The sequence below is a fragment of the Pollicipes pollicipes genome, unplaced genomic scaffold (genome assembly GCF_011947565.3).
Source record: "Pollicipes pollicipes isolate AB1234 unplaced genomic scaffold, Ppol_2.1 Scaffold_3087;HRSCAF=3621_pilon_pilon_pilon, whole genome shotgun sequence".
NCBI classification, from domain to species: Eukaryota; Metazoa; Arthropoda; class Thecostraca; order Pollicipedomorpha; family Pollicipedidae; genus Pollicipes; species Pollicipes pollicipes.
Genome location: NW_023596225.1, coordinates 14,843,967 through 14,915,039, shown reverse-complemented (window position 1 = coordinate 14,915,039; position 71,073 = coordinate 14,843,967). Strand labels below are relative to the sequence as shown.

The 71,073-nt window shown below is 52.2% G+C and overlaps 4 protein-coding genes across 6 annotated transcripts in view; 1 reads left to right on the top strand and 3 right to left on the bottom strand.

The window, feature by feature from the left end:
- The first annotated feature begins 19,184 nt into the window (after positions 1-19,184).
- LOC119090412 (ribonuclease P protein subunit p29) lies at positions 19,185-23,288 on the top strand. 3 transcript variants are annotated; one of them, XM_037213210.1, is made up of 5 exons: positions 19,185-19,209; positions 20,608-20,736; positions 21,751-21,959; positions 22,381-22,568; positions 22,893-23,288. In XM_037213210.1, the coding sequence occupies exons 2-5, from the start codon at positions 20,653-20,655 to the stop codon at positions 23,027-23,029; spliced, it is 618 nt and encodes a 205-aa protein (XP_037069105.1). In that variant the 5' UTR covers positions 19,185-19,209; positions 20,608-20,652; the 3' UTR covers positions 23,030-23,288. The 3 variants fall into 3 exon arrangements, with proteins under 3 accessions (XP_037069105.1, XP_037069104.1, XP_037069103.1); XM_037213209.1 differs by lacking the exon at positions 19,185-19,209 and adding an exon at positions 19,214-19,235; XM_037213208.1 differs by lacking the exon at positions 19,185-19,209 and adding an exon at positions 19,569-19,648.
- Positions 23,289-29,202: 5,914 nt separating this feature from the next.
- On the bottom strand, positions 29,203-30,901 carry LOC119089782 (uncharacterized). Its single transcript, XM_037212597.1, has 5 exons — positions 30,832-30,901; positions 30,352-30,480; positions 29,854-30,040; positions 29,422-29,531; positions 29,203-29,222 (listed from the first exon to the last, which is right to left on the bottom strand). Exons 2-5 carry the CDS (start codon positions 30,449-30,451, stop codon positions 29,203-29,205), a joined length of 417 nt encoding a protein of 138 aa, XP_037068492.1. The 5' UTR covers positions 30,452-30,480; positions 30,832-30,901.
- Positions 30,902-31,103: 202 nt separating this feature from the next.
- On the bottom strand, positions 31,104-43,542 carry LOC119089781 (vacuolar protein sorting-associated protein 8 homolog). Its single transcript, XM_037212596.1, has 18 exons — positions 43,427-43,542; positions 42,758-42,937; positions 42,145-42,306; positions 40,940-41,026; positions 40,341-40,589; positions 39,901-40,016; positions 39,383-39,551; positions 38,554-38,734; positions 37,657-37,858; positions 36,915-37,065; positions 36,164-36,256; positions 35,558-35,697; positions 34,315-34,440; positions 34,063-34,090; positions 33,387-33,526; positions 31,741-31,867; positions 31,476-31,586; positions 31,104-31,133 (listed from the first exon to the last, which is right to left on the bottom strand). Exons 1-18 carry the CDS (start codon positions 43,454-43,456, stop codon positions 31,104-31,106), a joined length of 2,322 nt encoding a protein of 773 aa, XP_037068491.1. The 5' UTR covers positions 43,457-43,542.
- A 7,554-nt stretch (positions 43,543-51,096) lies between these two features.
- LOC119089780 (cyclic nucleotide-gated cation channel beta-3) overlaps positions 51,097-71,073 on the bottom strand; it is a 35,188-nt gene continuing 15,211 nt past the window's right edge. Inside the window, exons 8-16 of the mRNA XM_037212594.1 lie at positions 71,004-71,073; positions 69,234-69,393; positions 66,728-66,909; positions 64,248-64,402; positions 63,919-64,020; positions 63,537-63,657; positions 61,132-61,326; positions 59,826-59,965; positions 51,097-52,234 (exon numbers count right to left, since the gene is read on the bottom strand). The exon at positions 71,004-71,073 is cut by the window's right edge and continues 72 nt beyond it. Of these exons, the coding sequence (XP_037068489.1) occupies positions 51,919-52,234; positions 59,826-59,965; positions 61,132-61,326; positions 63,537-63,657; positions 63,919-64,020; positions 64,248-64,402; positions 66,728-66,909; positions 69,234-69,393; positions 71,004-71,073 (1,441 nt within the window). The 3' untranslated portion in view covers positions 51,097-51,918. The remainder of the gene's footprint in view (positions 52,235-59,825; positions 59,966-61,131; positions 61,327-63,536; positions 63,658-63,918; positions 64,021-64,247; positions 64,403-66,727; positions 66,910-69,233; positions 69,394-71,003) is intronic.

Below are 71,073 nucleotides of genomic sequence, written 5' to 3'. Positions count from 1 at the left end.
CCACGAAACAAGGCGTCTATGTTTGAACGCGAACAAATGCAAGAGTCCGATTTGTGCCTGGCACCTGAGGAGAGGGTCATCTCAGGGTCTCCAAATGTTACGACGACCTCTATGTGGGACGTCATGCAATTGACGCCCTAGGAAGGAATCGCATGGAGCGCATTGTCAATAGCCTGGCTCCCGTAAGTCTCCTGGTGATTTCCCCAGCATCCGGGAACTTTTGAAGGCGCAAAACGAACCACGCAATATTGAGGATGACACCTTTAAAGTGGACATGCCATCTTCACAAAGAGTCGCCGAGCGCGTACCCGAGATTTGCCATCCGCCATGTTGTGATTGCTTTTCGTTACTTGTGCGTCCAGCCGCGACCGGTGACAGCGACCGCTCAAGGTCGAATTAGATTAAAGGGCGGGGGAGTTTGCGGAGCAATATCGCACATTAAGCTTTTGCCAGTAAGTTACATCGTTCAAGTGAAACTTCACCATCGGATAGTGGACCCAGGGTTCACACAACAGGCACTGGCTTGCGTGAACTCTGGTCCCAGAAATCTGCCCAGTCAAAATGTATTGACTATTTTTTCAAAAAAAGATATCGATGCCTTTTGTTCACGATATCACATGACCTTAGCTTGCGGATACATCACGCATTGGCTGTGGTTGAATGAGTATCCATGCGCCACTGATAATGACTACAAAGCAAGTCCTTAAGCATTGATTAACACACGCCCGGGTAGATGGTTGAAGCCACTTGCCCGGGCTGAGGTCGGTTTGACCCCTGGAGATCTCAAATACTAAAAGAGCTGGAAACACCAAATTCACAGAGTGGGTTGGTCGGTATGTAAACTCACTTGAGTCAAAATTTCAGTGTTGTTGCTCATAGCCTTTAGTTGACAAAAAACTCAACCATGTCAAACTCAAGATTAATATCCAAAGTGCACTTGGACCTAATGCCACCGCCTTGGACGTAGATACATCTTCTTAGCAAAAGGTCACTGGTGTTCATTCAAGACCGGTGTCTTGGTTTGACCCTAAGAAGGTCATGATGACCAAAATGCTGCCGGAGTGTTTTCATTGCTGCATTGCGATAAGCATCAAGGATTACGGTTGGTGGTATGTTCCTAAAACAAAAATGCTGGCCTGAATCATCCTAGGTCAGCGACCTGCTCTTCCCTTTAAGAAATCCAAGGGAGGGGTTTGATGCCGTCCTTTTATTAATAAGTTAAAAATGAACAACAGAAACTACCCCATACAGCAAAATCTCGAGCGTAAGGCAGATTGGTTTTGATCTGTGTCTGTCTTCATCTCTGACCTTAGGTCAATGGAGTTTGCTGTTGTTTTAAATGCAGCTGTTGTACCGTCTAAGAAACTGTTAAAAAAAACACTGGTTTGTCTATCAGTCCGTTGTCTGAACTGAACTGAACATCAGACTGAACGATTCCTTATCAATCGCCTTTACTGACAGCTACGGTTTGACTTTGACCTGCCATAGGTCAGTGACCTCACAGGGTCGTATTACAACAAACAGTCCCTTCAAAGCCAAACACCATCCGTTCCTGATCGGGGCTCCATAACATCTGACGGCGGCAGGAGAGCACTAATACACCAGGCGTGGCATGAGTCCGAATGATATTCGAGGCGTCGTGTCGAAAAAGCTGCGCTCCGTCCTGACGAGGGGGTCTTAAGTCCCATTCGCTGCCCTGGCCGAGCATATTCAGAGAAACTCGTCCAAAGAACGCTACGTAAATCGCAAACTTACCCACAGAGAAACGGACACCAACCCAATTTGATCCCAGGCCCTAAAACTAGTACCAACCGTATCTAGATGAGCCTTGCACCTACCCTGCATCAGCCTTCATCTGCCTGCAGCCGCCGGGAGCGTCATTATTTTGTTTTTCAGTGTTAGGAAGCTGTGAGAACTCGCTCATTGGCGTACGTGCATGCATGCATGTAAAAATCCCGCCAAAAGCGTGGGCTTGCGAATACCATCGTGAATTAAATGGCACCATTCGAGGTGGGTCTGATGCAATCACTATCGGCAGAACATGGAGCATGGAACACGCAGAACACGAGCGTTGGCGCACCGAGGCTTGGAACACCCGCCCAGGCTTTCATTGCGGATATGTTAAAAAGTTCGGGGAGTGTCATGTCGCCAAACCGATATTATTCATCAATCTTTGCATGACCGATTTTGCCCGAAATGTTGATAGATTGCAAAATTACACAGTCACGTGATAGCCGAAGGCATTTGATTGCACGTCATGGAATGGGCGAGCTGTTTTTGAGACGGAGCGCGCTGAGAGCCTTAAGATCCCGAATCCAAATGAAAACACCGTCAGTGGCTCCCCTCCGACGAAGAGAGACCTCAAAGGGCCGACCGAAAGACGGCGAGACACCGCCCCGAAAAGTCCCCACATGCGTAAAATGAACTCACCCAAGCGATCGTCGCGTCAGTGGTTTAGCCGTACAGCCAGTGAGCGAGCTCTCATAACTTCCCGATATTGGAAGAAATAATGGCACGCTCCAGCATTCCTCACCGGCCCGCCGCGCACCCAGTGAACCACGCTGGGCTGTCGTCAACAGAGAGCGTGCGCTAGGGCACAGCCCTGCAACTCCGGCCGTATATTGACACTCGGTCTGCACTGAGACAATCGCGGTTGCAAACGCTTCGGTGAAAAGTATGTACTATTACTTTGTACTATTGTTGTACTATTATCGTATTTATGCATGACTATTGGACAACAATATATGTAATATAATAGTACAATTATATATATATATATATATATATATATATATATATATATATATATATATATATATATAATAGTACGATAATAGTATGTACTATTATTGTACTATGAACTATTATTAAAGTATGTCCAGTTAGTACAGTGAAGCACTCAATGTAACAATTACATTATTAGCGGATGCGTTTAATTATATGTCCCCTTAAGCGGGTTTATTATTATATTCATGGTTTTGGTCAACGGATGACAGGGGATATAAGTTCTTAACGCTTTACATTGATACGCCAACCAACTGACCCCACGGTGTCAATCGGCCTACGCTCGCCGATGACAGGAGATATAAGTTCTTAACGCTTTACATTGATACGCCAACCAACTGACTCCACGGTGTCAATCGGCTTACGCTCACCACAGCCTGTTATCAAGCGCGACAAGCGGCGCTGTATGCCTACGAAGTTTTGCCGCGAATAAAGCTAGAGCGAGTTTTACATCTTAATAATGCTGTGATGCAGCCTTTTTTAGTCAAATGGTACTCTGTAGAGTATTGCATGACCTATATGCACGGGTGCCGATTTACATTCTTTTGGATGGGCCACTGCCCCCCCCCCCCCCCCCCCCCTTCTCCCTCTCCCGATGTCCAATTTGGCCCTCCAGCGGTGAGTTTGGCGCCTCGAACCTCCTGGAGCTCAAGTAAGAGCAGGACATCTTAAGTGTGAACTCAAAATAAAAACCCTAAAGAGCGTTTCTACTCATTGTTCCACAGGTAAAAGGAACAACAAAAATATAGAATGCGATTCCGTGTGCAGCTAAGTGGAGCTAACTGAGAAAGTCACGCTTTTAGTGCTGATTGCTCGATGAAAACACAATTGCTCGATTAGAATGTCTTTTGGCTCTGGACTAGTTTTGTACAATTGCTTGAGTGAGTTGTCAGCAGTAAGTGCTATTCATATTCTACAGATCGCAGCAAGTTCCATTATTTCAGCATGCCGTCTTCCCGGAAATGAAAAACTAGCCTGTCGTATATTAGCACCAGAAAACGTAATCAAGTTATTGATCGTCCGCCTTCTGAAGAACCTTTGAAATGTAATGACATACACTTCGACGTGAATATGCGATGGAGCAGTCAAGAAGACCTGACGATCGACACCAGCCGACAGCACCGATTGCAGTAATCGTCCGACAATGACCACCGAATCAACGCTAGCCCTGTCGAACATGCCTAACGCGAATGCCGCGTAATAACATCCACCCCGCCTTGCAACTACCATCCGGAGATTTCCATGGCGGCCTTCAATTGTCGCGCACATCAAGTCACACTCTTTACTCCCGAACCCGTGCATATCCAACAACGTCTGAAGCAAGATGGCATCGACCCTACGTTGATAACCGAAGTCTGGTATCGACAATCGACGCCAAACGAAACTACAATCATACCCAACCTCAGCATATTCCGACGAAAGAATTGGGGATGTCTTAAAGGAGGCTGTAGTTTCCCATTTAGTTGGGGGGGGGGGGGGGTCAACTTGATAACAACGAGAGGAAAGTGGGTGAAATCTGAGGGGACATCTGTTTTAGTTGTATATGGAGTACGGTTTTTCCGTTCAGCCGTCCGCCTCAACACCACCCGCAATCCTATTTTTGCGAAACTTCACCCTTGTGGTGGAAGATTGAAGGGAATGTTCCCTATTTGGTGCTCTTGAAGTAAGCATCAGCTGTGATAGAAAAGGTCACTTATAACTATTGGTATACTTCGAAATGCAGAAGGCTGTTGGGGACGGAGGTTTCAACTCGATGACAAAGATAGGAAAGTGGGTCAAATCTGAGCAGGAATTATTAGGGGAATTATCCAATTCTGTTAAACTACATCTTTGTGGTGGAGGCTTAAAGGGAATATTCCCCATTTGATGCTACTGAAGCAGGCATCAGCTGTGAGAAAATGCCTACTTATAACTACTGGTATACCTTGAAGTAGAGAATGCTGTTGGGGAAGGGGCGGGGAGGGGGGGGGGTTCAACCCAATAACAAAGAGAGAAAAGTGGGTCAAATCTGAGAGGGAAGTCTGTTTTAGTTGTATATGAAGCACGGTTTTCCCGCTCAGCCCTCTGCCACAACCCCACCCGCAATCCTATTTTGTGAAACTACACCCTTGTGGTGGAAGATTTAGGGGAATGCTCTCGATTCGCGATTTGACTACTGAAGCAAGCATCAGCTGTGACAAAAAAAGCGCACTTATGACTATTGGTACACTTTGAAGTGGAGAAGACTGTTCTTGACGGCATAATTTCTCTATTCAGTAAATATTCTCCTCAATACTTCATTGTTTGATTGCATCATAGCACCTTGCATGGCACTGATGGAGAGCCAATTGACGGCCGTTTATCTGGAAATTGTGCTCATGAACGTCCGATATGAGCCACTCGACAACTTGATTTATCCTGGCCATGATCGTCGCATCGCCAATGGCAGAAGTTTAATGACATTATCATGGCGTCATAGATGCCTTGGTGACCTTAAAGTGGTCTCCCTGAAATAGTCTGCACACCTTCGCGGGCGTGTTTAGAAGAGCAGGGCTGTGAACTGCACCGAATGATGTTCAAGATGGCTGTTTCAGTTTAAACACCCGTACAAATATGGAGCACCCCCTTTAACGATCGTGACACGCGTCAGATTCGTCACCAGATCACTCCAGCGTCAGGCCTGGTACTGGAGGTCAATTTCCTTACGGGGATTAGGCTGGAGCCCGCGATTGACATTGGTCGGAGCCCCTGGACCAATGAGGTACCCTCTGCGTCGGCCACGGAACCACACTGCCTGATAAGGAACTAACATTCGGCCTGGCGGTGTTCGCGAGGCCGCAGAGGGACCGAATGGCACCTCGGGACCGGTGATCAAATGCCCGCTTAGAGGGCACATACAGGGATGTCTGTAGGTCACATTAAGGACCCCGGCCCGCAGGGATGGGCCTCCAAAAGTTATTCAAAGGGCCTCTTGCACCGGATGAGAACATCCGGGGACAATGCGGGCGATGTGCCGATCAGGGGCCAACAGGGCCTAACGGGGGGTCTGCGTCAGCAAGGGGCCCCGTGTTGGTCAGGTGAACATTTGCTGAACCGGGACATGGACAGCATGCCGTATGCCGGAGGGTCTCATACGTTGGTTGGGGCTCTCTGACAATGAAAGGAAATATGATTACCTGTTATTACAGCCAACAATGACACCGTGGAAAGGCCCTGTGCCAGTCATCGCCCGCAGTACGGAACGGAGAGCCCTCCAGCCCAGTTCCAGCCAAGGGCCCGTTGACACGGTTCCCTGTGCCAGTTATTGGATCATCTGCGGCGATGAGATGTCTTACTGGCGCCGATCCGGGGCTTAACGCTAAGGTCAAGGGACATCCAGCGTCAGGCAGGCGATCAATGTACGATTGGTCCCTTCAAGGGCTTCCGTGTCGATCCGTTTCCCCGCCTCTGTGTCGCCAGCATGACAGCCGGCAGACACCCGCGCTGCAGCAGAATGGCCCTGTAGTCTCTGATCGGAAAACAAGAATGTGCCCCTAGTGTTCTTTCCACTGGACCCCTTGCCCGGAAAAGGTAGGGTGTTCCTCTGTGCCCAACAGGGCGGATGAAATTGGTCAAAGATAAAAAACGGTTGCATAGAAAAGCCTTGAGCATGCGTGCTTGCAATCTCGAGAACAAGAACGCCGACGGTCCTGTTGCAATATCAGACCGAATGACATTGGCTGCTGCAGCTAACACCAGGAAGGAGCAGCTGACGTGCGAGAACAGTCGTCGCGAAATAAAGGTTCCGAAATTTGCTTCAAAATCGATTCGAATGGCTCTAAAATTTGGCGAGGCGTATATTACACCTGTGTGGCTTTGAGATTTTCCTCTGAACAGATTAACAGCGACAGCAACACAAAAATAGAGTTTCAACCTTTACTTGTCAAGTTCCACCAATGCAGTCCAACACCGGTTTGCGGCGCAGTGAATGCTAATCCGTTCCTCGTATAATAAAAAAACACCGATGAGTCGTACCCCGGACTACCACCTAAACGTATGAATCGACACGCTAAAGCGTATGAAAGTACTTCTTCCAAAAACGTTATCGTATTCGTCCACCCACTGGTCGCCGTCTGGTGTTAGCTGCAGTCCAGCGCCGCGCGGCCTACGGAGACTGCGACGCCGGGCGTCGGGATTTTGTTCCAAGACTTGTGAACGCACATGATCAAAGCTGTTGTAAAAAGTTGAGCATTCCCAGCCGAACATGGGCTGGCCATGTCAATAAAAATGCGTGAGCTCATTTCAATCTACAAGCTATGTTCACCATCATCTACGTTCACGAAGCTCTGTACACATCAGAAATATGTTGCCACAGCCCCTGGCTGCTCTCGGCTTATAAAACGTCCACTAAACCACTGCCAATTGAGAAGCGCCAGCGGCTTATGCTGGGCAATCATTTAAGGCATGGTCCGTTCCGTCCATCGACATCAAAATACAGAGCTGTAACTTTCGTTGGCTTATGGCGTCTACGTCAAATAAAGATATATATTGAAAGACAGCGAATAAAATCGTGCCCCTCAAAATCAAGTGGGCCATATCTGGTGACTTAGCACTTTTTAGGGAAGGATGGATTTCACATGGATGGCTGCGATCCAGCGTGGGTGAGCTCATTGAACATCGGGTACGCGTACATACCCATAACTGCATGAATACTGAAGAGCCCGCTCGACAAGCAACGCTGTGACAAACAGCCTGCATAGCGTGTTGCATGGCCACGACGGCAGTTGTATGTGGCACACGTTCGAGCTGAAGTGGGGCTCGCTTTTCCTAGAGAGGCACGGTAACTTGGATCTCTTTCCTCAAGAAGTGTAGCAGGTTGGCATGTGTTTTTTTAACGATGGGAAGGGGCATTCTCAGCGGTAAGACATCTGCCTACACGTATTTGGGGAAAGGTTGACGGCCATCTTCTGAAGTGACACGTGAAGGAGTGCTAATATTTTGTTTGACATTGACACGCGCCCGGGTGGCCAGCTAGATACCCTTCGCTCGAGTGGGGGTCAATTTGACCGCCCTGAGATCTCGGGAACTAAGAGAGTTAGAGACACCACATTTACAGGGTGTGCTGACCTGTACGTAAAATCACTTAGGTCGAAGTTTCAGGTTCTTAAGTCAAACCTTTGGGTCAAAAAAGGCCAAACAAGGTCAAGTTCCAGGTTGGTCTCCAAAGTGCCCTCAGAACCTAGATGACCCTTTCTAAGCAGTAGGTCACATGCTCATTTAAGGTCAGTGACCTTTTTTGACCTTTTGAATGTCAAGGTGACCAAAATCATACAAGATTGCTTTGAGTTTTACATTTGACTAAGCGACAAAGATTACGCTAGGTAGTTTGCTCCTAAAACAATATGTTGACCTGAGTCATTTTAGGTCAATCACCCATTCTGACATCTAAGAAGTCCATGCATGATGCATTATGCGGTTCTTGCTATCAATAAATTCGAAATGAGCGCCAAGATATATCCCATGCAGCAAGCCCTTAAGTGACAAAATAGGTTGGTTTTGACCTCGGTGTGACCTTCATACCTGACCTAAGGTAAATGTAATTTGCTCATTCAACTGTTGTGTTGCCTAAGAAAGCATCTCAGGTATGCATGGATTCGTTTAACACTCCGTTGTTGGATCAGATTGAAGGATTCCCTAGAGATTATCCTTGCTGAAACCATGGCCTAGCTTTGACCCGCCATAGGTCAGCGAACTTATAAGATGCATCTCAACTTTTATCTTAAAGGATCCGCTATTCAATTGTCTACAGCGAAGCAAAGTTTGGCGCAGCTGTGCCGCGCCGTTCGGAAACCATTCTGGAAAGACTTTCGGGGGCGGGGGGGTCAATATGACCCCCACCCGAGCGCGTGTTAACTGAAATGCGTATGTTTGGTGTATCGAGAACCTACGTGTAAGCGGGTCGTGATAGTCACATATATAACTGACGCTCTGCTCTTGTGAATGCATCCATAAATAGAACACAGATATTATCTTAAAACACAGCAGTAAATTATGTGGAGATTTCACTTTTCAGCATGCTAGCGAGAGCTCCAACTGTACATTTTCAGCTTTACCAAACGGATGCTTTTATAACAAGATGGTACAACCTGCCAGGCTTCCACAAGTTATTGCCGTGAATATGCAAAATGATGCGCAAATCAGGAAATGCGAGATATGTGTATCATATGCATACATATGTATATATATATATATATATATATATATATATATATATATATATATGGAAAACCCTAGACGCTTTCGGTACGTGGCCATTATGACGATTTGCACGACTCTGTCCCCCCCCCATGCATCTTGAGAAATCGAAACCCATGCCTGTATGGATATGTATTGCTGCAAAGTTGTCAGCATGTGTTGTCAGCATGCATTGCCACTCATATTATGTCCACCTGGACCATTAAGACAACGAAAATGTCGAACATTCATTCCAAATGTTATCGAAAGGACACACGCTGTAATGCAACAGTCTATTGCATGGCGGTAACATCTCCAATAATAAAAGCGGATGTCTTCAGACGTACAGTCCCTAGAGCCTCAAAAGTCTCTAGGATCGGACAGTCGCTTGCAGACATCTCTCCCTCCAGGCAAACAGATCGCTCACCACATGCCATTTGTTTCGAGGGAGCAAACTCCGCATGTCATCCGTGATGCATTCGACGCTTCCTTCAAAAAGTCGCCCTCGGCGCCTCACCAGCCGTCCCTTGCGCTAGCTAATTCCAGAATCGCAAAGCGCATCCACAGGCCACACTCTGTGATTGGTTAAGCTGCCCATCGTGCGATGTCGTACCCGGTTATCAATGGTTCAAAAACACATCATTTCCGTAGCACGTGAGCACGACTCGTTTCCGATTCGAGTCAGTAGATAAGGCGAGACGTTTGTTACCATGGATGTTTAGCTGTTCATCCATATCTTTGAGTTGCGCTTGGCTACTCTTGGTTGTGCACGTGGACATTGTGGTGTGGAGTGAGTGTTGGTGAGTGTAAATTACTGGCAAATTGAAGCTATAGACGAACAAGATTTATCCTTGGCTGCCTCACGAGAAGGACTGGTATGCGCGATTTCGCCACTTGTCTACCACACAAGTAGGTTTAAATCTGCTACAAAGGTATGGGCGATAAAGACCGACAAATATAGTTAGAACGGAACGTGGCACGTGAAGGTTGCCTCAACAGTCCAGTTGACTCTCATAAAACGAGAACGGTGCCCACAGGACGTACAGGATACGCTTAGATGCAAAGTCGTTACATGCTGCTCGTTAAGACGTTGACGAAAGATGTCGTGCTCGGTGAAACCGGAATAAGGATCTCGGCCTATGAACCCCTGAGCGGTTGACATTAGAAACCAAGCAGCCTTCTACAGGAGTAAGGGCGCAGCCTGGACGACACAAGGATGAGAAACCACACTGGATTACAATGCAATGACGTTTTTACTGTCAAGGAAGGAAAGCAATAGGAAGCATGTAGATCAGGCTCTTAATTATCCCTATTGGCAGAATGATAAACATCAGTACTTCACTCCGACCTTGTGTGCCACTGGAGGAGACCATAGGGTGGAATTGTGGTGCCAAATTTTCTTAGAGATATAAAGAATAAATGCAGCATATTGTCAGAATGAAAAGCGAAGGTGTGGATTGAAATGGCAGTCAGCTATTTGTAAGGGATAGTGGGAGCAATAGAGGTTCAGCATGGGTAAGAAATTGACGAAAGTAAATTAAAAGTCCAGTCAGATAACGATTGAAGCGTAAGGCATAATGACGAAAATGATAGGTGCGATGCTCTGCAGGGCACGTCACATCCCACCTCCTGGGGGGACAATGGTAGCACGTGGAGACCGCCCCCCCCCTCACATGAAGCCATCCGAATGCCGTTATATCCTTGTTTCAACCTCTGCTCTACTCCTCAGCAATGATGACTCAATTTAAAACTATAATAATCAAATGCTTGAGGGTGTGAATGCTTCGGTACTAACCGGCCAGTTAAAATAACGCCATTCTCGGCCTGTCAAGATTTCAAAGCTCAGGAAACCAACTTAAAAAGGCTAGCAAAATGCTGCAAATCAGGCGATATAATTCCCTCATCCCACACAACGGTAGAGATGGCAAGTGCTCACCCAGTTAAAACCCCACACCAACACAGGGCCCCTTATTTGGCACTGTGGGGCCCCGAAAGACGCTGGGGCCCTAGCCAACGTAAATTCTTTCCCCAGCTTTGTCCGTTTTGGGGAAATGGCCCTCAAGCTCATGCCGACACGGAGCCGAAGCCCCTTATTGACACAGGGGGCCTCTGATTAGCGTGCAGGGCCCTCTGACGGGCGTTGGGGTGCCCAGCCCTGCGGTCCGGGGCCCATGAATACGACCCTCGCGGGGGGCCTGAAGGGCACCTTGGAACCTAGCCAGGAAGCTGGGGACGAACCCCCGGTGCCCCTGCCCTGCCTACACCACTGCCATTCAGGATATTCAGACGCGACGAACTCTTGACGTCCCATGCGTACGTGTTGCTTGTAACCCTCCATTGATGCCTTTCTGGTTTTACAATGATTTATCAATAGAGTATCTGTTTAGATATAAGAAATCGGAATTGTCTCCTGTTGAGGTACAATCTGCCTTCCTGGGATACCGGAATACGCACGTCGAATTCGTTTTCTTTTACACCGACGGATCTGCTCATGGTGACCAGGCTGGTGCAGCAGCCATCTGTCCTGACTTTCGATTCACGGGACGTCCTCCAGACTTCAGCACGGTGTTCTCTGCCGAAATATACGCTATAAAACGGGTGCTGCTGCATATCAGAGTCTTGCGTATTCCTCAGGTTACAATTTGCACAGACTCCAAGGCATCGCTCCAGGCCCTTCAGCGACTCGATGATTTCAGCCATCCGGGAATGTACGACATCCATAATATAGTGCTTTCACTACCTACCGACCAACATGTGGCCTTTCTGTGGATACCGGGGCATTGTGGCATCGCGGGGAATGTCCTCGCCAACACCCTTGAGTACGAAAGTGTCCGTCTACATATGGCCCTGCAAGTGTCTCTGGTACTAGGTGATGTTCTCTAATTAACTAAGTCCGTTTCGCTTGGTATTTGCTGAATCGGTGGGATGTTCCACACGCTAACCTCGTGCGTCGAATCAAACCACACTCCAACCATTGGCCACGTGTCATCAGGAGAACAGGCGAAAAGAAGCGGTTTTGGTGTGTTTGAGATGTGGCCACACTTGTCTCACCCGCAGTCAGTCGCTTTGCACTACCTCTGCTAGACTTGTAATGTCCGGCTTACAGTTGAGCGCGTATTGGTTGGATGCTCGGCTCTTACCCGGCAACGTCGCTATGTCACAAGTTGCTTGTTAACACGCCCCCTCCCCCCACACCCTCCAAACGTTGCTAGGCGACAATGATTCAATCTTAACCGATCTTGTCATGGACTCCGTGATTAAATCGCCGTTAGGTACGAAGAACTGGCGGGAACAGGGCAATAGAACACCGGGGACTCCAAAGTTTTGGCTAGCAGGCATCGATACATACCGTAAGTATACCAGAATCGGAATTAATACCAGATTAAGTATCTTGTACCAAAAGTTGGCAGTGCTGTGCTAGCGGCATCTTTGGTTTGTTTGTGGAGATTAAGTGTAATCACGTTTCTAAGTCGTTTCACGTTTGAACTGCGGTGAGGTACTGAGGATGGTGGTTGGAGGATCACAATGTGTTCGAGTACTTTCAGGTGCCTCTAGGTTAATCTGATGTGTGTTGTTCTTTTCCAAGTCACATTATTTCTCTTTTTACATATTGTGACTCATTTTAAACATTCTGCATCGAAAGTGATCATTTAAAGATCCAATTACTGCACAGTGAGTCAGTTACGAATATTATGACATAGGGTACCGGCTGTGGAGCGTTGCATGCGAAGTGACTGGTCAATGTGTTCTCGGGTATATTTGTTGGAGCTAAGGATCTTGTCTGTTTTCAATATAGGGATACTGGGATTGTTCTCTGATTGGCATATTAATACACAGCATATGCAGTGATAACTATTACTCACAGAGGTGTTACCACACATGAAATGGGCCAACCAACAATTATGCCAATTCAGCACAGCTGTGTGATTGTATTAGATGCACTTATTAAGAAATAAATGGTACTTGAAGATGATGGAAATGTTTGGTATGATGCAATGTTGCGCACGCACCTATTATGACATTCAACCAAAGCCTGCAGTATTTAGAGTAGGCCATCTGATGTAAAAAACTGGACGACTTTTGTGGCATAATTTGGTGTGTGTGTGTGAAACTGTAAGGTTATGTTTTTCCAGATCAAAAGAATCGGTGTGTGTTAATTACAGGGTGGACAATTTAGCTTGTTTTTGTTGGTGGCGGGGTACAAAAATGTTCGCGGTCTGAGTACAAACTTGCCCGCAAGCAGAGGTCTGTCTAATATGGAATGAATGTCTACACAATGGGCCTTGATTGGAGTATATTACACACTGCCTTTAATGGGTCAACATTTTCCCAGTGTTTTTTTTGTCAAAAAATTGTGTCAGCATGCAATTTTGCATTTCAATGGAACAGAGCACTTCTTGTGAGTGAGGGCGCCACGCTGATCCCATCCACATCCCGGTAGTGCCACAAGCTCGCCTATGCACGCGGAGTCTGCGCGTGACTCCCCTACCAATATTGTCCACCCTGAGCAAGCTGGGATAAATAAAGAATGGTGCACCCTTCGGTGAATGCATGGCACAACAGCACACCTATCAATGCCAATGAATCGCATTGAGTGGAGCAGGCACCACTATTTCCGCACGCCACGCCTCGGCACGATTTACAGGGTTCTTTTAGACACGGCTGGTTATCCAGCACCAGCCGGGTAATTTTCCTGGGGCTTTTCGAATTGGCACTATAGAAGTATTCCTCCATGGGTTATGTCCCCAATCTTGCGTCTAAATGAAAATGATAATATTTTCACACGCTATGGTTTTGAACCCCACTGTGCTCCACGCACGAGTAATCTATATTGTTCTTTTCAAGTTATGAGACTGTTAAGATTCATTGCATTGGGGACGGCTTGAGTATACGGAACTGTCTCTTAAATCCAGGTCAGTGCTCATGTACGTGATAAGCAGTTTGACACGAAAAACTGACATGTTAAGCTTGCAAGCCAAGCCTACCTACGCCGATGAAAATGTTTTGCATCACTAGAGTTATCAGCAAAACATCATCCTTACCATAGCGCCATGGTTATCCTTGGTGGTGCATCAGGCAGGAGTGGGCCTTATTTTCCACCCTTCATCCCCAAGCCCAAAGGGTATGAGGCTTGTGTGGGAGGTAGTCCGCTCACCTGCCCATCTCCACGGGGAAACTGGCGAAACTCTCAGGGAACCATAAGATGTCGTGCATCTCCGGACAGTTTTGACATTTATCTGTTTCCCTTCAAATGGTGTTGCGAAATTACGCCCCTGACAACAGGTGCATTGTGTGCGATGTACTAACCTGGGACGAGGGAGGGCCAAGTGAACACGGCACCCCATTTTGTTTACATATAGCTGACGTTCTAGGGTTGCAAAATATAAAACCTTATCTTACCAAAATATGGCACGTGCCGGTGAATCTGCACCGGCCTTTGCTCCAGTTGAGATGCACCATTTGGAGCACACGGATCGTATGAAGCGTAACTACGTATGCAACTGGATATGAGATGAGAAGTGAAGAGGCCAGCAACACATCCACTCGTTTTGGCATTTACTTGATTGCTCCACACTGATGTCTTCATAAGTGTATTTGATTTCATCACAATGCTGTCCGTTGAACATTAACGTATGATCAACTTCACTCGCAAGCGGAAGAGGGGTAAATGTACAGAGCCACTGAGTTTCTTACATGGAAGGCAGCAAAAGATGACGCCATCTCCAGATGATGCTAATTCGCTGGTGCCTCCAACCAAAGATCGCTTACATTCAGTTGTATTTTAGCATCATGATTGCTCCTATCATGACCCTACAAAACAACGACGTAGCGGACAAGGTCTATCATGCCCACACCACGCAGTCAGTTCACCCGACGTGTTGGCACCTACATATCAACGCACCGGTCCGGCGCGTTGCTCGACAGAACAAAGGCATCGAGTACAGCAACCGGTGGCATTGACGGCAGGAATCCCGTGTTTCTCGCGCGGAGGTGGCCAGCATGGCACAGGTACGTCGGTTCCAGCAACTCCGGCAGCGAGCGCCACCACATGACGCACGTCGGGAGCACGGGAGTCTCTTGGAATAGGACGTTCCGCGGATCATACACGGCGGCAAAGCGGCAGTTACAGACGCCGGCTGCTCCTCTTGGACACGGCACACTGGCCGCCACGGTCACAAATACAAAACATGCACAGCTGGGGTAGTGACTGACATCGCCGCACAGGAATGTCATGAATTTGGACTGTTGCAATGGTAGGTAGCTCCTTTAACAACACGTCCGGTGTCGGCACAGTCCGCTACGGCCACAACATAGTCAAGGTGAAGCGTTACCAAAAGCCACCGGAAGAGCCGTGGATAAGGTTTAAGTGCACCGGTCGGTACCGCAAGTGAAGCGCGCAGTTGTCCCGGCCCGTGATGTTTATGACTCATGATTAATGCACTAATCGTCGTTGCCATGGGTTGCATTGCAACGTGTTAAGTATTGACATTCGAAGGATTGGTGGAATGTGCAATTTAAATGCCTCTACAGCTTTGTGTCTAGTGCATAGCGAGCGGCCAAAAGCGGGGCCACTCAGCTTGTTCCAGCTCGAGCCGACAGTGACGTTTTTCAATCCTCAGTTCTTGCTCTGTCTTTCTCCCCATCCACGTTAGGTTTCATCGTAACGAAACCCGCGAAAATGCTCCCTTATCGCATACGCTACGGCCGTCATCTACGTCGGAGCGGCGTGAAAAAGCGTCGTGGAATGTCACAAAGGTTGCACTCATGGCGTGCACAAATGTCACCGCGATCAGTTGCGCTGTGCGTCTCGCCAATATATCCGGACACAGAGACACACGCACACCACTAAGCTAACTAAGCTGTTAGCATGCGTACAAGCTGGCGCTTTTTTAAAAAAGGCCGGGCTGCCCTCTTTAGAGGTATGCGGCTCGCTGTCGACGCGATATTTCAGGGAACGGGGTTTATTATCACTGCAGACTTTGTAACGCCGATATACTCCTGTCGAACTCGACCAATCTTCCTCCGCCTCTTACCACGGGAAAACGGCACTTCCAAATACGAAAACCAAACGCATCTAAAAAACGTCATTCTGTATTTCTTCTTTGGGTCAAACATCCCACACACTCATCACACATCTCGATCAAACAATCACAGAACATCTAAAACATCAGCCGGAACACCCAGTCAGCTACTCGCATACCACTATCACACCTAACCTGGATACACATACACTCAACCACTCTCACAGCCTACATCACCTCCTCCTTCACAGCCCACTTCACACTGGCCTCCACGACGCGGGTCAGCCCCCCTCACTCTGCCGGAACCTTCGAATGGTTTTATACCGACAGACAATGCCCCCCCCCCCCCCCCCCACCCACTGAGTTCGTAAATCCTTCCCACGATTAAACTTTTGAATCCTCACATGGGAGTCCCCACACATCAGGATGCGGTGGTCAAACGACACTACAACTGATGTTCGGCGGCTCCCATGCGAGGCCCCTCCCTGCCCAGGCCCTGTCCCGCCCCCTCTCCCTGCCCCTGCCGCCCCATCGGTGCGGTGAGCGGGAGCGACTGGAGCCTGGGGAGGCATCGGGTCGCCAACGCCGCTCTCCTCCCTGAAAAATATACGTCATTGTGATCAAGATGAAAGGGAGCGTCCCACCTTGAAGGCATTTTTCAAAAATATACTTTGGAGAACCTCAGGACTAGTTATGTCTAGTAACAGCACTGCGTGGCGGCACTGCAGCACCAAGACATCATAAGGATACCAAATTTGATTATTTCAGACTGCAAATGATGCTATCAACGCTTTGTAGGGAGTCAAAATGTGATTCCCCGCAGGGTCTGCTGTTTCAAACAGAAATTCTCAGCTTTTCAGAAGAATTTCGAGAATAACTGGTGTAACTTATCAAATCGTACGCGTCTGATGTTACCATAAATGCAAACTACAAAAAACGCGGGATGGTTCCTTTTATCAAAACCACCGAGCAGACAGCGTCGTCGTTGACGAATTCAGCGCCCTAATGGAGGCTGGAAAACTCCTCACACCATTGGCAACGGCGGGGATTAGCTACAACGTTGCGACAGAAAACGCATCGAAAATAGCAAGTACAAAGCGACTACTAGGTTGGGGATCATATGACACTGGTTCGAGGCGCATCGAATCTCAATCGATTGAATACGTTAAACTACCAATGACAAAACAAACACCCAACTGCAACCCCAGTGTTGCCATTACAATTATTCCAAATGGCGCAGATGTCTTAGCGATTCCAGCTTTCTCTCATGCCCGCCACATGTCTGCAGCTTGTTGTAACATTACGCTTCCCGTTGAGCAGTGTTTTGTTCCTCTCTGTTTTCGCTCATGATATGGAATCCTTCTGCTTAGCTGCGATTGATGTTTGTTTCCTATCATAACTCATACCAAATCCAGCGGAAAAAGGATACCTTTATGACTTCCGGTCACAAATATCCCAGGATGACTGACGTTCGACGAGTAAGCGCGGATGACAGGATGACGTTAAGGTCATACAGTGATGGATACTGCGGATAAGCGAGTTACCAAGAAGCTACCGATAAGCGAGTTATAAAATTTGAACCCATTTGCGCCACCGCAACTTTACTGTTACATGACAAAATAGCGATGTCTGCCGTTTGCAGAAGGGCAGGTTGCATATAACATCGCAACTGCTTCTCCAACGATGGCAACTTAATGTACCAAAACCTGAACACTGGCCATGAGCAGATACAGGAGCGGAACCAAAGTTGAGAAACGCCCCGCTGCGTGTTTTGGATGGCAGCAGGGGAATACACGCCCAGCGCACTGTCGCTCAGGTGCTCCTTTTAGGCTTAGTTGAACACTGAGCAGGCCTCACGTCATTTTCCCTCAGTTGACGCGAGGCGGCGCATTTCCTCTGGGACGTGTCAATGCGCGATTCTTCGTAGTTGGCTGGTTCCGTACAGGTCATCAATGTTCAGGTGCCCTTTAAAGGCTTTGCACAACGCTGCGCAAGCCTCTATAATTGGTTCACATAGTGCAAAGCAACGTATTGCCATCGCTGCTCATCCATTTCGTCACTTGCCCGAAGGCAACGCATTTCACTCAGTTGCTTTTTTAGGCATCGTGATTTACCGAGTAAGTCTCACGTCCTTTCCCGGAGGCATGACGAACGCTTGTTGCTCAAGCACCCCTTTTATGCTTTGAAGAAACCTGAGAAACGGCCAGAGTTGAGCAATTGAGAAATACGCCCGTTGAAGTTATTCCTCTCGCCACGATCGCATACGAACTTTTCCCCGATAAATTAATACGCAAGCATCCACAGACAGGAGAGAGCGAGCTGCCGCTATATTTATGACGTCAACTATTTTGTCGCTGCATTTGTAAAACTGTTCATCGTTTCTGATGATGCACTGGTAATGACCAGAATTCCGAGTAAATCCTCGGTGAAGAATGGCACCAACTCATTTGTAGGCTCTTGTACCATTAGGCAGACGCATGCCATCAAGTTTACATGTCAAGCTAGCACGTTGCCGTCTCTCATAGTTTAGGTCCTGTACCCTCTGCAGTGCTGTAGGAAGTGATGTAAAATATATCAGTGATCTTAATTTCGACCTCAAAGAGAGAGTAAGAGAGAGAGAGAGAGAGAGAGAGAGAGAGAGAGAGAGAGAGAGAGAGAGAGAGAGAGAGAGAGAGAGAGAGAGAGAGAGAGAGAGAGAGAGAGAGAGAGAGAGAGAGAGAGATTATATATATATATATATATATATATATATATATATATATATATATATATATATATATATATATATATATATATATATATATATATAATCAGAATGTCGTTGCACTCAATAGTTCTACCGCCGGTCAGTGACCGCATTCACTCCGTGTTCTTTCCCAACTCTGCTGAAAAGGGTTGGCCGTAACGGAATTCGATCCCACACCTGCCCATCGCAGCGCGCGCGCTGGTCTGCGCCTTACCTGATAGCTCAAAAAGGAGTGCCACGGCGCAATTTTGTTATCCAAGAAATTGAAAGATAGTTATTCAAGCTTCATTTCTATGCACTTTTTGTGCATATATATGTTCAAGATTTCAAAAGCTGTGGGCCTGAAGAACAGCGTTTTAACATGAGAGCCCAACAGCTAGTCGTAAAATGTGCACAGTTGCTGCCATATTTTATACTAGACTTGACCGCCGGAGAGGAACTTATTCGCCACTTATTCGCCCCGCGGTACGTACGGATAGTACCGGGAGGAGGTAACGGCCCGGGACCCGACGTAACCAAGCTTTTACCCGCGGGTTTTTCCAAGGCTATCTTGCGTTTTTCCCCACATATCTGCCAGAAATCGAGATTTTGAATGATGGTCCTTGTTGGCCATATTTTCCGTATTGCCTGGTCTATCAAAGCGAACTTGCGCGTGTGTCGTTTTCCCGTGCTCCCCCCCTGTTAAGTGGCCACCGGGCCCAGTTACGATGCCCTGCTTCCCTCTCTTGGCGAATAATATAAGTTGAAGCCGCTAAGAGAAAATGCAATTGAAGGCGAGATAAATAGGTCCAAGGCTATCTTACGGATAGGTCTGGTGGGATTGATAGGTCTGACGTATAGATATATGGGCTCACATATGATTTTGCACAAGTCTAAGATATAAGATATGGTTGATGCATATAATGTAAGATATATCGGTCGAAGGAAAGGCAGTGCCCTGACACATTTTTGCCATCCATGACCAGTATTTAGGAGACGTATTAAGGAAACTGCTGGTGCCACTTCTGACCTAGTTCAAGTTAATGATAGGATGAAGACACAAGTACTGAAGCATGGTTTATTGTGATGGGAACATAATTGCCCATTAGCAATAACCCTTTAGATTTTTTATCAACTTCCATCACAGTGTTCTCAATTCCCAATTACAACAAAGTCTGTGGGAAGTGTTTGCCATGGGCAAGCAACAGGTGTTTAGGCCAGAGATGCAAATTTATTTACAAATAAGCAAGTTATTAGTTATTTGCTGTATGCTAATTTTTTATTGATTCATCTTCCAGTGAGAGTAGCTTTCAATGTCGTGAGGAATGTCTACGGAGTAGGTGGGAACTTGTCTCTGCCCTCCTGTGGCGACATCCGTGTAGACAAGAGTTAAGTGTGGGTTCATTGCATGAATGGTTTATGTATGCAAGTCACATATTGCACATGTAAATGATGGAATGTTGTGTTTTTCACACAGTGATTATGTTTTATTTTTAACAGCATACCTAAGACATTTGAGATCAATTCAGTGCTTGAAGGCCAGCAAGGCTAGATCATGGGATGGTCAATATTAATGTAATCATATCATTGGAACAATTCACCTTATGAAATTGACATTGTGGCCACTCAGTGTTTTGTTAATGGTGGCAAGAAGAACAGACTCAAATGTTAAAGGGAATATTTAAAATCTTGGCATTTATGACTTGAGCAATACAATCTAGTCTTGTATTTAATATGTATGAGCACCATATCTGTTAAACTAACTAGAAATGGTGCAAACTTGTGGGTTTGCTATTGCTCACAGTGGTGTTCATGCTTTACATTTGTGTATCTATGTTCCCCATATTCAACATGTGTTAGTCTGAGGGAGCTTTTTTGTTTCAGAAACCAGCTCAGGTCCTACTAAAGAAGACACCATCTGTATGTACCATGGCTGAATTTATCAAAGCCTTCATTAATGCCTGTGTTCCAAGTAGAGATGCTAAAGCAGTTGAAGAGGCATTTCTGACTAAGGTGAGGGTAGATTTAATTGGTAATAATAATATGTACACTTCATCCTAAAGAAATCATTCTTTTATTGCCTGAAGAGCTTATTTCATTGGTGTCTATTAACCAAGACATTTTGTAACCAAGAATTGTGCCTTGGTCAAATGCAAAATGCTCCTTTCCTTACTTTTTGATTTCTGGTATGAAGCAATTGCAACTTTTCCCATAGTACAAAGACAGCATCAACTATCAATACACTTCAGATGCTGCTTGTTAATTCTAGTTAGCCTAAGCAGGCATATTATTTACCTATCTTATTTTGTTTTGTCTTGATTATTCTAGCTTTGCTGTATTAGTTTATGCGACATGAAATAATTCAGCATGTGAGCATTCTGAGTCAAGTTTTTTCTTGCAGCACCATGAACTGGTTTCTCAAACCTACAACATGGATCAAAATGAATATAGTCTTTGCTAATTAATTAGACTGCAATTGTTGTTGGGGTTACACATGTGTTTGTGTCTTAGAAATGGGCTGTGGTGTCTGTATTTGATGTCTTGAATCCAAAATTTCCCAGAATTAAGCATTCTGGTATGGTCTATTTAGAAATGCTTAATTTTCTCTTCAAATTATATCAGGCTTAAGTCTAATTTCAAAAACATAAACCTCACATTGGAAAAGTATGCCTGAGTTGTGGCAGTCTTACCACATATCTGCTTGCCTTTTTGTCAAGCTTGTTTCACAAGATTTGGTTTGGGAGCTGGTCTGTTAACAGTTTTGCCCCAAACATGGCATTATGCTGCCATGTTTTGGTGGCAGTCCCCAGTTGTCCTTAAGTGGAACAAAGACTTCTGATTACTCAGAAAATCTGTTTGGATCCAGACCCGAAGATGATGCGGTACTAGGCCAACTTAATTGCAGTTCTGAATGTCATTGATGCCAACAGCACACACTGTCTAGCTGCGATGACTCTCCAGGCAGCAGAGAACATTGATATTCATGCTCTTTACATGGCTAATTTGGCGTCGTGCGTGATCCCCCAGAGTATCGTCATGTCCAAGAGGAAGCAAAACAAGAAGAAGGCTCAGGTGCGACTCCGGAAGGGGTCACTAACGTCTCGGAGCAGAAGAGAGCTGGGCCTCCATAAACTGAGCAGGACTGGGCTCAAGTTTGACAACTACCTGCCACTTAACGACATGTGGTCTCAGTATATGAGACACTACCTCAATCTAGATGTCCTCTTGGGGCAGGGGTAAGCATGTTTGATATGCCAGCGCTGGAGTTGCAGGCCAAGTTGGCGAGCGTAGTACGATGTTGAACCTTATCAAGACGAGCAAGTGTCGGGAGTTCCTCAAAAGTGATGAATGAGATCAAAACGCGCGATGCAATGCAAACGCATTGAAGTACCCCGGGCTGGTCTTGATATCGCGTGTTCCCCAGTCGGCCGTTGTCTGCGCGGACCGCCACCGTCCGTCGGTTTTTTGTGCAGGGGGAGAGACTTATTACTCATTGCCGTTATGTGCTGGGTAAACGTGCTGTGCTGGGCGTTTGCACTGCATGTGACGCGCCCGTGTTGCTTGAAAACACCCTGCGCGACCTCTCCATTCGTGTATGTAGCTAACGGTAGCTCGATGACGCATCTCTCCCTGCCCGGTCGTGGGTGCGTCCGCCAGGTTCCGCGCCGAGCCGTGGGACAGCCGCACCGAGCACTGCCTGCTGCAGGTCTGCCGGGCCGACTACCACGGCGCCCTGCTGCGCGTGCTGCGCTCCCGTTGTGCCTCGTACCGGGGCGTGTCCGGCCTCGTGCTGCTGGAGACGCGCGGCACCTTCCAGCTCATCACACCTGACAACCGTCTCAAACGTTAGTTTGAACGCCGCCCGCCGGAACACGGACCTCGTCTGATGGTTGATTGCAAATACTTCCAGATGAGCGTGCTATTTTTTTGTTACTTATCGAGTTTCTCTTACATGGTGGTGGTATTCCGTGTAGAAGTCCTTATTGGTATGCTGTGCAATGCCTAATTTTCTATCATGCTCATGTCAATTTGCGCTTACAACTGATTCAAAATTGTCAGAATGCTTTAGCGTCTGGTGTGTACGATGCATGTCCACACATTCCAGACGCACAAACACTTGGTTTCTTATCAGCATGATTCTGGTGATGTCATCCGAGAATCTCTTTCAGTCATACCGAAGGAGCACAGTATATTCGAGACGAGCGTGAATGGGTTCAAGATCCGGCTGTTTGGAAACAACCTGCTAAGGCGTCCAGTGGGCCGCGGCATGAAAAAGCTCAAGGCGAAGAAAACTATTGAGTTGTGATGATTGTTGTCTGTCTCAACAAAAAGCAGCGTGTTTCACATGCTTTGTCCTCTCCCAGGGTCCCTTGCAATTCATTTTCTTGATCCTTGTGTTGAAGGATTTCTGGATCCGTGCAGCGCTTCACGCGTGGTATGATGTTACTGTTGTGTGATATGTCGGTAATCGGATGGATATCCATTGCTTCGTGCTCAGTCGAGCGCTCGGTCTCAGTACGTCGGGACATTCGTTCCGTTTCTAACAGAATACATGGTGAAAATCCCCTGTGTTTGTATGTTTATGCCCGAAGCTGCCTTTTCATTGGGCTCGCCGAAAAACTCATAAATTAGCCTCAATTCTAACAAGTTGATTCTTCACACGCGTTTTTTCGCGTACGCTCACCTATAACATGGTGCGATGCTGCTAATGCCAGCATTATTGCTTGACATGGTCGCTTTCCATTTCAACTCAATGTGCGGTATTTTGCAAGGCAGTTCCCATGGGAATCAAAGCACATTTCGGACGCCACTTCCATCAATGGTTTTGCTGATGCTGTCGTTGGTCATGGGATGGGATGGGATGCTGCATGGGATCAGTCTGATTAGCTTAAAGCCAGAAGGAGGTCTAGATTTCGGCTCGATCAATCTGCATTTTTTTATTTTGTGCCGTTTTGCGAAATCCAAGTATCGCATTCAATCCTGACAACGTAACATGGATAAGGCACGTTTACTCTGAAATGACTTCGGAAAACGGGTGCTCACGCCGCTTTCATTTCGTAAGTCGACTGCGAGGCGATTATTGATAGTAAAGGACCATGGGCAATGAGGAAGCTGGTAGACAACACGTATTATCAGGGTTATATGTCCGGCATTTAGATGTCGGTGGACGCCTCATGCCATGGAAGCAGGGGCGTATTTGGTGAGATAAGTCAAAGCGTTCCCCGCTGATGTGGCGCCTTCCGCTCTTTCGCTGCCCAGCCATGTGACGGCATGTCGAAGTGTAGCAGAAATATGTCAGTAGCGTAATGACTGACAATGGATTATGTCTTCATTTCCTTCAACATGATGCGTGGAGCGATTTCCTGGGGGAGGATCGGTGTAATTATGCACGCATCTATCTGCTCATAACAAATTTCAAGAAATTCGATCACCAGTTGTTTACGCGCAACTGTGATGGCGTATGCTGTTTATTTGCTATGTTTATTTATGTTCCCCGGCGTGTGTGTCGATATGTGCCTTTGCAGAACGATGTTGCCATTCACTAGAGTGTCTTCAACCAGTTGGGACGATTTACCACTTACGTTCGATGCTGTGAACGCCAACGAACCTAGTCGTTCCGCCAAGGATGCGCCAAGCCAAAGCCAATATGTAAATACGACGCGTGGAAACTTGCTACGAAAAGTCAAAGTTTTAACTGCAGCCATCAGTTGGAACAGATCAAAGCTCCTAAGATTACGACGATCGTTCGACGAAACTCGAGCGGCGTATTTTGGTTTAGCTGCGGCGAAATTCAACAAAGGGTTTTTGTTGTACAATCAGTATATCTCTTTCGGAGATGTCGACGAAAACGCTGCGAATGCACGAGAATTCCTTCAACAAACACTGCATCCTTGGCCCACGTTGAGCGGTAGCGTGAAAGTGCCTTACTTCTTCTCCTCTTCAGGAGGCATATCTGACTCCGCCAAGAAATGGCTCATGCAAGCCATCGAGGACGTTTCTGAGAAGACCTGTGTCACTGTGGAGACGGCGGAGATTTCTGACGGCGCAACGTGTGCCGACTCTGTGCCCAGCGCCCCCCGCTCCATCTGCATCGAGGCTGGCGATCGTTGCTACTCATTGCTGGGCGCCAGCGGCAACCCGCAGAGACTCGTGGTCAACGAGACGTGTCTCAGTCCGTCTATGGCGCTTCGGTTGGTCAGCCTGGCCGTTGGCGTGGGCTACCAGCACATGCACACCAACTACATGCTGGCCGACGAGGGCGGCCGGGGACTGCATGGCTACTGCCACACCACCAAGGAGAACGTAAGCGATCGGTTCGACGTGCTAAGCGCGAGCGCGGTCGGCTTCACCATAGACTACGGCTCTTCGGAGTACGCGCCGGTGCACGTCACGCCCCGGGCCGAGGACCAGGTGATCCTCCACAGCCGCAGCAACACATACTTCGGGCTGCGCAATATCGATATCGCTCAGATCAATACGTTCAACAAGTGCATGGAGCCTGCGTACGCAGTGAAGTGCGGACAATCGCTGAAAGCTTGCTTGGACTTCGTCGGCTCCGAGGAGTATCCCAACATCCTTGGCATCACAGGCAGCTGTGAGTGCCTGTGCATGGACGGTTGGAAGGGGAGGCGATGCGACAAAAGAGACGGACAGAAAATGGACAGGTCGCTGTACGGCTGTCACAAGCACATCACGCTGCGTAGAGGAGACGGGGGTGGAACGGCAGGCATCTTCGGCCTCGGTGACATCCACCTGGACCTGACGGGCGCGCCTCCCCACATCTGCACGGTCAGCGTCCGCACCAAATGGCGGGATCTCGGCTACTACTGCCCCGGGTACTCACCCATCATCCATGTCGACGCAAGCTCCTTCTACAGAACGCAGGTGGGTTTCGAGCCGCTGAACTTACACGACGCGTGTCGCCGATTTCGGCTGTACTTCCAGTCGGGCGTGGACCGGTACCAGCGTCGCCTGCTCTGCGTCGACAACCTGCTGGATACAAAGGGCAAGCTAGAGTTGCGGCCGACAGGGCCCAACACCACGCTCTACTTCGTCATGAACCCGGAGAACGAGACGGTGGCGGATGCGCTGGCCAAAATTCAGATCGTCATCCACAATCGGGTCAACATCGTGTGCGACAGCATACTGTACTACCGCAACCCACTGGCCTTCCACGTTCACAAGTCTGAGTTCATATTCCACACCAAGTACCTGGTACAGCTACTGATCGGAATCGTGGTATTCATGATCTTCAGCTACATCGCGTACGACTACTGGACGACACGACGGCGGCTGGAGGAACTGCGCCGGCGACGCGAGGCCAGGAAGGCAGCCGAGGCGCAGTCGGATGCGGAGGGTTCTGACGAATCGAGCTCCGACAAGTCAAAACACTCAAGCACCAGTAACAAGTCAAAGCATTCAAGCACCAGCAACAAGTCAAAACATTCAAACACCAGCAGCAAGTCAACAGGCTCGAAAAAAGCGGTGACGGGCAAAGCTTCGTCCAAAGTCGCCCAGATCAAGGATAGCTTATTTGGTAAACCAAAAGCTAAAAAACGAAAACGGCCAAAAAAGGCCAAGAAGCCGGAGATACCTAAGGACGCTGGCGACAGTTCATCGTCAGATGAAATCACAACTCTACCAAGTGGCCTAGAAAGTGAGCCGTCTGTTAATGTGACATCTGTGCAGGAATCCTCCACAACGGTAGGAACCAAGGTGGAAGAGCCGAAAAAGACGCTGACGGAAAAAGCAAAATCAGCTGCAAAGAAGGCGAAGAAAGAGAACTTGCTACCGCCTATTGGTATTAACCGTGGTCACGTTCGACAGATGTCGGATTTGGAGGATCTGGAAAGTGCGAGCCCCGTTGTGGAGGAGCCGACCTCGATGTTTGGCTATGACTTCTCTAAAAGTCCCACTCCGCCGCCGGAGGAACCTTCGCGGCCATCCCCCAAAAAGCGCGTAAAAAGGAGGAAAAAGTATTCGTCGTCAAGCTCTTCAGAGTCATCAGACGACAACCTAAAAGAAGCTCTGGTCAAGTACATCAGCAGCGTTATGCAGTCGACCACTGAAGAGGAGAGTGAGGACGAGGAGTCGCAGCCAGCATAGGCGGTACTGGCGGCACAAAGCTCGGCAGCCGCGGCCTGTTGTGTCCCACGTCTGGCGATCAGAGACGCTACGCATTCATGCCACATGCCACATGTCACATCCATACTTTCTTTTGACGCCACTGAGGCAGAACTCCGCATGTGAACGGCAGCCGGAGTCGATCGTGGGCCAGCTGTCCAAGAGCGGAACAATGCGAGTTTCCGGCTGAACAGACGGTACGCTGTCACGGACTCGGCCCGTACACAACATGTCTCTTAGCACGACGGACGGGGTCGGAGCCTGGCCTCCAGGCGAGAACGGAGCCTTACCCACGACGCAGTGAGGCCTCAGCAGCTCCCGCCGTTGGGAAGTGATCGGCGACTCCCGGGCTAAAGATGCCGCGACGGTGCAGATGTCTGTCGGCTCGCCTCGGATCCACCTTGAACTAATATTCAGCTATGCGATGTTAATTGTATGTGCCGCATTTAGTCCCCCTCCCGTCATTCACTGGCGGCGCGAGCGCTATGAAAGCAGTAGGAACATGTTAGTGTCTGCACGCTGTGAAGCATTCGCTTCCTGACGTGGTGCCTGTATCACTGGTGGGGTGCGATGTATCATTCCCACATTATGTAAATATATGAACCGACGTGCGCGCAGTGGAGACACGCGGCTTGCTGATTGACACGGCCACGCACAGCTCGCCGCTATGGTTGCGTGCGATGCAGAAAACGAGTCATTCCCAGACGGCCGTTAAACGGTGAGGTGCAGTGTGCAATGAACGCAGCGTGCACACACGAACACACGCCTCTGTCAGTAAATGCATGGCAAGCACCAGTATGTTAAAGCCATCGTCGTTGTGCGGGAGACGCACGTCTCAAAAGGCTGACCGTCCTCGGACCGATCGCCTGGGCCCGCTCTTACGGGGCCACTAGATAGATCGTTGCGAGTCCTTGGTCGTCTCGGGAACAAGACAGCCTCCGCAGCTCCGTGACCGTTTCCGAAGACCCGCCCAGGGGCTTCCCAATGAGAACATCTTCGCCAGCTTGTCTTCTTTGCTCAGCGAACTGGCCAGGTGACCCCAGCCTATTCGGAAGTCTGTCGAGCACGTTTGGGTTGTGCTCTGCCGTGACACTCGGTTCCCGCTGTCACGGACACTTCATTGCTAGCGTATTCTTTAGTTTCGCTTCCAGTGGTTTGTCAAAACGTATCTCTCATGATCCGAGCTGCTGCTCGCGGTGTCTTTGTGTGTCATGTCATTAGGGCCTTACGACGCACTCAGCTGCTGATGCTATATGGCGTCATCTGCCTCTCACCCTGGCAAGAATGGCGGGCACCGCGGGGAATCGAACCCCGCACCTCTAGTTTCCCAGATACGTAGCGGTTAAGGCAGTCGCGTTAACCACTCGCGGTGTCTTTGTGGTGGATGGTGTCGTTGGTCTCACGTGGCCATGCCTAGTGCGTCGTAGTCGATTGCCTCATATTTTACCGCGCCCAGCGGCCTGTTCAAAGTACCGCCCCACTGGTCGTAACGCCCTTATGCCCACGCGTCTACAGGCATCAAGCCGGCTGGCACACTGTGTATTTTCCTGTTCAATCAACGAAAGACGGGCCGGTATGTCCCTGACATGGGGCGGGGAACTTCGACACTCGACGGTCCGAGGACGTGTTCGGATATGCAGCAGCCCGCCGACCATCAGCGTCCTGATGAACGGCTGGCTCGAAACCTTCCAGTCAGTGGAGACATTCCAATCATGCGCAAAACATGTCTTTGTTGGTGCCTTGCAACGGTAAACGATCGGGCAAGCGTGGATGGCAGGCCATCCTAATGCAGACACCTCCTGCATGAACAAAGCATCCAGCCCTCTCAGCACAAGGCGAAACAACATACGGATCATCCTCTGACGCATACATGAGTATCGATGCTGGATGCTGTTTTACACGATACACAAAACAATATCCATAGATAATGGTGGGCGAGAATGTGCGTGTTGCACCATTCTCGTGCTGCGCTAGTATGTCATGTAGACGTCGTTCGTTAACACTTCCGCGAACCAAAGCATAATAAACACAATCTTCACAATATAGCGAAAACAAACAAAATATTGTGTACCTCTTCGGGACGCCATATCACGTACATGGTAACACGTGGAATCGCCACCAAGGACATTGCACGCTGTACAACATTTTCAAGGGCTCTGCGTCTTGTTCCCTGATATCTGCATCTCGAGTAAGCACATCGGTTACTAAACTCGAATAACTTTACCGCACATTTCTGACCCAATAAGTAGTCGGTAGCGTTAACGTTAAGCTAGTCGCAACAATCCATGCACAAAACGCGCGGTCCCCAGCAGCGGTCCCACCAGAGCCGTACACCCGGCCCCAGCAGCGGTCCCATCACAGCTGTGGACCGGGCCCTGGCAGCGGTCGCACCGCAGCCGTGCACCCGGCGCAGGCAGCGGTCCCGCCAAAGCCGTACACCCGGCGCAGGCAGCGGTCCCACCACAGCCGTACACCCGGCGCCGGCAGTGGTGTCAACTCGGCAGTCTCGCTGAGCGGCCCCTCAGGTCGCCTCGGCCGGCGCCGGGCCGCCGGGGTCGGGCGAGGTCGGCCGGCCGGGGTCGTCGTCGGGGGACGGCACCGGACGGGCCCGGTCCCCGCACACGGCGCACGGCCGTCCGCTCGGCCGCTCCGGCGCGCAGCCCGGATGGCAAAAGTGGCCACACCTGCGAGCGCATGGGGGCCGTGGTGGTCAGCCGAGAGGGTGCTGCGAGTTCAGCGGAGGCGTCGGTGGCGTGGCATCTGGTACTGCATACTCATAGATATGCTAAAGTGTCCACAGACGGGGATCTATGCAAAAGAACCAAGTTCGGCGGCAATTCCGATCCCAGCTGCGCTCCAGCTGCCGATTCGCACGACAATATCCACACAAACACACCAACGCTAATTCTTGTTTAGCTTCGTGCCAAGAGATTCGCCACTAAATGACACTGACCCGGCATCTGACATCGCCGTGGGCCACCCCGGCAAAGGCGCGTCCGGTCTGACCTGAAGGCGATCATCTGTCCCGCTTGCAGATCGGGCCGGCGGCCGCACACGTGGCACCGCTCGGGCGCGCCGTAGCCACGGCTCCAGGCGCGCCGCTTCTGCAGGTGGCCGTGCCACGTGTCGGCCTGCACGATGCGGCGCGCGCTGTCGCACAGCACGCGTTCGTACTGGCATGTGCGCAGCAGGTCTGCCGGCGAACGTACCCGCATTGTAGGCTTTATCGAACGCAGCTGAGGTGTGCGTTAATGATGCCTTCTTTATCTGTCTTCAAGCGGCAGACTGACAGACCCACTTCGGCGACACGACTGACGAGGAAGTGGCGCGGTGAACGGTACGACAGTCGGTGGGTGATTCAGAAATGAAATGGAGCAAGAGATGGGTCGGGGATGCACGGCGAGAGGTCCAGACATATCAAGCGAGGCGCACCGCGACGGCCTGACGAGGAGTGACGGAGGCGCAGACATCGAGGACGACCGCGGCAACCACGGACGGACGCACCTGTGAGCAGCGGGCGCAGGTGACCAAACTCCCTGCTGGAGTAGGCCGGCTCCTGGAACAGGCGGCGCATGACGTCCGGCAGCGGCACGTGGCCGATCATTGCGCCCGCCACCAGCGGCACCAGCGTCTCTGGGGAAGGCCGACCATGCGCCGTTAGCACCACCGACAGGTGGACAACGAGATGATGAACAACGCCGCCTGGCAGCTACGGACGCCCGATTTAGAAATAGGGTCGCAAAATTACATTCACATCGGCTAATCTCGGGAAACTGACGAGTACGACAGTGGAAAAACACATATTAATCCGAGTTTGCTTAAACCACAATGGTGTCGTTAAAAAACACCGGTGATCGGACTAAGAAGCAGTGTCAATATCATGGATGCATTCTTGACAGCCCTCCTCCCCACTCGAACGGCCACACCATATACAGTCAGGGTTGTGCCATCGGTGCGGTGCGTCTCCGACCGGCGGCGCCTCACCTCTGCCGTCAGTGCGCTGCAGAGCGACGGCACAGTCGAGCAGCGAGAACCAGCAGCGGCGCCGCTCGGCGTCCGGCAGCCGGCTGGACGAGCGCTGGCAGAGCCGGACGGCGGCCTTCAGGCGCCGCTCCGGCCGGCCGCCGTCCCCCTGTCGGCCGGGACACACGGGCTGACGTCACCTGCCGGACCACTGGCGGCGGGGACGCACCTGCCGAGCCACTGACGGCGGCCCTCAAGCCGCGCCGCGCGGACACACAGGCGCACTCCAGGGCTCAGCTGGAGGAGATTGTGTAGATCCAGTACTGACATAAGCGGAACCATGAGATAGCCTCACTGGCGGCGGAATGACACTCGCACGGCCCACCTGTCTCACATGGTGACGCTGCCCCATGCCAGCCCCCCCCCCTCAACTAGCTCTAGGTCACACATCGACCACAGACTAAACACGAAGTCACGCTTATGCACGGATTCCCCCCACCCCCCCCCCCCCCCCCCCGTCCCACACAACGAAGCCACGTAACATCTTCATTGGTCGCAGAGTGACCGCGTCACCCCCGCTGATCACAGCGATCTTACGTCCTGGTGCCTACGGTATGGCGCTGTTTTCTCATCACTGTCGGGGTCAAAGCAAAGGAATGGCTCACCTGTCCGAGGCCGTCCAGGCCGTCCACCAGAGCCCCCAAGGCGGCCACCGTGTCGCCTTTCAGGTCCAGCAGGTAGGCCTCCCCCTCTTTGTTGCCCGCCTTCTGACAAATCTGTAAAAGAGCATTAGACGAGATGGTAGCAGCAAGACAAGGTACGCTATTTGGACCAGCGCGTACAGGTTCAAACTCTTGAACAGGGAACACAGACATAAAGTTAGACTGAACATGCTAGCAGGCACAGCTGTATCTGGGCACTGAAACATACCTGCAGGTACTGTTCGACATCAAGCATGTCCTGGCTGCTGAGAAACTGGACCACCTGGTCCTGGTCGAGCTGGCACATCAGGTCCAGATGCCGCCGGTGCACGGAGGCAGGCAGCACCACACTGGAACTGACGACACACCGGACCAATGGTCAGAGGGGCTGGTGGGAAGGCAGCGGCACCACACCGGAACTGACGACACACCGGACCGATGGTCAGAGGGGCTGGTGGGTAGACAGCGGCAGTACACTGGAACTGACGATACACCGGACCAATGGTCAGAGGGGCTGGTGGGTAGACAGCGGCAGCACACCGGAACTGACGACACACCGGACCAATGGTCAGAGGGGCTGGTGGGTAGACAGCGGCAGTACACCGGAGCTGACGACACACCGGACCAATGGTCAGAGGGGCTGGTGGGTAGACAGCGGCAGTACACTGGAACTGACGATACACCGGACCAATGGTCAGAGGGGCTGGTGGGTAGACAGCGGCACCACACCGGAACTGACGGCACGCCGGACCAATGGTCAGAGGGGCTGGTGGGTAGACAGCGGCAGCACACCGGAACTGACGGCACGCCGGACCAATGGTCAGAGGGGCTGGTGGGAAGACAGCGGCAGTACGCTGGAACTGATGGCACGCCGGACCAATGGTCAGAGGGGCTGGTGGGTAGACAGCGGCAGTACGCTGGAACTGATGGCACGCCGGACCAATGGTCAGAGGGGCTGGTGGGTAGACAGCGGCAGTACGCTGGAACTGACGGCACGCCGGACCAATGGTCAGAGGGGCTGGTGGGTAGACAGCGGCAGCACACTGGATCCGACGATAGTGGACCGCCCGTAGGAGAGGGGCTGACACATAGAAAACGGAGTCGCAGTGGAGCTGACGGCGGACGGGTCCGAAAGCTTCCCACTCCCAACCGTACGCGTTCCAAACTACCACGCACCAAACTGCTCGTACGCCTACAGATCCTGAAGGGCAGCACGACACGGGGACTAACATAACGCCTGAACATCGGTCACGGCCCAAGAGCTGAAGCGCCGCAGCTGGAGCTGGCCGCGACAAGCAACCACCGGGCGGCGCCCAGCACAGCACCGGCCGCCAGCGCCTGTCCGCAGCCCTCACACCCCGGCCGGTCCGGCTGACACCAGGCAGCGCTCAGGCGTCACGGCGGGGACACAGCAGAGGCACTGCTGCAGACCGACAGCGGGACCCACGCTGCAGGACGACAGCGGGACCCACCTCTGCTGCAGGACGACAGCGCGACCCACCTCTGCTGCAGGACGACAGCGGGACCCACCTCTGCTGCGAGATAACAACGGGACCCACCTCTGCTGCAGAACGACAGCGGGACCCACCTCTGCTGCAGGACGACAGCGCGACCCACCTCTGCTGCACGACAGTGGGACCCACCTCTGCCGCAGGATGACAGCGGGACCCACCTCTGCTGCAGAACAACAGCGGGAGCCACCTCTGCTGCAGAGCGACAGCGGGACCCACCTCTGCTGCAGGACGACAGCGGGACCCACCTCTGCTGCAGAACGACAGCGGGACCCACCTCTGCTGCAGGACGACAGCGGGACCCACCTCTGCTGCAGAACGACAGCGGGACCCACCTCTGCTGCGGAGCGACAGCGGGACCCACCTCTGCTGCAGGACGGCGCCGAGGAAGCGGTACTGCTGCTGAGGCCACGGAGCCAGCGTCTGGACGGCCGCCTCCAGGTGTCGCGACAGACAGGTGGTGAAGAGCGTGGCCGTGGCCGCCACGCCGATCTCCACCAGCTCCTGTGGCCGAACCGGCCGTCACACGCGGCCCCCCACGGAGACGCGGCCAGCGGCGGCGCGGTGCGGCCACAATCAGAACTGGCACTGTGCTGTGCATTGCAGGGACACGACACCGCCCGTGTGTGTGCACTACAGGATGAGTAGAAAAACCCGTGGGCATGACGCGAAAAAGCCTTACGAATACCTCAATTCGTGACCAGCTACATAGCAGCACACCCAGAAGCAGTCACACTGCTGCAGGGGAACCTTTATTAACATGCAAGGTCGTGGCGGCGACCTTCTAGAGACGAATATGCATTAGCCATCGCGAGATGCAAGGACTTCACACATCAACGGAACAATAGGTCTAGGCAGCCAATCACACTGCATAGATGAATCAGCCAAACGCGCATTTATAACACAATTCTGGGACTTGCTGGCCTCAGTGTCGTGATCACCGCCCAGCCGCGCCCACCTTGCTGGGGCGATCCAACCAGGGACCAGCACCCGCTCCGTCCGCGGGCCCAGCGCCGACCACAGACCGTGTGGCGGCTCACCGTCAGCAGGCTGAGCGCCACGGAGGCGCTGTCGCGGGGCGGCCGGACGGCGGCGGGCCCAGCCCCGACCGCAGACCGCGCGGCGGCTCACCGTCGGCAGGCAGAGCGACACGGAGGCGCTGTCACGGGGCGGCCGGACGGCGGCGGGCCCAGCCCCGACCGCAGACCGTGCGGCGGCTCACCGTCAGCAGGCTGAGCGCCACGGAGGCGCTGTCGCGGGGCGGCCGGACCGCGCCGGCCGCGCCGGCCCGCTCGGCCGCCGCTCGGTCGGCCAGGAAGCGGTGCAGTGCGCCGCGGCCGGCCGCGTGCCGCAGCATACAACCGGCCGTGCGGTCGTGCTCGCCGCGCCGCTCGTACAGCAGCTGGCAGATGGCGTAGCTGGGGAGCGGCACACACGGTCAGATCCGCCGCTGTACGGCACAGGAGCGGCCGACACGGTCAGATACGCCGCCTAACGGCACAGGAGCGGCCTACATGGTCAGACCCGCCGCTGTAAAGTACAGAAGCAGCCGACACGGTCAGATACGCCACCTAACGGTACAGGAGCGGCCGACACGGTCAGATACGCCGCCTAACGGTACAGGAGCGGCCGACACGGTCAGATACGCCGCCTAACGGTACAGGAGCGGCGGATACGGTCAGATCTGCCGCTGTACGGTACAGGAGCGGCCGACACGGTCAGATACGCCGCCTAACGGTACAGGAGCGGCCTACATGGTCAGACCCGCCGCTGTACAGTAGAGAAGCAGCCGACACGGTCAGATACGCCACCTAACGGTACAGGAGCGGCCGACACGGTCAGATACGCCGCCTAACGGCACAGGAGCGGCCGACACGGTCAGATACGCCGCCTAACGGCACAGGAGCGGCCGACACGGTCAGATACGCCGCCTAACGGTACAGGAGCGGCCGACACGGTCAGATACGCCGCTGTACGGCACAGGAGCAGCCGACACGGTCAGATTCACCGCTGGACAGTACAGGAGCAGCCGACACGGTCAGACCCGCCGCTGTACGGTACAGGAGCAGCCGCCACGGTCAGACCCGCCGCTGTACGGTACAGGAGCAGCCGACACGGTCAGACCCGCCGCCGTACGGTACAGGAGCAGCCGACACGGTCAGACCCGCCGCTGTACGGTACAGGAGCAGCCGACACGGTCAGACCCGCCGCTGTACGGTACAGGAGCAGCCGACACGGTCAGACCCGCCGCTGAACAGTACAGGAGCAGCCGACACGGTCAGACCCGCCGCTGTACAGTACAGGAGCAGCCGACACGGTCAGATACGCCGCTGTACGGCGCCCAAGTGGCAGATACCGGCCAGTACTGTAATACTCGGAGACCCCGCAACGGCGCAATGCATATGACTCATGTTTGGCCACTAAGCAGCCGAACATAAATCACGTTAGAAAGCGCAATGACGGCCACCAAGCATCTGGTGGGTTGCCAGCCATGACAGCCATTCAGCTATCTGCAGCGGCCAGCGTTAAGCTTACAATTTGGCCTTTTCGGCCAGTTGTGCCAGCCGCTCGGTGTCGTAATGCTCCAGCACGCCGGTGGAGATGAGCTCGCAGAGGGCCTGCTGACGCTCCTCGTGGTGCGCCGTGTCGCCCGGCACTGTCAGGTGGTCCACCACCTGGAGCAGTGGGCGAGCGTCAGGGGCCGCACGTACCGCGGCCGGCCGCGCGGAGACGACAGCCACCTGCCCCGACCCATTGCCGGGAGCGCGCGACGAGAGACGGTACGAGTCTTAATATGCTGCCCCTTCCCCCCCCCCCCCCCATCATAACGGGTGTGATCAGCAACAGTTTGCCAATGTCGTGCGCGCATTAAGACATCGCCAAACTCAGTTCGAAACAGGAAGCATGCACCGACAGCACACACGCACACACACACACACACACACACGCACGCACGCACGCACGCACGCACGCACGCACGCACGCACGCACGCACGCACGCACGCACGCACGCACGCACGCAGCACGCACGCACGCAGGAAAACACAAGGCTGGATGTTTCCTTAGGCACGAAGCGCCGACAACGTCAACGCGACCGCACGGGACTCACGGGACACGGGACAGCGCGGAGGTCGCACTCGCCTTATCGAAGAGATCGCGCGACACGGACACGGTGCTGTTGGGCAGCGCCATCTGGCGAGCGATGAAGGTGAAGAGGGAGCCCAGCTGCGAGGGCTGCCGGCCAGACGGAGCTGTGAGCGGGAGGGCGGCGCCGCGGCGTCCCACAGGCAGACCCCCACTGCTGACCGCCCCACACACGGCAGGGATCAGCGGCAGCGGAGGTGGCCGCCTAACGCGGGAGGGCGGCGCCGCGGCGTCCCACAGGCAGACCCCCACCTCTGACCGCCCCACACACGGCACGGCATCAGCGGCAGCGGAGGTGGCCGCCTAACGCGGGAGGGCGGCGCCGCGGTGTCCCACAGGCAGACCCCCACCTCTGACCGCCCCACACACGGCACGGCATCAGCGGCAGCGGAGGTGGCCGCCTAACGCACCCCTGCAGTCAGTCTATGGTGCGCACGTCAAATACGCGTGGCGTGTAAGAAATGTCAGTTCCCAATGACGCACTGCGCTTCACTCACACATGGACGAAGTTTCCGTATCATATCAGAAACCAAGGTAAGTTCTGCAAACATGCATGACCACCAATACAACCAGCAGCCTGCGCTCGACATCTGCTTTGATCCCCCAGCCAACGCATGGCGTGAGCAGTTTCCTGTCACAGTTCCACAGGTGAGTGAGGCGTATCACAGTGCTGGCTGGCCGGCACCGGGCCAGGTGACAGCAAGCAGCCAGCCCGGGCCGGCAGTACACGACGGCGGCAGCTCCGCACCGAGTATTCCTCCCGGTCCACCATCAGGGTGAGCAGGATGTCGACGATGCGTTGGCGCTGGCGCATGCCCAGCTCCGATGTGAACACATCCTCCTCAAACGACAGCGACAGCACGTTCAGGAACTCGCGGGTGTCGAACGTCAGCAGCGTCCTGCGACAGCATCAGGCTAAGCTCGGCGAGAGGCCACACGACGCTCAGGTAACACAGCACCCGTGACGTCAGAGCCCGGCGACACTCCAATTTTCAGCTGCACAGACCAGACGTAAGCGGAAGCATGAACCTAGACGCCGGATGGGAGGTCCGTCGGCAGAATCTTCAACAATTCCGGAAGCAAACTTCGTGATTAGTTACGGTTAGATCGGAGTGCGATCCGGTGGGCGTCCAGACCTTAAGTGCTGGGCCCGCTACCATTCTGACCTGAGGTGCGGGGCCCGTGACGCTTCTGACCTGAGGTACGGGATTGTGGGCCTCCTAACCTGAGATGAGGGAGCCGTGACCCTCCTGACCTGCGGTGCGGGACTGTGACCCTCCTGACCAGAGATGAGGGAGCCGTGGCCCTCCTAACCTGAGGTGCGGGACCCGTGACCCTCCTGACCTGAGGTGCGGGACTGCGACCCTCCTGACTTGAGATGAGGGCCCGTGACCCTCCTGACCTGAGGTGCGGGACTGCGACCCTCCTGACCTGAGATGAGGGCCCGTGACCCTCCTGACCTGAGGTGCGGGACCCGTGACCCTGCTGACCTGAGGTGCGGGTAGGGCGGCTCGGCGTCGGCCGCGTTCTTTGAGTGGACGGCCGTGAGCGCACTGAGCACGGCCAGCTTGACGTCGTGCACGCGCTCGGCCGGGATCTGGCCGGCTGGGTAGCCGCGGCCCGCCAGGCAGCTCGAGATGTACACCAGCAGCTTGTTGCCCAGCTGCGCCTGGCCGTCCATCAGAGGGGCGCCTGCGGCCGGGGCAGACCAGCACTCGGGCGCGAAACGCATATCAAGTGGAGCGACCGCGGCGCCGAGACCCCGGCCTCAACTGCGCTCGTGATACGCTGCTGCGGCGGATGTAGCGCAGCCCGGACGAAGACGAAGGAGTCTCGCAAGGAATCAGCGCGGCATTTGCTCGCCATGACATGGGGCTGTTCCCACCGGGGAGTCACGGCGCCAGTACTGCCGTCCGCCGTGTACCCACCGGTATGACGTCATGGGCGCCTTATTGGCACGGACACCCATACAATCTCCAGCAGAGTCGCTCTGCCTCCGTACCGCACGGCCGGACCGGTCCGCAAGCCGCTCCGCCCCGGGGAACGGGGACGGAGACGGGGATGGGGATGGGGACGGGGACGGGGATGGGGATGAGGATGAGGATGAGGATGGGGATGGGGATGGGGACGGGGACGGGGATGGGGATGAGGATGAGGATGAGGATGGTGCTGGTGATGGTAATGGGGATGGTGATGGTGATAGTGAGATGATGGTAATGTTAATGCTGATGGTGACGGTAATGGTGATGGTGGTGTTGATGGTGACGGTGATGGTGATGGTAATGTTGATGATGATGGTGACGATGATAGTAATGATGATGGTGATAGTGATGGTGATGGCGATGGAACGGCGACAGCGACAGCGACGGCCCTCCCTGGTCCCGTACCGTCCGTCAGCAGCTGACTGAGGCGGTCCAGCAGCTCGAGCAGCGGCGACAGGTAGTCGCCCATGCCGGCCGTGTGGATCCGGATGATGGCGTCGTAGAGGCCGCGCCGCCAGCACAGCGGCAGCACCTGGTGTATGTCCAGCGACCCGAGCTCCACCCGCACCAGACACTCCTCCAGCGCCTGTCGGACGCGGCACGGCTTCAGTCGATCCTTACTGAATACTGTACGGACTACTGCTGGAAGCCAGCACCAGACACTCCTGCAGCGCCTGTCGGACGCGGCACGGCCTCAGCCGACTATCACTGGACACTGCACGGACCACGGCTGGACGCCCGCACCAGACACTCCTGCAGCGCCTGTCGGACGCGGCACGGCCTCAGCCGACCATCACTGGACACTGCACGGACCACAGCTGAACGTGCGGCGCCGCCGTCATGTTGTGTGCGCCGCCGGGCCAGTGCCGGATGCGCCACTGGAACGTCCGGCCGGTGGAGCCCGTGACCTCTCCGTCGACCAGGCCGAGCAACTGTGACCTGAGTCGGCCCGGCTGGTGCGGGCATGGTCGCCTCTGGGATCGTTCGCGCTGGTCACGCAGCTCCCGACCAGCAACCACGTTCTTTACACTGCACAAACCGACACCAGGCCCGAGAATGGGACAAAACGCACCACCACTGGCCGTTATCCGCCGCACCAGACGCTTATTGGGCGCAGCGGCGTGATCATGCCCGCCGCGCCGCCGGCTGGCCGCAGTCCACCGCCACACCCCCGCTCACGCCGTCTGGCGCGGGTCCAGCACACACCGCACACCAGCGACGGGGCGCCACGCACCTGCAGCTGGTCCTGGTGCTCCAGGTGCGTCACCAGCTGCTGCATGAGCAGCGGCGGCGGCGCCGTCAGCCGGCCGGACACGATGTGCGGCAGCAGCGCCTCCAGCAACAGCTGATACGCGGCCGGTTCTGGCTCCAGCAGACCCACAATACGGCCGAACAGCACCGCACTGGCCGACGCGCAGGGGGTTCAGTGAACGACAAACAGCATATCGACAGCGAACACAACCAATACTGAATTGATGACAAACAGCACATACCTCGCAGACACGCTGTGATTCGCTGGGTATAGGCAGCGCGCTAGTGTCGCCCCAACGGAACATAAATAACGAACAAACAGTGCCACATCCATCAATGATGGACAAACGGAAAGCCCGTGCTGCAAGCGAAGCGCAAGTGACTGGCAAACTGCAGTGGAAATCGGGCCTCTCACAAGTCACACGCGTATTCACTGCTGATGACCCCACCGGGCCGCCACACAGCGCCGTTTGGAAGGCGGGCCGGGCAACGCGGCACTACCTTTCGTCCAGGTCGAGCAGGTACTGCACACAGGTGGGCAGGGCCTGGGTCAGCGACTGATCCCGCTGGTCGGCGGCCAGACAGAAGAGCAGCCACTCGTCCACCAGCGACAGCATCTGGCGGCGGCAGGCGGAAGGTCACCTTGAGGGGTGGCGGCGGAGATGGCACGACAGGCACCAGTCACGCCGCGCAGCAGCCACCGGGTCCGGCCGAACAAGAGGCGGCTCCGACTGACACATGAACGAAGGCGAGGAGAGCAAGCAAAGACGCAGAAAACACAGAGCAGCCAAGACAAGAAATGGGAGCGAAAACGAGTCCCGGCGCCAGAGCACCATACGCGACAATCGCCTGGCAAACATCTGCTGCTACAAACTGGCATGCCATCCGGCACAACAGAATGCGTTCAGACCCCCGGTTGTGGCGCCAGCGCACCCACGCACCCGCTCCTTGATGATGGCCTGTCGGCGACCGGAGGCGGCGCGCGCGCCGGTCGCCGCCGGACTCTGCTCGGTGTACATGCCCCACGCCAGCCGGAGTGCCGCCGCGAACTCGCCGGCGCGCACGTGCGACTCCAGCCGCTCCAGCCACGTGCGCAGCGTCACCACGTGCACGCCGCGCGTGCCGAGCAGCAGCAGCTGGCCGCTGGAGACGGCGCACGACTCAAAGCAGGCCTTCTCGCCGGCCACAGCCTGTCGGCAGACGGACAGCACTCGGTGCCGGGCAGAACGGTCTGGATCTTGACTCGGCATGTGCGCGTGCACGTCTCTCCGTGCAATGCATTGACGCATACAGGCTTGCATAGATGTGTGCGTGCAACCCCAAGCAAACAGGAGATGATGTAATACAGATAAGATCGAACAGAAATTTGCGAAATGGCCTCGCACAAAACTCATATGCATACACGGATACGCAACACCCGGCCAACCAACATTTGGATTACCAAAGATTCACGTGAGAACTCTGGTATCCATTTTTCCCCTTCTTATGGTCATGCGGTGGAGATCGTGGGTTACCGTTCAGTGATCATTCCGCTGCTCACCATTGCCTTGCTGACGTTTCCTCCCGTTGCCAGCCCTTTGAAGTAGCTTGTGGAATAGACCATTTTCACAAAACTGAGATCCAATGTCTGAAACGACGTCATATTATCATCTGTGACGAGATCATAACGTAAATACGAGCCGACAACACACGAGACAATACGTTTTCTGAATACAACTTTTTCGCGACGCGTTCCAGCATCTGCATCTTTTATATTTCTAGTACATGTGCAATCATCGGTTTTAGCCGACGGAACTGGAGGTGGAACGACAGCCTTCTCCAACCCCCTCGAGTACTGACGTTTAGTTCGGCACCAGGTCCGTGATTGGCAAGCTCAAATTTAGATCGATTTCTAGTCGACCAGACTATTAGTAAGCACATTGAGCATCAGGATTGTTAATCGCGTAATTATTTTGTGCTTGTTTCCACCATGTGTTTTCAATTCAGTGAAATTCACACTCATTAACGAAGGTTTACTTCTTTTTCAGTTTTCACACCTCGCAAGTTTACCAACATCGCCTGGTATCTGATTGTCACGCCAACCTTATTACTGGGAACGACGAAAAAGAACAGCTTCTGTTGGCCTTTCCTTATCATATCATCATAACACAAATATACACATACTATCGCACACTAACAGAAGCATCACATCATAAACTGCATGAAACAATGTATGGCATTCATGCACGCCTGGCAGTCATTTATATATGAACGGGATAACCAGTGGCGCAGCATGCCATAGGATCAACTCTAACCACTCCGTTTATGATTGCCATTGGTAAGCCACTCTGGACACTACAAAGGGCTGACAGTACATTTTTAGACTTGCGCCATCGCCACAACTGGCTGGAGACGTCTGCATGGTTAGTTCGTGGACTTGCATGGACCATGGCTCATATGTTGTCGATGAACAGTAATATTTAAGTGGATATTCGATAACTCCAGTGGATATTTAATAACTCCCACTGCTAGCAAGTGGATATAAAGTTTCCTCACATTGGATTGCCAATCACAACTCGCCTCTTTAACCGAAACTTATTCCAATAACCCCTTGCTAATCACACGCCAAGAAGGCATACACGACTCAGTACGCAAGCAACAGTTACCCTGCCCCACGAACCCTGCTATAGCTGCTTCCTAGCACCATTCACTGTACCCGCCGTCGCTCGGGGTGTCTGCCCGGCGGCGGCGCGCGCCGGGTCGCACCTCGAGCTGCTGCTGTCCGCGCACGTCCCACAGGTGCAGTTTCTCCTGGCCGTCGATCAGCGCCAGCGTGCGCGCGCTGATCCAGTGCAGGTTCTGGACGAAGAACGGGAACTCCACCCACTGCAGCGGCACGAACTTGACCCGCTCCGCCGGACAGCACACCTGGCGACGCCGGCGCGGCCGTCAGCGGGCCGGTCGGCCGCCGCGCTCCTGGCCGGCCGGGTGTCAAGGCGCTGGCAGACGTCAAGGGGCTGCTCTTCCTCAATCGCGAGCTGTCCGTGCGTGACCGACATAGTCGATGCCGGACGCAAAACAAACGGCAAACGGTCACAGCATAGCGGCAGCCATCCAGCAGCCGGCGAAAGATAAGATAAGATTTTGATAAGAAATACAAGCGTATTGAAAGATACGCTTGTATATTCGTAAACAAAGGTCGCTGAGATCACTGGGTCACTATGACCCCAAACATCCGCACCACACCACAACTTTTTTTACTGCGAAACGGAAGCATCTAGCTTCGACACCCGAGTCACATTCCCTCAGACAGCGATCTCAGCTAAGCCTCTGCGAGCAAACGACCGAAAGGGGCAAAATCAGACCATTCAAGACGCACCTGGTAGAAGTACACAGTAGACTTCCTGGCGAAGGTGAGCACGGGGTCGACCATGTTAACGCCGCTGCTGACCCGGATGACGACGAACTGCCAGTCGAGCAGCGGCACGTGCAACGGTCCGGCCTCCAGCGGGTGGGTGAACAGCACACGCAGCTGCGGCCGCACACTGACCACGATCACCTGGCGGGGCGGCGGCGGGTCAGACGACGGCGCCGTCCGCTGGTCGGCGTCCCAAGACATCGTCGACATCGCCCTTCAGGGCAATCGCGGCTACTTCTGGGACTGACCGATCCGCCGTGGTCGTCTACGCCGTGGAGAGGTTTGCACGTTCAGGTGACAACCGACGAAGCAGACAACACTAAGAGATTTCAATATTCACTGTAGAGTTGTTCGGCACCGCACTCACGACATATCACCATCAAAACGATCCCCTGTGATATCAACAGGTTGAAAATACTAAATACATATGCTACAACGACGGCGGAAACTCTGAAAGCTTAACGGGCAACGTGCGTGCGCCGCCACGGTAAGACGTAACTACCAACAGTTTGGTCAGACGAAGGTGCGCGGCTAGCCAGCGCAGCCGTGAGCAAAACACCTACCTGCCACCGCCGCCGCCAACACTGACACAAAGCCAGCCGCATCGAGCGCCACGCGCGACCGCCTCACCTTAGACATGGTCGCCATGGCGACCAGCATGTGCTGGTGGAGCGCGTGGGTGGGGTGGTCGGCGGCGGGCAGCGGCTCAACAGTCACCACCTCGCCCCGGCTGCCGGAGAAGAGGCAGCGCGCGTCGGCCGAGCGCCGGCCCAGCGAGCGGCGCAGGCGCACCTCGAACACCGAGCCGCCGCTGTCGCTGAACACGGCCACGTCCGGCCAGTCGGTGAACTGGCGGCACGGCCGGCCGTCACACACCGGGCACACGGCCGTCACACACCGGGCACACAGCCGTCACACCGGGCATACGGCTGTCACATACCAGCCACACGGCCGTCACATACCGGCCACACGGCCGTCACACACCGGCCACACGGCCGTCACACACCGGCCACACGGCCGTCACACACCCGCCACACGGCCGTCACACACCGGCCACACGGCCGTCACATACCGACCACAAGACCGTCATACACCGGCCACACGGCCGTCACACACCGACCACAAGACCGTCATACACCGGCCACACGGCCGTCACACACCGACCACAAGGCCGGCTATGACGTACCGGACACGCGGCTGTCATACACTGGAACAGCTCTCTTAGCAGGACCACTATGTCACCAGGTTACCGGCTATCCGGGGCGTGGACTACAAACCAGAAATCCAACATTTAACAAAACAACGACCGCCATTACGGAAGCAGACATGACAAGCCACCAACAGAACAACTGTGGTGCCATTACTGTCAGATCAACCGAGCGCTGCGACGACCACTACCACAACCATCGCCATCACCGTCGCCGAACAGGCGACAGGACGGATTCACTGCACCCACAGAGAGAAAAGTACTGAGCCCCTGTCCGCTCCTACAAGGCCAGTGTTCATACCCCGTCGGCTCAGACCGCTAACCGGCGCGGGCAGCGCCAACACACAGCACCACCTGATACCTATGTTGCCGCTTTGCTATGAGCGTTATGCTGCTGTGGTCCATGCTAAGGCTATGAAGACTTGCCGCGGGGCCAAGCACTGCGTGACTGCTCAGTATTAGTTCCCTGGGCGGTTACCTAGGCGGCAATAAGTGACGGCGGTGACCCCGACCCGGTGCAGTTACCCGGATATGAATGACGGCCGCGGCGCACGGTATGCCCTCGTTGATGGTGAGCACCAGCTTGCCCTGGTTCAGGTCATACACCTGGATCTGGCCCCGCGCGTAGCCGGCCATCAGCCTGCCGCGCCGGGCAGAACGATAGCGTCACAACGCGTCAGTTAGTGAGATCGTGGTCACTGAGAAACGGCATGGTACGGGTCCATAAGTCAGCACGAAAAAGAACGCTATGACTCAAGAACAACACGCATCAACGCATGACTAACAGCTGGTACGGTTGCATAGGGGCAGACAGGGCGCTGTGATGGCACGGCTAGGCGGGCAGCAGTCAGCCGCCGTCGTCGGCACGGCCCACCTGTTGCCGTCTGGAGACAAGTGCAGGCAGGAGACGGCACCCAGCCGCTGGCCGGTGGCCACGTCGCCCAGGCAGAACCGCATGGCCTCGTGCATCTCGAACACAAGGCAGAGGCCATGCGAGGTGCCGACTGCTATGACGGCACCGGCTGCCAGCGCCGTTGGCACCCCGGCGGACACGCGCTCCTGTCGGCGCGCCGGTGCAGCTCAGGCACGTGGCCAGGCACGCAGACAGGGAGCACAACAGGGAGCACAACCAAAGGCCAACGCGTACTTCAACAACATAACAGCCAAGGCCGCACCGACGATCCCTTGGGTTGGCCTATGGTGACCTGACGGCTCCCATGGTGACCTCGAGGCCAAAACATGCACGCTTTCACGTGGTGGCCGTTTCATGCTAAGAGCGATACCCCAATCTTCGTAGGTGCATTCATGGCGAACAGCGTGCCCAAAGTGACGCCATCTCACCGCCGGACACCGCACCGTGCCGGCGAGCACCGCCGGCCCGTCTGCGGCGGGCCGGCGCCATCACCTGACGTACCGCCGCAGACTGCAGCTGCGCCGAAATGCCGGCCAGCGGGCTGTGGCGCACGTGGGTAGGCGCGCTGTCGGCGCCGGTCGAGCCGACGCTGCCAGACTCGGACTGCGAGTCTCCCTGCAACGGAGCCAGAGGCCGCTGACGGAGGACGCCCACGCCGCACCGTCGGGTCGGGTGGGTTTTGCCCATAAGAGTAGCATCAGTATTTCATGTTTCTACAGCATTGCTAAACTAATGACATTGCAGGTTAAGCCTCATAATGACTGTACTTTCCAGCCTTTTGTACCTCAAAATCCAATTCTGAGACAGGGATGAGCCATACAAGTTCTACAACAAGAAAAGACCATTTAAATCATATAAGTTAGGTGCTAGTTTAATTTACTTCAATCCAATACTGAGAATGTTTTAATGATTCTGGAGCAAAATGTCACAAGAGCTCAAAATCTGTGGATTGCTTAACGATTATTTCATTGCCATAGTTAAGAGGGTGGTGAGCATTTGGGAACCTACCTTCCAGGTAACATCCCATCACAGAATGAAACATTTTTGGTACCATATGCTCATTTATCCTTCCAACATCACAGCATCATCACAGCAAAACATCCATCTCATTTTACAACAGCTGGTTTGCATGACCACACATGACACCTACTGCAGGTCCAGTATGACCCAACCCACCTGGTGGTGACCACTGGTGACAGGAGAAATAGCACCAACATCCTCTCCCAGGATGCTCTCCAGTGTAGGCAGTGTATCAACAGGCGGCAGGTGAAATTCATCTGTATCCAGCTGAAAGAAGCACACTGATCAGAGCATTGCTGAAAGCCTGATACCATAATAATAATTAATGTTATATGTGAGGACAATGGTAAAAGTTGCTGTAGCTGCTAGCCTGGACATTCTAACATTGATGTACATCTCATAAAGAGCTTAACTGTGCAGAAATTATCAATATTTTCACACCTGGATAATTCAGGTACTCGCTACATGATCTGTTCAAACTAGTCACATTCAGCATCTTATCAAGGTTTATGACATGCAAATGCAGAACACATGTATTGAGTGTAGAAAGCATGATCAGCAACGCACAGTGATCTGCAAAACTGGCAAATGCTTACAGTGGCTATGTCTTCATTGAGGCTAGCCTGTAAATCAAGTGTTTCCAGTTTGCTTACAATATCTTCATCATGTACTGGACTTGCCATTGCCTGCACTGATGGCAATTTTTTTCTGGAACATAGTAGGCAAAAGTAAGGATGTGAACAGTCTTCATCAGTTCACTGCACCTGTCAATGACTTGGCAACATGCACATTGGTTTTATTCCTAGCATATCTTTTTATTGTATTTGTCAATGTGGATGCATGGAAAAATACACTAAACATCTGCAAAGCTTACAAAACATCTAAAATAGAAGAAAATCCATGTCAGCTTAAGTAATGACACCTGTTGGCACAAAAATGCATGAGCTAATACTTGCAGTTTGCTTGCCTTTACTAAGTTGTGTTTCAACACAAAAACAACATAAATGCATACTGTAAAAATTTGAAAACACCAAGGAAGCAGAAAGTATTATCAATGGTAATACAAATCACTTTTAAGGAACTAGTAACTATGATTCTTCCACCAAAAATGCATATATTTGCTCTTTTTTCACTTATTTAAGGCCTATCAAAAATGTTTGCTTTATGTTTATCTACAAAGGAGACAGAAATGATACCAACAACACGTCACAAACATTGCCAATATGAGCAAGTGACAAACTTTCTCGGTTGTCGCGCCACAACCATTTATTGCAACTACATTTTCAGTGGCGTCAATCGCCACCAGATAAAGGCGGAGCTCCCTAACTAACCCCGCACAAAAACCGGCTCATCCTAAATAAGTCTGGTGGCCACATTACAGAGGGGAAGCAACGGAATACCACACACATGGAATTCCGCTTCGCTAAGCTTTTTGGGGCGGGCCAGTGCAAAGGCCCGTTTTGGTGCATACTACGGTGTGATTGCAGTACCTGCGCCACTTTCGATGTTTAAAGGGCTACCAAAGAGAGGGGAACCTAAAAATTTAGCCAATATCTGAAAAGATTTATGCTAAAAATTGTCCGCGGTTGAAGGCGTAGTGAGCGTTATCACGGGTAAAACAGTGTTTACCTTGCCTTACCTTATGGTGGTCGGGAACTATAAAAGACCAGTAGGCCTGTAGGTCCCGGTCTCGTCAGGCTCTTGTTCCGGTAACCAGTCTCAAATCATGGGTAGATTCAGTGTGGGCTATCATACATAATGTCAGCCCAATACATATCAAGCCTAGACTCGAATTGTTCATCTGAGGTTGACGACACGACCGGGTGTGGAAGAGCGTTCCAATCGTTGACGACCCACGTGCAGAACGAGCTACGATGAACGCGAGTCCTAGCTCCAGGTTTTCTGAGCTTTCATTGGTGTTCTCTTATCACCTCCGAGTTGTGCCTTGTCGGGAACTCCTCTTCCGACAGCGACATACCTCGGTGAAACAGCTGGTACACTGTTACCATGTCTCCCCTTCGACGACGGTAGTACAGCGAGAGCAACTGGAGGAGTCTGAGCATTTCAAGGTATGACTGGTGGCCTCCTGTTTTGTGATGGCCTCTTGTTTTGTAATGTTATTATGATGGCGTCCTATTTTATGATTTTTGTGACCTCCTGTTTTGTGATGATAACGACGACTTGATATTTGTCATATCTATATGGGTGCCAAGGAAGTTTAAGTCGCGCCAGTTTCAAGCGATCTTGTGAGGATCAACGCACGGATTCCGGCCGAGGTCATCGGAAGGGTACAGTCAACAGTATCGTTGTCAAACGCCACACGTACGTCAATAGGTCAACGAATCATTGCCGTTAATGCACGCCCACCGCCCCCAGGGGCCTAACCCAGAGCGCAAAGCCGAAAACAGGAGTGAGTGCCCCGGTGGAGCCCACGGGTTTAAAGATCCCGGTGCTTTGCTACACAGCTAGGTTTGCAACAATGAAAAGCGGCCTATCACATCCGACCTACTCATGCCGTGAACCATGGTATGCACAAGACACCGTCCTGGTCATAACGGATATCATAATCCATTTCACTGGTCTGTAACCTGGGTCTGCAGGTCACCGCTTCCTGATTCGGAGGCAGTGGCCTACTTTCGGGCAGGCAGGAATGCGATTTTGCATAGCGGCAATTACACAGAAAAAATTACAACAGCTTATAACTTGGAAATAAGACCCCAAGCAGCGACTAGTCGGGTCGCAATGGCCATCTTGACCTACGATCGGTCTAAAAAACGGAAGGTCCGAACTCAGACAGGAAAACGTGCCCAACGGGCTCACGCGCAATTGGATACGTCACACCTAAAAGTGTCGACGCCGAAAAACGATCCACAAAAGCGGCAGTCAGGGGCGCGAGAACCTACTCTTATGCAGGCTGATTACAACCCCCTGTTGTCCGAGTACAGAGTCACACTCGACTTGTGGCGCGACAAGGGGCAGTGAGCACTGTCACATGGTCGGGTTTATGAATGGCCAATATAGCGCACTTGACGGCGAATAGCGCATCACTTTGCGGCGAACGACCTACTTGAACTAAGCCCTCTCGCACAGATGTAACCACCCGTGCAATGGTGGTTATAACTCGAACCGAATATGAGCCCGGAACCAGATCGAGATCTTTGACCACCTTATTCATAAAGGTGGACCCATGATCAGGAAAAGATGCCTCTTGATGCAGAAAGGTCTTCGGAGTCCGATTCATTGCTCCCTAGCTCAGCTATCGGGAGCTCCTTAATCGAAATTTTGGTGATCTAAGGGTAGCTACAATGCCTTTAATTTGGGGAAAAGGAACCTTCCAAAAGATGTCCTTGACACATCATTCGACGCTGATGTTTACGCTTGTGTCCTTTATCCTTACAAGTATCAAGCCTGAAGCTCATTCATAGTTCGCCAACCGCTCTCAAATCTATTTGCATGCCGAACGAACCTATCAGCGTTCACGTGGATGCTACAAAGGTCACCGCTGCAGAAGAGCCTGGATTATCCACGTGACGACGCCTGACGTCCTAATAATTAATGAAATGACCGGTCACGTGTCTTCCGCGGGACGCTAAGGGAGAACGATCAATGGCTCCCGTTCGTCCGTGTCCCCATCTACAGGTTTTGTCAGTAGTTTTGTGCTTCGTTCCACCCCGCCGTAATCCACTCCGCTCCCTATCCACGCTCCATGGGATGGATTTCGCCCAGACGGAATCCACCCCGCTTCCTATCCACGCTCCATGGGATGGATTCCGTCTCCGACTCCGGTAAGTGCGACAGGGGTCCGGGTCGACTCATACTCCGAATTAGGGAGATGCAGAGCAGTCCCGGGATGGCTTCCGATACATTCGATTCCAATTACAGCGCGTGCCAAATGATCCGTCCGAAAGGCTACCAAAAAGGCCAACTGAGATATAGCTTAACGATTTGGCAGCGATACTCCCAGTGATGCCGTGGCTGCACATATAAAAGCCATCGGAATAAGTCATAAGTCATGTGTTATTGCACTTCTCTTGGGGCTGACTCACCGCTAATTCCCAGCTGTAGGCAGCTGAACTATTTTCGACTCCAACAAAGTTTCAAAGCAATCGACAATCCTGTGATCCAGCCGAAATCCGAGCTGTCCCGAGGACAAATCCATCCGGAGCCAAAGATAACGGTGTCCGCGGCTTTTGATCTTATTAGGGAGACCAAGACGCCGCCACGCAGGCGTCTTGGCAACTGGCACGATGACGGACGGGGAGTGCCCAACATCTTCACGTTCCAGAACAGAGTAAGAAATTCATCCTTGGACTGATCAGATGAGCTGAGCCTTTGTCTACCTGCAGTCTCAAGCTTTATAGTCGTCGACCTGTCTCCATCTAGGTCAGCATTGCGGTGATCTAACCAAACCCAGCAAGATCACACAGCAAGGACAACTTTGGTACATTTGGTCACCTTTGGTCTCTGTGTATCACACTAAAGCAATCGAAAGAGCAGAAACGCATGTAGTGCTGCACTCGCATCAAACAAATGAATCCTTAAGAATGGCGGAATTTTCGTTATTTTTCACTTCGAGTGATGTTCTATTGCCGTAATATTGTGTGACTTGGCGTTACGCAAGGACTGCAAAAGTGCACAAATTCACACCTGCACCTAGTCTATCAAAAGCTATCATTTCTTGACAAATCCGACGTTTTACCCTCCCGTATTACGTCCTACTTGTGGCTGGTTTTGGGGAGATACCGTTAGAAATCTGCAGCTGCAGTGGCGAACACATGCCCTCATCGATAATGTTGGCGCCGGAATGTAGTTTCTTCATTAGCTGATGCTTTGAGCCTACCGACTCCCTGCACAATTCTGGCTCGTTCAGAGCAGCGACGCACGAGCCACGCTGCCACATCATGCCGGAGCCACACTGTGTGATCTTTTGCGGTCGACGCACCCGGAAACCCCCAAAAGAGGCGGTGACTGAGCTAGAATCTCCATCATATTCTGATGCGTCAAATGCCGTGCATTTAGTGACTTACCACCTATGTGAAGAATGCCATCTGCGTAATGCGCAACTCTGATTTTGACTGCGTTAGCCTGAAATGAAACGGTGGAGTAAAAGGAGCTGCTAGTGAGTCCGCATGTTTTCCATTTTATTTCATTGACACTAATTACACCCCGCTGATACCCCCTTGCAATGCCACGTTTGTTTCATTCAGATTCGACGAGCCGAAGCAGACGCAAAAATTGCCGTTCCGAACCAGCCCCAGCGACAGAACGAGACGGTGAACCCCGACAGCAAATTCATTTCAAAGGGACCTTACCATCGAACTCTTCGAGTTAACAAGTGTACCTACACTTGGAGAGAAGCACAATATACTAACAGGGGCACAAGGTAACAAGTGTAGCACGAACATACATTGTGCTATACAGTACTTGTCACGCACGGATAGGTGAACAGCAGTGCCTCCGATCCGCTGCGACTCGAAGCTCCGCTTCAACAGCCACTACACCGATGCAGAACTATGACAACACGGGTCACGGCCCAGCCACTGGAAATGAGAGTCAACAAGGAAGGAAATGGCGCAGAGGAATTTGTAGTTAAATAGCGCACCCATGCGATACCAGTGAGAAGCGGTGATTATACGAAGATACATCAAAATTCGGATCTATTGACGGCTTTAATGGCACCGGACGCCCTGGGACCGCCGAACACAATTTAGCAGGGACACTAATTAGAGCTCAGAAGGCGAAAGAAGCACAACTACATACAGGCACAAGAGGAACCGTCGGTCACAGAGGTACCCAGCGCATCCCTTCAAAAGAGCAGAACGCTTTGTGACAGAGGCACGAAACACAGTTGGCTAGAAGTGCCGGACAATCTGGACTTAAAATAATTCCATCGCTGAATCGAGGCGTAGCTCCCTGGAGCTGCCAGGCCAGCGCCGTTGAACGAGCGCACTCCACGGCACGTCCCCCGGACGTGGCCGCCGTCTAGAACCTGTCGTTGTCCGCCACGCCGTTCTGCTGGCGAGCGTCCGACGTGGGCGTCCTCTCCCGGTGGATCATCGCCGAGCAGTGAATGATCGAACTCTCAGGGACGACGCGGTTATGGCGCCACCCTGCCGAGCGGGCGGAGGACGGCGCCCCCGCCGACGGCAACGAGCGGCCCCGGTCGATGGCGGACGCCAGGGACGACTTCACCGGCGTCTGATCCGCGCAGCTCTCCGAGTCGGGCGTCACCACGGCCGCCTGTCGGCTCAGCTTACGACTACTCCGGTCACCGCTGGACGACGTCAGCGACCTCGTCCTGCCAACAACGGCGGCGACGCACGTCAAGCGGCATCGCACAGCCGTATACGGCGATACACAGCTGTGGACGGCGATACACAGCCGTATACGGCGATACACAGCCGTGGACGCGCGGCAGACAGCCGTGGACGGCGATACACAGCCGTGGACGGCGGCAGACAACCGTGGACTGCGATACACAGCTGTGGACGGCGATACACAGCCGTGGACGGCGATACACAGCTGTGAACGGCGGCACGCAGTCGTAGACGGCGGCACACGGCCGTGGACGGCGATGCACAGCCATGGACGGCGGCACACAGCCGTGGACGGCGATACACAACTGTGGACGGCGATACACAGCCGTGGACGGCGGCACGCAGCCGTGGACGTGCGATACACAGTCACACAGCCGTGATGGACAGCGATACACAGCTGTGGACGGCGATACACAGCTGTGGACGGCGATACACAACCGTGGACGGCGGCACACAGTCGTGGACGGCGGCACACAGCCGTGGACGGCGGCGCACAGCCGTGGACGGCGGCACACAGCCGTGACAGGCAGCGGCACGCAGCCGTGACAGGCGGCGGCACACAACCGCGGCAGACAGTGGCACACAGGCCCCTGATCGACAAGGGTGCCCCGCATACCAGCAGAAAGGGCCCCGACAACATGGCGCGGGGCCTCCGAGCAAATGTAAGGAAATCGAGGGCAACGTGCAAGGTTCCTCGGCGATCGGATTTACCGTGCAAATGAACGTATAGGGCCCCGGGAATAGTGCAGGGCCCCTGAACAGCGTAATGAATCTTAAAATCTCTAAATAATCACCCTCCCAATCAGCGAAAAAATGATTTCTGGCTTCCCGTGGGCCCTTCACTTTCGCTTGCGATTGCTCTTGTTCGCCTGCAAGCCAAAATACGTCCAGTTTTGTTGCCTTTTGTGTTAAAACCTGCGTCTACTCGACGGGCTGCGGGCCTCTTTAGAGCCTGTGAGCCCCTTCGAAACTCAAGGGGGCATGGCTCTGTGCCCCCTCTGTATCCGCCCCTGCTGTAGAGTACCAACATTCAGATTAAGGGAGCCCCAATAACTGAGGTAGAGAATTACAAATCGGGTATAAAAGACAGTTTTCTGCATTAAGAGATCCGTTTATGGACCATGGGTTGTCTTCCTCTTTCAATAAAGAAGTCCATGCTCTACATCAGGAATCCCGATGTTGTGTTAAGCAGACCCTTTTGCTGACTCGGGAGGTCCTTTCTTGGCTAGGGAGGTCCCCGTTACAGACTAGGGGCTCGTTTCTGGGTTAGAAGGCACTCTCTTTTTTCAGGAGACCCCATTTCCGGGACATAAGACTCACTTCAGGCGTCAGAGGGTCGTGATTCGGCTCAGGAAGCAATGCTTTGGGGTAGCAGCAAGGCCCTTTGGCTAAATTTGGGGCCCCTTTGCTGATCGGAAACATTCCGATCAACAACTAGGACAAACAACTAGGAGTCTCATTTATGCATCGGGAGGCCCTTTTCTGGAATAGAGGGTCCTGTCTTAGGCTAGCGAGGCCATTTCCTGGCGAATAAGGAGGCCTCATTCTGGATTTTTAACTGTTGACATTTATTTACTTAGATATGAAACATACAACAGCTTGACACGGGGATAATTGCCCTCGGTGCCTCTCTCCGTTGAATACGACTCTGCAGGAGGCCAACTTTGTTCGGGACTCCCCTTTGAAAATCTTCCCTCCCCCCAAGTCAAAATCCGAGGCGCCGCCACTGCTGTTGGCACGGCCGGCGCCAGCTGACGATTGCAGCGATGGTCACCCCCCCCCCCCTCCCCTCCCTTGGAATACTGCCCATGTATGTGGTACATGTGTGCAAATATTACATAGACGCTATTAGTTCATTTACAGGTACAGCGCAAAGGAGCGTCGTGGGCGACAATAATATCTGCTTCTGAGTTCGCCTCTGTCCCCGGTCCCCACTCGCAACTCTGGGTTAACCAGTGTCACAATTTGGGTTCATGCCAGCGTTTCTGATGAGGAAGCAAATCTCCATTCCAATTATATCGCATACGCTAAAAATGCATTTTAGAAATTGCGTTAGCATCACGGTTTTCACCATCCCAATACGGCCGTAACTTTTGAGATTTAAGCGTAGTCTTAATGTAGAAAACTTGAAATCCCTGGAGATCGGGTAGCGGTGGCGGCATCAAAATCGGTTGGTGAACGAGGTAGCTGTGTCGAGTGCAGAAACTTAGAAATTACAGGTCTTTGACCCAATTCGCTCTACTGTTAGAAATCCATACCGCTTTTCATTTTAGAAATGAAGATCTTGTCGGGACATATCAAATGCCGTTCGGCCGTTCAAAATCGACTCGCGTAGCAGTTCTCTGTGTCTGATGGAGGCCGGAATCCTCCAAAGCCCGAAACAAGGCCAACGTGGAACCATTCCGTAAGAACGCAAAATGTGTGCCGACAGCAGAGGTGAATTGCGCCAGGAGCGATATTTCCATGATCAGTGCGGTCAGCAAAGTGAGAAATGACCTTTCGGAAATCGGACCCATAAGGCCGTAAAAAATGACAAAAGTGCTTTTCGTTTTTGTGGGCTGACATGATTTTACTCATGTGGAATCTTTTGTAAGGATACTTAACCTTTGCCGATGAGAGCCAGAGCACATAGTTCGGGTGCTTACGGCATGTACCTACTTACATACTCTTTGCGCTTTACGACTCTATAAAATCGCCCATTTACAATACAATGTGCTTTGAGAACCATTAAATTATTTGACGTTCAGCATGAGCTCTGACGTCATCGATAACCCTCCAAAGTTCAGCCAAATGCATTCGACGCCAAATGCGCGGGCAGCTCATTCCCCCGACCTCGGTGTGAGTCAGACCAACCGGATGATTACCACGCACCGGGCTCAACGAGTGGCGAACCTAAACAAGCGTCGATTGTGGATATATGCTAGAGTGTATACCGATTGATCAAACACGCAGAAGATGTCGCTGGTGTCGCATGGCGTTTACAAAGTAGAGTGGGTCTCTTTTGATGGTTTTGCCACATTACATTGCACGTTTAACGTTAAGGTACGCAGACCAGTCTCATGGCGCTTAAAAGGTAGAGCGGGTGTTTTCTAATGGTTTTCCCGCATTATATTGCATGCTTAAGTGTTAGCACGCGCCCGGGTGGCCGGCTGGATACCCTTCGCTCGGGTAGGAGGGTCAGTTTACCCTCCCCTAAAATCTGGGGAACTAATAGGACTAGAAACACCAAATTTACAGGGTGTGTTAACCTGTACGTGAACTCACCTAGGTCAAAGTTTCAGGTTTATAGGTCATGATGTTCGGGTCAAATGAGGTCAAATAAGGTTAAATTCCAGACTGGTTTCTATGGTGCCCCCAGAACCTAGATATCCGTTTCTAAGCCAAAGGTATCATACTTATTTAAGGTCAGTGACATTTTTTGACCTTTAGAAGGTCATGGTGACCAAAATCATACAAGCCGCTGTGAGTTTTGCATCTAAATAAGGGACAAAGATTACACTAGGCAGTATGCTCCAAAAAACAAAGTGTTGACCTGGGTCATTTTAGGTCAATGACTTATTCTGACCCCTGAAAAGTCTATAGAAGATGCATAATGCGGTTCCCGCCGTCAATAAATTCAAAATCAGCGCCAAAAACTACCCGATACAGCAAGCCCTAGAATAATGAAACAGGTTGGTTTTGACCTTAGTCTGATTTTCATTCCTGACCTTAGGTCGAGATAATTTGCTCATTCAACTGTCTTGTTGTTTAAGAAAGCATCTCAGAGATGTATGGCTTCGTATAACACTCCGTTGTTGCATCAGATTGAACGATTCCCTAGCAATTGACTTCGCTGAAACCATGGTCCGAATTTGACCTTCCGTAGGTCAGTGACCTTAAAAGGTGCACCTAAATTTGTGATGCCAAATGATTTGCTATTCAATTGTTTCCAGCTATGCACAATTTGGCGTGGTTACGCTGCGCCGTTCAGAAACTGTTCCGGAAAAACCTTCGGGGGGGGGCGCAAGTTGACCCCCTCACCCGAGCGCGTGTTAAGGTACTCAGGCCAAACATTTTGTGTGGTTTATTTGACATGTCCATGTAAAGTGCACTTGCTGCGTAAATACCGAAGTAAAACTTTTTTCAAAAAAATAGTTTCCTGCACAAGATCAAAACTTGCTTAAGCTGTACAAGACCGAGAGGTTTAACCACACCACACCGCGGTGGCAACAAGGGTGCACCAAGTCGAAGATCTGGCCTGGTCCAAGCTACGATCAGGATCTCAATGATTCCGTTGTTCGACCGAAGGCGAGGTAAAGTGAAGCCAGGCAACGGTAAGCGTGTTTATATCACGACCATTATCCTGTTGTAAAGCATGAACCATGAAAATAAGATAACGAAAAATGTCTGCCGTTAGAGGCAGGCTTAAAACGCTAAATTTACCTAGCAAGGCACATTCGTATCAATCCTTTTTATCTCAGCCACTGGGAGGTGAACCAAGCCCTTTGGGTTTTATCACCGAATCGGGTTTTTGGATATGCTTTACCTATTTACGGTGAGATGATTTGTATCGCATTTTTGGGCTCTTTATTGTTCATCACTGCATTATGCTTCGACGTTTATCAAAGCTAAACATTTCAGAGCAGTCCAAAGAAAACGATTGAGATATCTATCTTTCTGACGACAAATGTCACATGGTCCTAAGCGTCATGCATCGTATATGGATGTGGGGCCAGATGATATGTTCCATGCGGCGCACTGTCGTGGCTGTTGGAATATTGTGTGCCATCGGGCACACTTGTGGCGAAGTTCACAGGTTGTTTGTTGGTTGTGAACATCTATGGCGCAAACCATTTTTATCTGGGGAACTTGATGTAGCGGGTGTACCCGTGTGCATGAATGGGCACATGAGCATCGACTGTATGCAAGACGATCCAGGCGCCCAGATGCGGCTAACATGCTCCCTGGTGGCCGATGAAAAGCACCGCACCCAGGTATGGGCGGGGTCCATTTGACCCCTAAGGTCTCTATACAAAGTATGCATACGCTGAGATAGCTAGGGCATAAAATTCAAAATGCAGGCAGGGACCTACGTGAACTGACTTATGTCAAATTTTGAGGTACCCAGGCCGTGAAATTTAGTTCAAATAAAGTCGAACTCCAGATCGGTGTCTGAAGTACACTCAGATCCCCTCGCATAAACAATCCTTAATCTAGGTAGCACTTGTAAGCAAAAAGTCACTGGTGTTCACGTCAGGTCGGTACCTTTTGGCGGCCTATATAAGATGAAAATAGCACACATCCTTTGAATAATTTTGATATATAAAATCTGAAATGGGCTCCCAGCACTATCCTTTGCGACATGCTCTTTAAAGCAAAAGGTTGATCAACGATATTTTAGGTTAGTGACCATCCCTGAACTTCATGAGGTCAGATACGAAATTATATGGCATCGTTGTGATCAATAAATTCGAAATGACCCTCGCAACTACCTCAAAAACCGAGTTTTCAGCAACCAAGCAGTTTGGTTTTGACCCTGATATGACCCCTGTATCCCTTCCCAAAGCCAATGGAACAAGTCGTGATACCAATTTTAACGATCTTATCTTCTAAGAAACCATCTCAAAGTTGTATGACATCGTCTAACATTACGTTGTCAGGTCATGTTGAACAATGCCCCAGGAGTCGCCTTCGCTGACAGCAACAGAGTGACTGAAACTTGTCATGGGTCAGTGACCTTACAAGGTACATCTAGTTTTTTATCAAAAGATTGGCTATTCAGTTGTCTACAGCTATGTAAGGCTTGATTTGGCTAATCACATAAGTCGGAAGTTATTTTATAAAACTTGTTGTGAGTGAGTCATGAGCAATTTCCAACAGGGGATGTGCGGTGGTGTTGGCCACGACCATGATCACGACCACAACGCCATAACGTATGTGGGCAAAGCTCTTGGTCACACATGGTCGTTGTTTGCCAGCATCTGTGATTGTTTTTGAATCGCGATCCATGCAGGCTATCCTACCATTGCCTCGCGCTTTCCTAGCTTGCACAACTCCAGTGTGTACTGGTGTCACGCGACGCCGTCCCGACACTGACATTATCCTGATGCTGCCTGGGATGTCTCGCCATCCGTGACCACCTGACGAGTAAAGTAACCCCCCCCCCCCTTGTCTCTCTGGTATCTCATGACCCATTGGGAGGGTCGAAAACGTTTAGCCGTGACAATCAGCAGCCCAGGGCCTCTCTAGTAATATTAGTTCAGCTTTGCGAGCAACACCGAACGAAACTGTATTTCCACTCTTCAGAGTTATACTATGTTGTTAACAAGCTCAAAGACCAATGTAAGGTCAGGTCAGGGCCATAACCGATTATTATGAAGTCAACTCAACAGATAAGGATTTCCCGGTATTCTGATCAAAATGACGCGTTGATACAGTCGGCCTGGATATGTGTCACTTGTGAGCCACGCAACACTAGTGTGGGGCAGGATGCCCACGGATGTAAAATGTGCGCCGAGCTTAGCCGTTTTATGATCAGACCGCCCGAAAACTGATTATACCCGCGCCATAAAGAGCTGATATGGGACGCTGGAGAACCGCACTTTGAACGTTTCCGAAATAAATGATTAGTTGATCAAGCTAAACCGACTTATCTGTCACCAGCAAAAGACACATCTCAGTTGGGTTAGGCGTCCCTCAAATGGGTTCCACGTCTAGAAGTTAGCCTCATATATTCTTTGTTGGTGGCGTGGTGTAATTTATTATACTATGACTGACACTGACTGGCGACAATCGATCAGTTCCATCGAAGCAACCGAAAAAATGAAACAGTGCATGATACCAAAGAGGAAACCGTCGCTCCAAAAAAATTCAGTTATGGCGACGTAGTTCAGTAAGCCGAAGTCGGATCGAATTTTATCCCTCAAATGTGTTACACTAGTTGCTGTTGTTTTCTTAGATACTGTAAATTTCGTGGACCTATTTTGGACAGTTGGAGAGCTACTCCCGAATCGCGGCGAAAGGCTATATTTCCTTTTGTTTTTTAAGTAGTGCGCCGACATACAGACACATTGTACAGCATACATGCATGCGATGTACATTGCACACATTGTTTTTAGGTAGGATACAAACATATGCTACATATCGTTCATGCTCCTCAGTTGTTCGCGCGTTAGACACAATGTACCGTGCGCGGCCACGGGTTGTTCCGCTCGGCCCGCTTAGGGATCCGGCCTTTGAAGACCTGTCCGAATCAGCAGCGATCTCGGGACGCCAATTTTGGAGGTTGGGGCACAGCTCACCCGATCCCGCCCCCCCCCCCCCGTGACGACCTCAGGCTACGGGACAGCTTCATCAGGCTCAGTGTTCATACCCGACCAGGCTCCCGGAGCGTTCTCATATCACGATGCTGTACACTCCGGTGTTGAACTGATGCACGCAGTGCACGATGCTACGCAGCAAGACGCAAGAACAAACATATTGCACACGTAAGCTGAAACTTCCTGTGCAATGTTGCAGGAGCCAGTTACGATGCCGTAACGGGATTGTCGGCAGAGCTAAATTAGCAGCTACGTCGGCGTTGAATGGCCTCACCCTATTGTGTAGGGCAGCCGGTGACGAATCTTTTCCGAGATCGTGACTTTCGTGTCCGGCGCATTGGCGGCAAACCTCGGGGGCACGGGCCGTCCGGTCTTCTGCGCGGGAGGGAGCTTGCTCTTGTCGATCACCAGAACCTTCACGAGGGTCGCACGGTCAGGGACAGATTGCTTCACCATCGACCCTACCAATAACGCTGGCATTATCTCGCATCGAAAAAAGAATCACAGAGTAGCTTGGCAGCCTGAGGATATTGGCTAACGGATTCCGATGGGATGGTGTAAAAACGCGTCTGCCATAAATGGACCATGCGGTATGGCGGATGTGGCAGCAGTCACACAAGTTTGTAATTTTCGGTGAGATCTCCCAATGCTACCATCCTATCACTGACAGACACGCATTTCGGCACGGTTGTTACACCAACGTTTCCCAGCATTCTCCACCCGTGGAGTCTGTGTAGTTAGTTCCCATAGCAGGAGAGAAAACCTCCCCAAAACGTGGCTCCCAAAAATTCTAGCTGAAGTGTTATATAAAAGCGAATATCAGGTGCGAGAGTGTATGGGTACGGAACGCAAAATCAATTAAAACCTTGTCACGCTGTTTCTAGAATTTCAGACTACCGCCAAAGCCGTCTAAAGGCCGCCTAAATACCATTAAATTGTCTTCCTAGTTATGTCGAGGTCTTGCTCTAATACAATCACGAGTATGTTAGTAGGGCACGCTCACCTTACTTTGGCAGCAAATTGGAAAGCTTCTTTGGTAACCATCTGAATCAAAAGATAACCAATCTAAATAAAAAGCAGCTCGTTTAGGAGGCGAATACTTCTCGATAACTATGGGCGTGCGATTGCCTTGCAATTGTTTGTCAGCTTTTCATTCAGGGACGTGATGTCTGAGCAAGTAAAACGAACGCTCATGATTCCCGGTTGCTTAAAACGCTCCGGTGAAACATGTACACGTTGACAGCATCACGATTTAGGTTATTTACGGGTGTTCATCATTCCCCTTCTTGGATAGATAGTTCAGTGTTGCAGCAAGCCGCCACGCGCGACTCGCAGGCTTGTTCATATGAGATGTGATTGTGTTGCCGATGGTATTGGTGTTAGTTTGCACAGATGGGAAGCAGGCTAGTGGTGTAAGTTTGCACAGCTGGGGGTAGGCTGTTTAACCCGCGACTATCCGTCTTCCCAGGAACGAAAGCCTGCATCAGCCGGCCGACGTCCGACCGAGCGCCGCCCTCAAGCACCGGCTGCGGCGGCGGTGGTGGTCGGGGGGAGGGGGGGGGGGGGGGGCGCTGACCGACCTCGTCCTCCTCGGTCAGCGACTCGGAGCGTTGTGGCTGGAGCTCGCTGCCGGCCGCGGCCAGGCCCGGCGGCAGAGACATGGGCGAGTAGCGGCCGACTGACAGGCTGCTGGGCACGCGCAGCTCCATCTGCGAGCAGGCGCCGCCGCCGCGCTGACGCAGCATCGACGCCGTCATCGAGCTCGGCTCCACCACCTGACGGCAGGGCGGGGCGGCGTGGCAGGTCGGGCCGGCTGGTGCGGCGGGGTGGGCGGCTGCACAGGGCGGGGCGGCGTGGCAGGCTGGGCCGACTGGTGCGGCGGGGTGGGCGGCAGCACAGGGCGGGGCGGCGTGGCAGGCTGGGCCGACTGGTGCGGCGGGGTGGGCGGCTGCACAGGGCGGGGCGGCGTGGCAGGCCGGGCCGGCTGGTGCGGCGGGGTGGGCGGCTGCACAGGGCGGGGCGGCGGGGCAGGCCGGGCCGACTGGTGCAGCGGGGTGGGCGGATGCACAGGGCGGGGCGGCGTGGCAGGCCGGGCCGGCTGGTGCAGCGGGGTGGGCGGTTGCACAGGGCGGGGCGCAGCGGTGCAGCGCGGCACACTGCGGTACGTAGTGATGAAATAGTACAGTATGGGGCCAGTGAGAAACACAAGCACAAACACACAATTGCACTGTGTGAAACAATGCTCCTTTATCGAAAGGCCATGGGGATTCGGCTTTGCTCAGATTTAGCACGCGCCCGGAGGGTCAGTTGGAGTGATGTGGAATGCATGCGTGACACGTAAGGGAACGCGAAATCATTGCCCCGCTTTATTAGCTTTCCATGGTGCTAGAGGAACAAATTTTCAAGGCGTGACGTCTTTTACATACCTGTTTACTGTAGTCACCATTAAACGGGAGTTTAAGGGAAGCGTGCCACATTTAGGGCATATTGCAAAAACCTACTCTGGTGAAACTTCATTACCGGTTGTTTAATAATAGCAACGGGAAGTACAAATGCAGCACCAACGATATGCTGCTTGTCGGACAGATGCAGCACCAGAAGCTTTATCTTATCATTTTCCAAGTTTAATCTATGCCGTCGACGTTTTGCCAGACCAAATTGTTCTTTGTCCGTTTTTCAAAAGGTTTTTGTGCGGCTGTCACTTTGACTCTGTCCCTTGTATCCCCAGATTTTATCTTTGGAACGGGAAATCTTGGCGCATGCAGACATTCAAGTAAGAAATACATCACAGTCCCCGTGGCTGTGCGTGAGAATTTTATGTCGGCTTCTTTCGAAATTGGCACGGAAGTTGACATGAAAAGGAAAAAAAGTTACCAGCGGACGCCAACGATCAGATCATTTGCACTCCTATGTGATCAGAATGTACTTCGCCATTTGTGGGTGTGAATGACGTCAGTAGAAATGAACGTTTGTGATTGGCACAGAGGACGGCGCAAGTCATTTAGCGAGAAGTGCATTATTGGAAGCTTGAACATATGCGTCACCAAATCAAGTAATATGCCGCTGGTATATACCCGCTTTGCAAACACAGCCAGTCAACGAACTGGGCATCACAAGTGAACAGTGATTCCCCGACAGCCAAAGTGGCCCTCAAGCACAGTACTGTACTGAACGCTTCAAGCAGGGATGTTGTTTTACAAAATAAGTTGGCGGGCTGAGTACGGCCATACGGCAAAGTCAACCTTCAAAATACGCAAAAAAATCTGTTTCTTGACGGATTCGCTCGCATTCTTCCCCGACTGCGGGGTGTGGTGGGGTGGGTTGACATGATTGACTACGAAATTGGCCACCGTAGATCGCTTTGCAGTGTTCCTAAAGAAACCGCCGATGCTCCGAAACAAGAAATCGTATAGGAACATTTGTTTTTGGTGTCCAAAGACGCGCAATAAATGCCGCATAGGCTACTGAAAATTTCGCGCGATTGCACAACATGCCGGAGAAGTGTCCAAAGAACACCTTACAAGGATCATATCGACCCTCCCCCTCCGCCTATTAAGACGAGAGTTAAGACGTCCAGAAAAAAGCTAAATAAGTTTAATGATATGAGTTATTTAAGACAGTGATGTAACTAGGATGAATGAATATTGATTAGTTTTTAACAAGGACACGCTAAAGACATGGACGCCTAAGCCGGTGCTCCTGGCTCCGTGGCGCAGCTCCGGATCCGCCCCTGGTTACGGCCCTCGACCAATCTGTCAAACGTCCGTCCCTCCGTCTCTGTCCCTTTGTCCGTCGTTCCTTCGTCCCGTTGTCCCTGGCCAGGATTACTAACACGTCACATGCACGTACAAATTTTGTGCTTATTTCTTCAGTACTGCTAATTGCTTAGGGGTGATATTGTGCCTGAAGTCAGCACTGGTAGCTGCACTTCAACACGCACGCATAACTGGGTGGTGCATATGAAATCCAGGCTATGCAGGCTAACCTGAAGGACCGCATGAAGCAGCTTGGGTGTGGAGGGGCGTCTTCTGTTGATGATGACTTCTTCGCCGTCGCCGTCTTCACCGTTCTCAGCGGCCATAGCTGCGTTCTTCTTGATTAAGGCTCTGCGATGACACCAAAAGACCGTGCTAGAGCTGCAGAAAGCGCACGAGCTTGGCTGGCCCAGCACCGCATCGCTGTCTGTGATAGGCCAGCGGTGACTGGTTCGTACTTAAGGAGTAAGGAGAAGAACTTCTGTGACAACGCTGCAAACATTCAACTTCGGTGACTGAATGTGCGTGTGTGCCATACAGTACATGTTCGGGCGAATCACGAACTGCCGACCCCCGGTTTAAAAAGCCCCACAGCTAGATCCGTCTACTTACTTTGCACGCTTCCTGAGCAGTTCTTGTGCATCTGGATAGTACTTCATCGCGTCCTGCAAATCTGTTTTATTCAAAACGAAAAGAGTGGAAAACCCACGCGATCTGTAAAGACATAGAGCGTAAGCTTTTTTTCGCAATGTTCAAGGTGTAAACAACAGCCAATGAAGTTACAGGTTACAATCCGATGGAACTAAAACACCCCAAGTTTAATCTCTCAGTCAGTTAGCTGAAAAAAATCATCGAAAAGCACGCGAAAGCGTTGCTAATAGCCGTAGCATCACCCGTGAGCCACACTCGTCACTAATTGGGGGGACATCGGGTTTACTCGCCTGACATCGGCGGTGCGTCGGCTGAGTCCTGCCAGACCGAGCAGGCTGATCTCGCCGAAGACACTGCCCTGCTGCAGCGTGGCCAGCACAGCCTTGCCGGCCATCACCATCACCTGGCCGGACTTGACGATATACATCTCCCGACCGACCTCTCCCTGGCGAGACACGGACAACTTGACGATATACATCTCCCGACCGACCTCTCCCTGGCGAGACACGGACAACTTGACGATATACATCTCCCGACCGACCTCTTCCTGGCGAGACACGGACAACTTGACGACATACATCTCCCGACCGACCTCTCCCTGGCGAGACACGGACAACTTGACGACATACATCTCCCGACCGACCTCTCCCTGGCGAGACACGGACAACTTGACGATATACATCTCTCGACCGACCTCTTCCTGGCGAGACACGGACAACTTGACGATATACATCTCCCGACCGACCTCTCCCTGGCGAGACACGGACAACTTGACGACATACATCTCCCGACCGACCTCTCACTGGCGAGACACGGACAACTTGACGATATACATCTCCCGACCGACCTCTCCCTGGCGAGACACGGACAACTTGACGACATACATCTCCCGACCGACCTCTCACTGGCGAGACACGGACAACTTGGCGATATACATCTCCCGACCGACCTCTCCCTGGCGAGACACGGACAACTTGACGACATACATCTCCCGACCGACCTCTCACTGGCGAGACACGGACAACTTGGCGACATACATCTCCCGACCGACCTCTCCCTGGCGAGACACGGACAACTTGACGACATACATCTCCCGACCGACCTCTCCCTGGCGAGACACGGACAACTTGACGACATACATCTCCCGACCGACCTCTCCCTGGCGAGACACGGACAACTTGACGACATACATCTCCCGACCGACCTCTCCCTGGCGAGACACGGACAACTTGACGACATACATCTCCCGACCGACCTCTCCCTGGCGAGACACGGACAACTTGACGACATACATCTCCCGACCGACCTCTCCCTGGCGAGACACGGACAACTTGACGACATACATCTCCCGACCGACCTCTCCCTGGCGAGACACGGACAACTTGACGACATACATCTCCCGACCGACCTCTCCCTGGCGAGACACGGACAACTTGACGACATACATCTCCCGACCGACCTCTCCCTGGCGAGACACGGACAACTTGACGACATACATCTCCCGACCGACCTCTCCCTGGCGAGACACGGACAACTTGACGACATACATCTCCCGACCGACCTCTCCCTGGCGAGACACGGACAACTTGACGACATACATCTCCCGACCGACCTCTCCCTGGCGAGACACGGACAACTTGACGATATACATCTCCCGACCGACCTCTCCCTGGCGAGACACGGACAACTTGACGACATACATCTCCCGACCGACCTCTCCCTGGCGAGACACGGACAACTTGACGACATACATCTCCCGACCGACCTCTCCCTGGCGAGACACGGACAACTTGACGATATACATCTCCCGACCGACCTCTCCCTGGCGAGACACGGACAACTTGACGACATACATCTCCCGACCGACCTCTCCCTGGCGAGACACGGACAACTTGACGACATACATCTCCCGACCGACCTCTCCCTGGCGAGACACGGACAACTTGACGATATACATCTCCCGACCGACCTCTCCCTGGCGAGACACGGACAACTTGACGACATACATCTCCCGACCGACCTCTCCCTGGCGAGACACGGACAACTTGACGACATACATCTCCCGACCGACCTCTCCCTGGCGAGACAACGGACAACTTGACGATATACATCTCCCGACCGACCTCTCCCTGGCGAGACACGGACAACTTGACGACATACATCTCCCGACCGACCTCTCCCTGGCGAGACACGGACAACTTGACGACATACATCTCCCGACCGACCTCTCCCTGGCGAGACACGGACAACTTGACGATATACATCTCCCGACCGACCTCTCCCTGGCGAGACACGGACAACTTGACGACATACATCTCCCGACCGACCTCTCCCTGGCGAGACACGGACAACTTGACGACATACATCTCCCGACCGACCTCTCCCTGGCGAGACACGGACAACTTGACGATATACATCTCCCGACCGACCTCTCCCTGGCGAGACACGGACAACTTGACGACATACATCTCCCGACCGACCTCTCCCTGGCGAGACACGGACAACTTGACGATATACATCTCCCGACCGACCTCTCCCTGGCGAGACACGGACAACTTGCACACTGACGGGCAGCACGCTCACGCCACATTGGCGTATATATATATATATATATATATATATATATATATATATATATATATGCTGCACTGCAACATGTCACCACTCTCTCCTCGATTTCCTTTGTAAGCCTCCATCGCATCGCATTGATATCACCACTGAAACAAAGCAGTTGATCGGTATCCCCGAGCGGCTGGGCCGGTTTCCCCACCTTCTTGCAGACATAGTCCCCGGGCAGATAGTTGATGGGTTTCAGTTTGAGCACCAGGTCACGAAGAAGAGCCTCGTCGCAGTTCTGGAAGAGGTGCACTTTCTTCAGGGTGTCCGAGTGCACGCTCAGCGCTATGTCCGTCTGCAGCTTGTGTGGTAGTACCTCCAGTGCCTTCAGCTCGTCTAGCGGCGAAAAACGTCGTCATGCCCAGCACGCCATAAGCACTGGATACACGAAGGCATGCATGCACTCACACACACACACACACACACACACACACACACACACACACACACACACACACACACACACACACACACACACACACACACACACACACACACACACACACACACACACACACACACACACACACACACACACACACACACACACACACACACCACACACACACACACACACACACACACACACACACACACACACACACACACACACACACACACACACACACACACACACACACACACACACACACACACACACACACACACACACACACACACACACACACACACACACACACACACACACACACACACACACGCACACACACACATACACACACACACAAAGGAAGAAAGCGTCGCGTGCCTGGGACTAGCGGAGAGGAGCTGCCAAAAAGGGAGTTTGAGCATTGCGCGGTCCGGCCCATCTTGAGATAATCCCTACCTAGTTTATGCATCTCTTGATTATCGGTATTCAGAGTATTTTCCAGCAAAAACCCTCTCTCTCTCTCTCTCTCTCTCCCTCTCGTCTCTCTCCTCCTCTCTCTCCTCCTCCTCTCTCTCTCTCCTCTCTCTCTCTCTCTCTCTCTCTCTCTCTCTTCTCTCTCTCCTCTCTCTCTCTCTCGTCCCTCTCTCTCTCTCTCTCTCTCTCTCTCTCTCTCTCTCTCTCATCGTCTCTCTCTCTCTCGTCTCTCTCTCTCTCTCTCTCCTCCTCTCTCTCCCTCTCTCTCTCTCTTTCTCTATACATATATATATATATATATATATATATATATATATATATATATATAGGTGATCCCATACAACTATGTCCAAGGAATGCTATGATTCCACATTATCTTTGTTTGTTGTGAGCTGTCAAGTGTCACAGATAGCATGACGTGACGTCTCCGGGCGTTGGCGTACCCAGTACATGACATTTGTGGAGGATATCCTTAAAGTCGGAACATTCAAAGGACCAGTATCAGAACGAGCCGTTCACTACAGGACGAACTAACGCTTCGGACCGCAGTTTTGCAGCACTACGTGCAAACGCCGCATCGTAAAAATCCTTGACGGAAGCACTTGCATACAGCCTGATGACAGTAGATCCGACCGCACGAAACAAGCCCCTTCCATTACCCATTGTGTCATTCATTGATCGCATTTCGCAGTCCTTCCCTAGCTTAAACTGCCGTTCCTTAACCTCGCTTCAGCCCCATTCACTGGCTTGCATCCTTACGTCCTAGCCCAAACCCTCATCCTTCTCGCACCCCCCCCCCCCCCCGTACACTCATCCTGCGCCTCACCAACCCATGTTCGTTCGAAGAAACCCTGTTCACCACTTCATCCCACTGAGCGTGGGAGCGACCACGGGTTTGTGGATGCACGTGCACACAACATAGTCCAGTGTCGCTCGGAGGCCACGTCAGAGTTGTAGGAGCGACCACGGGTTTGTGGATGCACGTACACACACCACATAGTCCAGTGTCCCTCTGAGGCCACGTCAGAGTTGTAGGAGCGACCACGGGTTTGTGGATGCACGTATACACAACATAGTCCAGTGTTCCTCGGAGGCCAGGCCACGTCAGAGTTGTAGGAGCGACCACGAGTTTGTGGATGCACGTACACACAACATAGTCCAGTGTCCCTCGGAGGCCACGTCAGAGTTGCAGGAGCGACCACGGGTTTGTGGGTGCACGTACACACAACATAGTCCAGTGTCCCTCGGAGGCCACGTCAGAGTTGTAGGAGCGACCACGGGTTTGTGGATGCACGTACACACACAACGTAGTACAGTGTCCCTCGAAGGCCACGTCAGAGTTGTAGGAGCCTGGTGCGAAGTATGCGATTTTTTGGTTGAATTATAGAAATTACTTATCATAAATGCATGTGATCACGACTTGAAGACTCTCCCGTTACGGTTTCTTATTCAATATGCCTCAATGTCAGCACACAGGCAGCTTGCACGATGCAGGAAAAAGTGTCGGATGCGGTAATCGACGTCAGGTTGGAGCGCGCACAACCCGGCGCAGCGGCGCTCTGACGCATTGTGCGGACGGCGCGCTGAGGAGCATGGCCTAGCGACCTCTGATACAGCCACGTCTGGTGCAGCCAGAGGCGGACGGCGCGTTGAAGGGCCTGACCTGGCGACCTCTGCTGCCGCCACGCGTAGTACATCCAGAGATGGACGGCACGCTGTAGGGCCTGACCTAGCGACCTCTGCCGCCGCCACGTGTAGTGCATCCAGAGACGGACGGCACATTGCAGGACCTGACCTAGCGACTTCTGCTGCCGCCACGTGTAGTGCATCCAGAGGCGAACGCGCTCCTGCAGCGCCGGCGGCAGGCTCAGGTGCTGCATGTAGCGCACGGTGCTGTCCATGATCTGGCGGAACTCATCGCGAGTGCGCGTGATCTTGGCCACGATGTCACGGATCTGCGGCGATGGCGACATCCTGTCAGGCAGCACGAACTGCGCCGGCCGGCACCGCAAGACATGGCGTCAGCGAACACGGCTTGACGAAGGCTGGTGGTGATGTCCTCCGGTATTTCAAATACAGCTGAATCAGTATTTTCCCCATAGTATCATCAAACAGGTGAAACGAAAAAGCACCTCGTCGAGCACAATCGCGAAGCGTGTCTACACATATGACCCTCGTATTATATACATATTGATGCATTGCGAGTTAAAATGCCTTTTATTGATAATTAGTGTCGGCTTTCCACACACCAGATGGTCTTTACTGGTTAAACTATCTGATCATGGACAGATTGGTTAAATTGTCAACGCTCGATGCATTCCCAAAAATCCCAAGCCGAACATTACACTTCATCTCATCGTAGCCCTTCATGTGATAGCCCCTGAAACATGCTGTTGCGGTTCCTCAATAAAGTGGTGATTTAGACGTCTCTTCAAATTTGTGTTCACCTGACTCACACAGAGCCGTATCTCGAGGGAGTGTGTGGCACGCTCTGGCTGAGCTTCTCGAAGTAGTATAGCCCTCAGCAGGGTTCTTTTCAACAAAGCTGTACGGCAACATTCTCATAAAAGAAGGTGTAGGTTCTCATGCGCTGAGCTCGCTGCGAGATGCATTGCAAACATAAATTAATACCACCTCAGTTTTCTTTCACTCAGAAGCAGCCACTCAAAATGTGCCGATTACAATCCTGGACACCAGTTTTGTGGCTTAACCAGATAGAAGCCATACCGCAGAACTGTACTTCAGACTCATCGCCGCCCCCATGACACTACATTCCAATTCGGGACACACAATGACTACTAGAAAAGCGGTCCTGATGTCACAAATGCGGATAGCGGTGCGTGCAGTTTGTCATATTTTGGTTCATAGTCGTGTAAACGTATTTCAACTAGAAAGTCCCTCCATTCGGAGAAATGGCATGCCCAAAGACCCGAGTGATATGTGCCCCCGGGCTGTATCGTAATTCATTGAAGTTGCATCAGGTTAGCGAAGAAGCTGTAGAACGGTAGAGCAAAGAGCAAATTACATGCGTGAAACTCCCGTTTATAGATGACGGGCTGTGCAAACGTGTTAATGTCACCGTACGATCGAGTTGCTTGTGCGGCCTTAGGGCAATGTGAAACGGGTTAGTGTTTCAAGTCTATACAAGTTGCAATCAGCGCTAGAGAACCCAACATGTCCAGCTGGGGATAGGATTTGCCATTCATGTGCTAGTGAGCTGGAATGAAACTGCGCACGAAATGACATAGTATGAAGAACATCTTGCAATGTCTCCCATGGATATTTCATGTGGGAGGAACAAGGCGTAGCATTCTTGACAGGATCCATGAGCGCTTTGGAGACTCACTTTTACGGAGAGCTTACGCACCGCTAGGTTAACACGTGGTAGACCGGACTGCTTGCTTGGTAACGTCTTTTACCGGTTATCTCCTAGTATATTGAAGATTGATAAGTGTCCGCATAGGAACTCTGAACCAATGATTCCGAAAAATCAGTAGCTCAGGGCCTTTCTTGTCTCTATCAAGTACATATCGCTACACTTATCCACGAAGCGACTGCCACATACCTGACCAACCAGAAGAGCGAATACGAAGACTCCCATCAGCCAGCTTCCCGTCATGAAGACATATTCGAAC

What these genes read in the sequence shown, in the direction of transcription:
- LOC119090412 (XM_037213208.1), top strand. An exon ending in AAGAGGCATTTCTGACTAAG is followed by an intron (nt 20,737 to 21,750) that starts GTGAGGGTAGAT and finishes GTGATCCCCCAG; the next exon opens with AGTATCGTCATGTCCAAGAG. An exon ending in ACCTGACAACCGTCTCAAAC is followed by an intron (nt 22,569 to 22,892) that starts GTTAGTTTGAAC and finishes AATCTCTTTCAG; the next exon opens with TCATACCGAAGGAGCACAGT.
- LOC119089782 (XM_037212597.1), bottom strand. Translation starts at nt 30,451, where the DNA reads ATGATCGGCCACGTGCCGCTGCCGGACGTCATGCGCCGCCTGTTCCAG. An exon ending in GGACAGATGATCGCCTTCAG is followed by an intron (nt 29,532 to 29,853) that starts GTCAGACCGGAC and finishes ATGCGCTCGCAG; the next exon opens with GTGTGGCCACTTTTGCCATC. An exon ending in GTCCCCCGACGACGACCCCG is followed by an intron (nt 29,223 to 29,421) that starts GCCGGCCGACCT and finishes GACCGCTGCCAG; the next exon opens with GGCCCGGTCCACAGCTGTGA.
- LOC119089781 (XM_037212596.1), bottom strand. Translation starts at nt 43,456, where the DNA reads ATGCTGGTCGCCATGGCGACCATGTCTAAG. An exon ending in AGGCCATCATCAAGGAGCGG is followed by an intron (nt 40,017 to 40,340) that starts GTGCGTGGGTGC and finishes TGCCGCCGCCAG; the next exon opens with ATGCTGTCGCTGGTGGACGA. An exon ending in CGCGCGATCTCTTCGATAAG is followed by an intron (nt 35,698 to 36,163) that starts GCGAGTGCGACC and finishes CCACTGCTCCAG; the next exon opens with GTGGTGGACCACCTGACAGT.